Raw genomic sequence first — 72,089 nt, 5'->3', positions numbered from 1 at the left:
TTAGCGACAAAAGCTACATATCGACTTTTTCAGGAATCAGAGAATCACTTGAACATGATGAATCTAAGGTCTTTTAACTCTTTGTCGTTACCCGGATTATGGTGAAATAAAAATTTTATAGCCAGCTAGGTCTATAAACTTTGTTGAGGAATACTTGCAAATATCTGCTCTCCAGTTTCACAGCACATACTGGGGTTGTTTAGCTAGCGGTTTACTCTCCATAACACTAATACTAAATATAACATCCGATTTCGTAGTGGCTGTGATATCGACTTTTTCCGTGTGGTCTGTCTGTGAAATGGCCGTCCCTTTAAAGGAAAAGAGATGGAGCTCTGCAGCCGCGACCTCAGGAAGACGTTTCGCGTCAGACGACAGTATGAAATGTCGTCGGTGTGTGAAGGATAATCTGAGCAACTACTGTAAGGATTTTGATATTGCTTTTACAAGCTGATGGACTGATTCACGAGGAAGGTATGTGTATATAAATTATTACTGCTATGTCTGGCCGTTGATACTTAGTGATAAGCGTTCGAAGCGGTTCGCTAGTTATTATCGAATGAGCGACAAGCCCCGACTTCAGGTGAGACTAAGTATTTACGACTGGAAAACTTGTCAAATGGGTGCACGAACCACATAAACATTCCTCGTGAATCAGTCCAACAATTAGTGAAAGCTGTATCAAAACCCTTACATTAGTTCTTGAGATTGGTCCTTCAGACACAGACAGAAAAACCTGGTGATCTTTAATACATCATAGTTAAGTTAGTTTGTACGAAATATTTATAAATTATAGACACAAACCCTCCTCGTGAATCAGTTAGTCTACTAGTGAAAACAGACTCAAGGTAAGCACCGAGATTATCGTTCACAAAGGACAGAAGTGCGTTGCGGGGAACTTAATCTATAATAAGTAGTGACAATCCATAGTAAAATAAATATTGTATTCACTTCGATCCCACAACATCTATCTATACATTATCATCGATTTCAGCCTCTTGGTGTTTTTGATGGCAAGGGAGACTGCAGTATCTTTGAACACTTTTCATGCTTTCGCCTCTAGCACCTGTAACAGAAGTTTAAAATATTTTATTATTCTATTTTTAAATGATGTCATCCACTTATCATAAGCTGCAGTCGTTCTCTGAAATTACAAAATAATTCTTCCGAAAATTAAGGTTTTTCCCAAATGTGAAAACAAGTTGCAAGGTACAAAATGGTCATCTACCTAGTGACAAATATCTTACTGCAATTTAAAACAGTTGGAATAGAGAGAATGATGTCTATGACGTATTTAGTTATGTATTTGTTACATTATTGCTCGACTACACACCGATTATCAGTAACTGAAATCAAATTAAGCAGAGGTATTATCAACAATAAGTTACAAACTAAATAAATTATGAAAGTGAATCTCTTGAATGCCAACACAAATTACCATCTCCATGACAGGAAAAGCTGTTAAGACATTAACGAAATTCAATTAATTTGCAGGCATTACATGTTCCACGGTAAAAGTCCGTCTTCTGTTTCGAGGTACAAGATGGTGCAGGAGCCACGAAGTATAGCTTCACTGTTCACACGTTATATAACTGGTTTAAAAAATATATAGAATTCTGTTTGCCACAAGAGGCTGTAACTGTAGAAGTAACAAAGTATTCCAAATAACTGTAATATATTATACGGCACTAAAATACGTAGACTTCGAAACATTTACTAATGTCGCACAAAACACAATCTCATGTCTAACAAGAACAAAAACAGTAGAAAATGGCGATAACTGATTATGGCGATCCTTACGGAAAATACTTCCACGTGATTGGAAAACCAGTAACTACATTCTAGTACCGACCAAAAGACATCACCTGTTACTAGGTTCATTATCCTCCAGGTTCAATACTCTCCCCAGCAGGCAGGCTTCTGTGTTCTCGCACTAATTCGATGAGCTGTGATTGACCTATATAGATATGGCAAAGTACCAGAAAGAAATTGAACTGCATTGACAATGCTACCGGTTACGCCACTGCTGCAACTGGGCTGCTAGGCAGAGCAGTACCAGGTGTAGATTTTTTTTTTTTTTCATCAGTCTACTGACTGGTTTGATGCGGCCCGCCACGAATTCCTTTCCTGTGCTCACCTCTTCATCTCAGAGTAGCACTTGCAACCCACGTCTTCAATTATTTGCTTGACGTATTCCAATCTCTGTCTTCCTCTACAGTTTTTGCCCTCTACAGCTCCCTCTAGTACCATGGAAGTCATTCCCTCATGTCTTAGCATATGTCCTATCATCCTGTCCCTTCTCCTTATCAGTGTTTTCCACATATTCCTTTCCTATCCGATTCTGCGTAGAACCTCCTTATTCCTTACCTTATCAGTCCACCTAATTTTCAACATTCGTCTATAGCACCACATCTCAAATGCTTCGATTCCCTTCTGTTCCGGTTTTCTCACAGTCCATGTTTCACTACCATACAATGCTGTACTCCAGACGTACATCTTCAGAAATTTCTTCCTCAAATTAAGGCCGGTATTTGATATTAGTAGACTTCTCTTGGCCAGAAATGCCTTTTTTGCCATAGCGAGTCTGCTTTTGATGTCCTCCTTGCTCCGTCCGTCATTGGTTATTTTACTGCCTAGGTAGCAGAATTTCTTAACTTCATTGGCTTCGTGACCATCAATCCTGATGTTAAGTTTCTCGCTGTTCTCATTTCTACTACTTCTCATTACCTTCGTCTTTCTCCGATTTACTCTCAAACCATACTGTGTACTCATTAGACTGTTCATTCCGTTCAGCAGATCATTTAATTCTTCTTCACTTTCACTCAGGATAGCAATGTCATCAGCGAATCGTATCATTGATATCCTTTCACCTTGTATTTTAATTCCACACCTGGACCTTTCTTTTATTTCCATCATTGCTTCCTCGATGTACAGATTGAAGAGTAGGGGCGAAAGGCTACAGCCTTGTCTTACTCCCTTCTTAATACGAGCACTTCATTCTTGATCGTCCACTCTTATTATTCCCCCTTGGTTGTTGTACATATTGTATATGACCCGTCTCTCCCTATAGCTTATCCCAACTTTTTTCAGAATCTTGAACAGCTTGCACCATTTTATATTGTCGAACGCTTTTTCCAGGTCGACAAATCCTATGAACGTGTCTTGATTTTTCTTTAGCCTTGCTTCCATTATTAGCCGTAACGTCAGAATTGCCTCTCTCTTGCCTTTACTTTTTCTAAAGCCAAACTGATCGTCACCTAGCGCATTCTCAATTTTTTTTCCATTCTTCTGTATATTATTCTTGTAAGCAGCTTCGATGCATGAGCTGTTAAGTAGATTGTGCGATAATTCTCGCACTTGTCAGCTCTTGCCGTCTTCGGAATTGTGTAGTACTAATATTTTAATTATCCCCTAAAAAATCTCAGGCTGCGAGTACGAAACGAACTTTGTGTTAGTACGTTTCTTGGCACTCACACATCGATGCGACACATTTTTCCCAACGATAACTGTCTTTGTGCAGTCGTTGACTGTAGAGGTCTCAATTTCAGTGTTATGAAATGTTCCATCTTGAAAGTCGCCTCGTCGGAAGAGGCAGTGATGTCTATCACGCAATGATGTTTTCAGCCGAGGGGAGAGTCGCTGGGTGTCATGGCCGGAGAAGAACAGACAATGCAGGCAAAATTTCATATCCCAAAGAATCAGCATGTGTAGCTGTGCACTGTGAAACTGTGTCGTGTGCGAAAGCACCCTTTAGGACCACTTCTTACAATGCTTCGTAGTCACACGTGAGAAAAGTGAACACCTAAACCTCTGATCAATGTTATTTTATTACGATATGTAGGTGGGACATTCAAAATATTTTCATGCTCAGGAAGAAAGTTGGTGACTGAAATTTCGTGAAAGACGTCCCAGCAACAAAAATCGCCTCTGTTTTAATGAATGCCACCCCATGAATGCCCACCATGATATCAGTGACACTCCGTCCCGTTTATCGCGGTAATACAAATCGAGTTGTCCCTGTTTGAACTTTTTCGATGTTTCCCTTCAGTTCTACATGTTAACGATCTCTTTCCGTGAAGCAGCACTCCAGAAGGGGACAGAGGCAGTTGATTTAGTACTGTTCTAAGTGTCCTGCCTTCTCCATAACAATTTCTGTTTAATGGTTCGGTTGTAAGATGTTCAAAATTGTAACCCGCAACGTGGGCGTCCGCAGAAATTTGTAAGGGGGTAGGGGGACAAAATTCTAAAATTGTCAGTTTCGAGACGTGTCATGCCACAAGAACTAAATTTTAGTCTTTCAGATGGCACAAAAAACATCGTATCCCCGGGAATTGATGATTATGTGCTCCATATTTATTATACGTAAACTAATTCGATACGTAAAAGGTAAATGTGGTTGTGACAACTAATCGTAAGTTATACAGCAATTGCTGAAGCCGTAGTATTGGTTTACAGTGATCAGTTTCGTAATGCTAAAATTGGCTTAACGATTGAGTTAGTTGGATCATGGGAAATTATGAAGCTGTTCACATATTTAGTGCAATTTTTTTTTCTTGTATTCATTCTGACAATCATGAGAGCTTTACAGTCACTAACGTATGTGTGGTGTCTGTTCTTTGGGACATTTCCGAAAGAACGGACACCACACCTATATATGTGTCTTGACAGCGAATAATGATGCCGATGCACAGTAATTCTGAACGGTTGTGGGAATCGGGTGAAGCTGCGAAAATGAGGATGTGGATAATGGATGCTATATGCGAAGTGAGCGACAAGTTGAGAATCTAGGCAGGACGAAAAGCATTCTCGGATAGTCGATGCGGTTAAGACGACCGTTTACGTAAAGCGGGAAATCCGGGTTCGTGTCCCGGACCGGCACAAATTTTTACTTATCACCACTGGATTTATTTCAGTTCCTGACTGTGGCTGAGGTCCGATTTTCTCTTTCATCCGTATACTCGCTTTGGACCCGCCAGTGGGTCCCATGACGTCAGTTCCGAACTCGCATGTCTCCGTATGCTCGAAGATTCGAAACGTGAGTCCCTGCCATTGCCTGTTTGTAGCAGCAAACTCGTCGGTTGAGTCTTGTTACGTACAAATGAGCTCTACCAGCATAGAAACGAGAGCGAGAACACAAGTTCGCGAGTGTTAACGAAGCCACATGGCACTGCCAAGTTAACAAGCTTTGGCCATGAACATTGTTAAATGCCATTAAATGGGGGGTTAGCAGCAGATATTGATCAGCATATATATAGGGTGATTTTTTCCACCATGTACAAACTCTAGGGATTGATCGACGATACGTTTATTATTATTATATAGAGTCGTGCCAAGTGGCAGGTCTGTGTCTTCGCACAGAGAATTTCTGATGTCAATGTTCCCTTTCTTTAGCTTTTTCCTTCAGTCTGCTGTATCTCTTTCCATCTTTCATGTCATGCAAAAGTTGAATTCCTCATCTTCCTCGTCCTACCGTTCCTTTAATCTTCCCTTCAACGATTTCGTGTATGAGCCCTCCGTGTATCCTTTCCAGTTGGCCTTCCTCTGAAGAACTGTATTCAGAATGTCTCTCTTTTCTCTTGCTCTTCTCAGTACATCGTTACTCGTCACCCCATCGGTATCGGTCCACTTGATCTTCATTCTCCTCCAGCAACACATTTCAAAGCCTTCAAAGTATTTTTTCCCTTTTGTCTCATGGGCCACGTCTCTCCTCCATACAGTGCAATGCTCCAGATGTAGCACTTCACCAGTTTCTTCCTTAATTCCGAGCTTAACTTGCTGGCTAGCAGATTCCTTTTTTTATTGAATGCATTTTTGGCCATAGCGATTCTTGCTCGGATTTCGCTGGTGCATTGGACATCCTTTGTCACCAAATTTCCCAAGTACTTGAACTGTTTCACATCCTCCTGTTCTCGATCATCGACGATTATCCTGAAAGGTTTCTCCCTTTTCTGATATCCACATCACTTTTGATTTTTCGATGTTGATTTGCATGCCGTATTTCCTTCCAGTTTCCACCAACTGGTTCATCGTGTGTAACAGTTCTCTTCTATTTTCAGCAAGCAGTACCAGGTCATCTGACCCGGCCGATGTGGCCGAGCGGTTCTAGGCGCTTCAGTCTGGAACCGCGCGACCACTACGGTCGCAGGTTCCAATCCTGCCTCAGGCATGGATGTGTCTGATGTCCTTAGGTTAGTTAGGTTTAAGTAGTTCTAGGTTCTTGGAGTCTGATGACCTCAGACGTTAAGTCCCACAGTGCTCAGAGCCAATTGAGCGAACCAGGTCATCTGCAGCCTTGATGGTATTGATGAGGAGTCCTCTATGCTTTCAAAGCTTCTCTCGCCAGCCATTCCCGATAAAGGTTGAAAAGATTCGGCGACAGCCAACACCCTTGTCTGACGCCTCCCCATATTTCCACGCTGCTTGTTTCTCCACAGTTCAGTCGCATCTTTACTCTTTGTGCCAGGTACACATTGAGAATTAGTCTCCGGTCTCTCCAGTTCATTCCTGTCTCCTTAAGAATGTTCATCAATTTTATCGAGTTGGCTCTATCAAAGGCCTTCTGGCACTCTATAAAACAAATACAAACTTCTTCGTTAACAGCCAAAACTGTCTCCGATATCATCATACTCACCATAGCGATGGCGTCTCTGGTTCATTTTCCCTTCCTAAATCCAAAGTGGTCCTCTCCTTTTACTTCTTCACTTTGTGTTGTAGTCGTCTGTTGAGTATAAGAGGTTACGGAACAAAAAAAGGTCTAATGAATTTATGAAATTATGAGCGGAAATGCATGGTTTCCATTCTAGAGACAATTTATTCAATCATACTTTGGCCGCGCGGGATTAGCCCAGCGGTCAGGGGCGCTGCAGTCATGGATGTCCGGTTGGTCCCTGCGAAGGCTCGAGTCCTCCCTTGGGCATGGGTGTGTGTGTTTGTCCTTAGGATAATTTAGGTTAAGTAGTGTGTAAGCTTCGAGGCTGATGACCTTAACACTTAAGTCCCATAACATTTCACACACACACTACCAAACTTTGTTACAGAGACTGCGGTCTAATACGCAGTGTACCATGCAACCACAGTTACAGAATGAATGGTTTCCTCCTACATAGTGGTACTGTTCCTCATACGTCATACCCTAGCACCCTCTCCTGCCATAGTAATTTGTAATGTTGTGTCCGATCACTTCTCTTGCTGAATCACCTTGTAGTGGATATGATACAGTATTGTACACAATGTTTCCGTGCGCGAATCGACAGCTTGCAGACATGGTGTTTACGTACGGAAATTCAAATGACAACGGGCTGCGGACAGCAACCGTGTATCGGAAGACCTACCCCCGCCGACAACAACCACAGACTTCAATGTTTGCAACAGCGTTTCGCCGTTTGTCTCAGAGAGTGTCGTTACGGAAAGCAGGAAAGTATGAAGGACATAACCGAAATGTTTGGACACCAGACTTGGAGGAATGTGTGATTAACACTGTGGAAGGCGTCCGCCGGGTCAGTAGCAGGTTCAAATGGCTCTGAGCACTATGGGACCTAACAGCTGAGGTCATCAGTCCCCTAGAACTTAGAACTAATTAAACCTAACTAACCTAAGGACATCACACACATCCATGTCCGAGGCAGGATTCGAACCTGCGACCGTAGTCAGTACCAGGCAGTTAGGGTGAGCCAGTACAGCGTAAGCCAGATGACCTTGCGGAAGAATCTCCTTGATAATTGTTACTACCCTTATCATTTACAGTGTCTGCAGGGCTTACTAGCGACAGACTCTCCACATCGGGAGGAGTTTTGTTACTTGTTTCGTCGTCAGGCAACAAAGATTTTGGGATTCGTATCATCCATCCTGTACACAGACGAGGCCACCTTTACGCGGAGTAGTATTGTTGTGGTTGGCAGGAGAGACAACCGTGTTTTTCTAAAGGAGGCCGAAATGCACGCGTCTCAGCTCACGCAGGCTGGCGTGAGGACTAGAACATGTCAAGGGAATTAGAATTGAGAAAAACGGACGTAGCTGGTGGAATACTTAACTTAACGTCGCTCTTTATGGTACATGATTCACAATATCAATAGTACGGATACTGGCGCCTTGGTAGGTCGTAGCAAATAACGTAGCTGAAGGCTACGCTAACTACCGTCTCGGCAAATGAGAGCGTAGAAGTCAGTGAACCATCGCTAGCATAGTCGGCAGTACAAATGGGCGAGTGATAGGAAGTCTCTCTAGACCTGCCGTGTGGCGGCGCTCGGTCTGCAATCACTGATAGTGGCGACACGCGGGTCCGACGTATACTACCGGTCCGCGGCCGATTTAAAGGCTACCACCTAGCAAGTGTGGTGTGTGGTGGTGACACCACAAGTATCTTCAACTTTCGTAACAGTCATCTGTGGGATAGTTTTCAGAACCCCATGATATGGTGCAAGCCAATCTTCAGCGTCGGTGTAGCACGGGATAATTGGCGACCGTATTTTGGGAGCAGTCTTCCTTTCACGTCGCCAAACAGGCCGGAACTATCTGCGTTTCTTGGTGGTAACTTTGCCTCCCCTGCTGGAAGAAGTGCTACTAATGATTCGAAGGGTTATGGTCCTGTCATATGATGGGGCTCCAGCCAACTTGGCCGTTAACGTCCGGACGCATCTCGATCGTGTCTTCCCTGGTCGTTGGATCGGACGAGGGGTTCCAGTTGCATGGCCTGCTCCTTCACCCTTTCTCAAACCGTGCGATTTCTGGTTATGGGGATATCTCAAAACAATCATGTATGCAGAGCCCATTCCATTCCAGATGTGGAGACACTGCAGCAGTGACGTTCATTCTGCCTTTGACACTGTTCGCATACAGCCTCGCCGATGTGTACGTGTGGGACGGAACATGCCGCGGCGTGTACACGCATGTGTTGACATATATGGAAACCATTTTGAACACATATATGCGTATTAGACCGCAGCCTCTGTAACAATGTATGACTGAATAAATGGTCTCAAGCATGAAAACCATGCATTTCCGTACATGTGTTCATTAGACCCCTAGAGATTGTACACAGTGGAAAAAAATCACTTCATATATGTGATCGAAGGTATCCGGACACCCTCAAAAACAAGCGTTTTTCATATTCTGTGCATTGTGCTGCCACCTACTGCCAGGTACTCCATATCGGTGACCTCAGTAGTCATTGGACATCGTGAGAGAGCAGAATGGGGCGCTCCACGGAACTCACGGACTTCGAACTTGGTCAGGTGACTGGGTATCACTTGTGTCATGCGTCTGTACGCGAGATTTCCACACTCCTAAATACCCCTAAGTCCAATGGTTCCGATGTGATAGTGAAGTGGAAACATGAAGGGACACCTACAGCACAAAAGCGTACAGGCTGAACTTGTGTTTTGACTGGCAGCGTCTGCCGATAGTTGAAGAGGGCCATAATTTGTATCGGCAGACAGCTATCAAGACCATCACAAAGGAATTCCACACTGCATCAGGTTCCACTGCAAGTACTATGGAAGTTAGATGGGAGGTGAGAAAACTTGGATTTCATGGTCAAGCGACTGTTCAAATGGTTCAAATAGCTCTGAGCACTATGGGACTTAACATCTGTGGTCATCAGTCCCCTAGAACTTAGAACTACTTAAACCTAACTAACCTAAGGACATCACACACATCCATGCCCGAGGCAGAATTCGAACCTGCTACCGTAGCGGTCACGCGGTTCCAGACTGAAGCGCCTTGAACCGCACTGCCACAACGGTCGGCCAAGCGGCTTTTCATAAGCCACACATCACGCCGGTAAATGCCAAACGACCCCTCGCTTGGTGTAAGGAGCGTAAACATTGGACGACTGAACAGTGGAAAAACGTTGTGTGGAGTGACGAATCACGGTACACAATGTGACGATCCGATGGCAGGGTGTGGATATGGCGAATGCCCGGTGGACGTCATCTGCCAGCGTGTGTAGTGCCAACAGTAAAATTCGCAGGCGGTGGTGTTATGGTGTGGTCATGTTTTTCATGGAGTGGGCTTACACCCCTTATTTTCGTGGCACTATCACAGCGCATGCCTACATTGATGGTTTAAGCACCTTCTTGCTTCCCACTTCTGAAGAGAAATTCGGGGATGGAGTTTGCATCTTTCAACACGATCTAACACCTGTTCATAATGCACGGCCTGTAGTGGAGTGGTTACACGACAATAACATCCCTGTAATGGAATGCCCTAGACAGAGTCCTGACCTGAATCCTATATAACACCTTTGGGATGTTTTGGATCGCCTACTTCGTGCCAGGCCTCACCGACTGACATCGATACCTCTCCTTAATGCAACACTCCGTGAAGAATGGGATGCCATTCCCCAAGAAACCTTCCAACACCTGATCGAACGTATGCCTGCGAGAGTGGAAGCTGTCATCAAGGCCAAGAGTCGGCCAACGCCATACTCAATTCGAGCATTACCATCATTTTAATCCAGGTGTCCGGATACTTTTAATAACATAGTGTATAACGTGTGTGGAGAGTGTGTATGCATGTATATGTAAGTATGTATGTATTCATATTTTTACAGCTGATACTTTGTATATACAGGACATGTACATATGTATGTATTTGAATGTATAAAGCATTTTTGAAAAATTGTAAATTTATTTTAATATTTAATCGCTACTGACAGAACAATTATACTGACAGACTTTCAATACGGTACTACGTCAGCGACTGTAGAACCAGAAACAGCACATGAGGATGAAGTGTCTTCTCTAAATTCTGATTAATTATTATACTAAATTGACAGCAGTCTTCGAAAAAGTTACAGAAATGAATGAAAAGATGCACAACTCGCTATTAGTCCAAAAATGCAAGCTGACAAATCTAAAAGAATACACAAATGCTTTTTTTGCCATACGGGCGTAACAACGACGCTACTTTGAACCCTTTCTTGGTTTGGTATAGAGCGCATATGTTTCCTGGTATTAGAGGAGGAATGAACAAGAATACAACCATACTGTTTGTGTTACGCGAACTTTGTACGTTTTTCGTCTGAAGAGTATTGTTGTGTACATAGTTCCGCGTAGTCAGCGGGTACACAACTTTCCCACTAGAGCGCGCCCCACAAAGCACAGCAGCACAGGCGCAGCGCTCGTCCGTCTCCGCACTACGAGATTGCTCTGCCTTAGAGACGGACCAAATTCTGCTTCCGCTGATCCGCGTATTAATATGTAACGCAGCCAATGAGATTGCTGCTAATGTAGAACCTTTTCTCCTCGCGGATCACACTCGCTCATTGATACCTGAATGCGCGAGGTATTATAACGAGTGTACAGACCTCCGATTAGTCAGTCTGCATTTGTCTGCACCAGTCTGTACCAGTATGCATTAGTCTGTACCAGTCTATAGTCAATTTCCAGTCTGCACCTAATAAGATTATCGTATTCCTGTACATACCCGTGAAGAGAAATGTACAGACACTTTTGTCAAGTATCAGAGATATGTGAGAATAAGATTAACGTACCAAGACCAAAGGAACTATAGATTGTCAATTGTAAACAGCATCCAGAATCAAGTTACGTAATATCTATGATTTTTATTATTTTAATAAATGTGTGTGAAAATTGATCAAGTTCTGTTTAAAGTTGGTCACCGTCAAACTGCTACTCTAAGCGTGCAAATGACATTTATATCGTCTGACCTAACGGCAGAAGATAAACACGCCACAATAAGACCACGAAACGTATTGCTGACACTCGCCTACTTCGTTAGAGCGACAAGTCAAATAATCTGGTGGTGTATGTACCGAAAGTCTTACAGTACGCACACCACAGGTGTACCACAGCATCGATCTCTTTCCGCACATCACTCTTCCTGTAATAGAGCACATTTGCGATTGAATACGCTACAGCACTTAATTTTCGTCTTGTACTCCCCAAAGGTTGATAAAACGTAGGTTCATCAGAGGTCGTCCGATCCCGAACAAACGGTCATTTCGCCCTCTCAGCGCTACATTACTGCATCAAGAACGTGAACTCATCTTCCGCACCAAGTCACGATTTGCCTTACTCCGCTGCACGTTTCAATAAGATGGGGCAGTCGAAGAGTAAGAAGCAATAGGAGCGCCGCCGCCCCATGTGCTCTGAATAATAATAAAACCTCTCTCTTTTCATCATCTTTCAGACACAATGTCACTGTTTCTACCACATAAAACAGTATCAGAAATTAGAAACTTACATGTTACATATTCATAACTGAAAAATTGAGAAGCACTTCATCCGGAATACGTTATACCAACGTACTTATCATTCTCCGTTAAAGTGCAACTGGAAAAATTCAGTTTTTCTCCTAATTTTGTACCTATTCCAATGAAGCGAACTACAGCTGGAGTCGACATAAAGCTCCTACAGAACATCACACGTGTGTGTGACGGTTTGGGGTTCCTCAAAGCTTTTTTTTTTTTGCAGGAAACACCAAATGAGTCTCAGTTCGTTTGCACCACATTCGCACAATTCTATATCTACGTCTAAATTCACACTCTTCACACCATTGTGGAGAGGATGACGGAGGGTACTTAAAATCGTACTAGTCATTGGGACTTCTTCCCATTCCATTCAGGTATGGAGCGCGGGACGAGTCACTGTTTAAACGCCTCTGTACGCGCTGTAATTAATCTAAACTTCTTCTCGTGATCCCTAGGGAGCTGTAGTGTATTTTCAGAGTCATCATTTAAAGCTGGTTCTTGAAACTTTGTAAGTAGATTCTCTCGGAATAGTTTGCCTCTGTCTTCAGGTTTCTGTCAAAAAACTGGTTCAAATGGCTCTGAGAACTATGGAACTTAACGTCTGAGGTCATCAGTCCCCTAGAACTTAGGACTACTTAAACCTAACTAACCTAAGGTCATCACACACAACTATGCCCGAGGCAGGATTCGAACTTGCGACCGTAGCGGTTGCGCGGTTCCAGACTGTAGCGCCTAGAACCGCTCAGCCAGGTTTCTGTCAGTACAGGTTCTTGAGTATCGCTGTCACACTCTCGCACGAGTCAAACTAACCTGTGATTATGCGTGCTGCCCTTCTCTGTATACGTTCAGTATGCCCTCAATATCCCCTATAAGTTCTATTTATTACGGGCTCCACACGCTTAAGCAATATTCTACGAGTTGTAGCAAGAGTAATTGATAAGCTACCTCCTTTGCAGACTGATTGCATTTCTCCATTATTCAATCAGTCAACGGATGTGTGCCACCTCGTTTACCAACAACTAAGACTATATGTATGCTCACGTCAAACCTGTTGTTTGATTTATAACGCAAACGACACTTCAGTACTGCATAAACCTCTTGATTTAGTAGCAAAGCTATCCTACGCTTACCGAATGGGGTTTGGGCTCTTAAAGAATGCTGAACGTGCAGGGGAGCTTCGGTTATTCACCGTCAGTTATATAATATTGTACAGCTGGGGCGGAGTAATGGTGTTCATTTTAAGTAAACTAATGAGAGGCGACTTGATAATTGCAGCATCAAAGACTGAAAGATCAAATATTTTACGCGTGTAGAAGCCACCCACGTGAGACGACAGTTTATTTTTGTGCGTTGCCCAGAGTCTTCTTTCAGACAGCACTATAATTTCGGGCACTCAAAGCACCACGAAACTCAGGAAAAAGTGTATTTCTATTTCAGAGCGTAATTAGAATATTTAATCCTGAGTGATGGTTGTTGGGGGTCGAAGTTTCGAGAGCAGGCGAAAGTTTTTTCATTAGGCCCCTGCGCTCTGTCAAGGAGCGCCTTTGGCTTACTGAGCCTTCCTTTCTGCAATTCTGCTGGCTTAGACGGTCGTGTGGAAACCACGAATCCTGCGAAGCGAAGCTCTCATTTCCACTGCCTACTCCTGGCGACATTTATCAGTTTGTGCGCTTCTGTCACTCGGAAGTCATTCCTGAACTCCAGTTTACTGCAGTAGTGCCTCAAACTGATCACGTACCACCTTCGTTTCCAACGACGCCTTGAAAAATACCTATATCATGTACGTGCTATGTTGTGATGAGGTGAAACTGTTTTCATCTGTCGCCGGCCGAGGTGGCCGAGCGGTTCTAGGCGCTACAGTCTGGAACCGCGCGACCGCTACGGTCGCAGGTTCGAATCCTGCCTCGGGCATGTATGTTTGTGATGTCCTTAGGCTAGTTAGGTTTAAGTAGTTCTAAGTTCTAGAGAACTGATGACCTCAAATGTTAAGTCCTATAGCTCAGAGCCATTTGAACCATTTTTCCTGTCCGCCAACTTCGAACAGGTAGCGATAAATCTTCTGATACCTCTTTTTTTTCTCGGTCTGCTGTTTCCAATCTGGTAGCTTAACTACTGTGAATCACCCCTGTCCACGCCTCTCTCTTTCCTGATGTAATCCATGACAACACTTGGACTTTGCACGCTACCATTCTTGGAATTCACTGATTGAAATCTATCTTAATGGGAAGTGCCGGCCATCACGACATCTCTCTATTTCATCATCTGCTTTTTTTCAGTACGCCATAACGTATTCGCCCTTCTTCAATTTGTCATTTTTCATCCAGTCAGTATCGTGTCGAGAACATCGGTGTTCTCACTCTTCAGTCATCCGAATCTGTACTAGTGAACCAGTGTCGAGACAAATTGTAAGCTACGTGCAAAAAAATTCGAAGAGCTATTTTTGCTCTGGTTCGTGAGTGCAGTAATTCGTGTCCTTCCTAGTATAAAGAATGAAAAATGCTATAGTTGGCCGAGAATACAGTTAATTTTGACTAACGAGGGGCCCCACCTAGTGGAGGAAGCGTTCACTAATAGCACTATAACAACTTCCAACCTTAAACTTCTCTTTCAAGCTGCAGAATTCTGAGAACGTGCGGATAATTTGACGGAGTTGTCAAAGTATTTCTTTGTTTATTCCACGACCTTTTGGGATGCAGGTAGATGACACTGTCTCCTTGCCACCATATTTCGGCTAACAACTATTCAGCCATCTTTATTTGAGTTTACAATGGAGATGGCAGGTGCACGTCGCTGACTTCAGACGAAACTTGTGGTGACATATTCATATATGTTTTCATTGCGTAAAACGCCCACTGTCGAGTTTTGCTGGCAGTGTACAGTATTGCTCTCGTACAAGGTGACGCAAGGGTTCGCGTACATGACATCCATTCAGAACAACGCACAGTGGACCAACTCGCATCAAATCCCGTCCTTTTTAGATTGTTTGAGTCACTGTTTAGGTGTCCGATGTCGGAATGACACCATTCAAAATGGCGGATCCATTTGGCAAATGAAAAACATCAACATCTACTTGATTACACTGCTAGTCACAATAACGTGCCTGGCAGAGGCTTCAATGAAACACCTTCAAGCTGTCTCTCTACCGTTCCACTCTCGAACGGCGCGCGGGAAAAGTGAGCACTTAAATTTTTCTGTGCGAACCCAGAGTTCTCTTATTTTATCGTGATGATCATTTCTCCCTATATAGATAGGTGCCAACAAAATCCTTTTGCAATCGGAGCTAGCTCTTTATTCGCACGAAGTAATGGCCGCTATCGACAGGGGATCTCAAGTTGATTCCGTATTTCTAGATTTCCGGAAAGCTTTTGACACCGTTCCTCACAAGCGACTTCTAATCAAGCTGCGGAGCTATGGGGTATCGTCTCAGTTGTGCGACTGGATTCGTGATTTCCTGTCAGGAAGGTCGCAGTTCGTAGTAATAGACGGCAAATCATCGAGTAAAACTGAAGTGATATGAGGTGTTCCCCAGGGAAGCGTCCTGGGACCTCTACTGTTCCTGATCTATATGAATGACCTGGGTGACAATCTGAGCAGTTCTCTTAGACTGTTCGCAGATGATGCTGTAATTTACCGTCTAGTAAGGTCATCCGAAGACCAGTATCAGCTGCAAAGCGATTTAGAAAAGATTGCTGTATGGTGTGTCAGGTGGCAGTTGACGCTAAATAACGAAAAGTGTGAGATGATCCACATGAGTTCCAAAAGAAATCCGTTGGAATTCGATTACTCGATAAATAGTACAATTCTCAAGGCTGTCAATTCAACTAAGTACCTGGGTGTTAAAATTACGAACAACTTCAGTTGGAAGGACCACATAGATAATATTGTCGGGAAGGCGAGCCAAAGGTTGCGTTTCATTGGCAGGACACTTAGAAGATGCAACAAGTCCACTAAAGAGTCAGCTTACACTACACTCGTTCGTCCTCTGTTAGAATATTGCTGCGCGGTGTGGGATCCTTACCAGGTGGGATTGACGGAGGACATCGAAAGGGTGCAAAAAAGAGCAGCTCGTTTTGTATTATCGCGTTATAGGGGAGAGAGTGTGGCAGATATGATACACGAGTTGGGATGGAAGTCATTACAGCATAGACGTTTTTCGTCGCGGCGAGACCTTTTTACGAAATTTCAGTCACCAACTTTCTCTTCCGAATGCGAAAATATTTTGTTGAGCCCAACCTACATAGGTAGGAATGATCATCAAAATAAAATAAGAGAGCTCGAACAGAAAGGTTTAGGTGTTCGTTTTTCCCGCTCGCTGTTCGGGAGTGGAATAGTAGAGAGATAGTATGATTGTGGTTCGATGAACCCTCTGCCAAGCACTTAAATGTGAATTGCAGAGTAGTTATGTAGATGTAGATGTAGCAGAAAACTGGTGATTGAAATTTCATGAGAAGATCCCAACGCAACGAAAAACGCCTTTGTTTTAATGATTGCCACTCTAATTCACGTATTATGTCTGTGGCACTATCTCCCCTACTTAACGATAATACAGAACGAGCCGACCTTCTTTGAACTTTTCCGATGTCATCCGTCAGTCCTACCTGATGGGGATCCCACACCGCACAGCGTTACTCCAGAATAGGGCGGACAAGGGTGGTGTAAGCAGTCTCTTTAGTAGACCTGTCGTACCTTCTAAGTGTTCTGCCAATGAATCGCAGTCTTTGGTTTGCTCTACCCACAACGTTATCTATATGATCATTCCAATTTAGGTTATTTGTAATTGTAATCCCTTAATATTTAGTTGAATTTACAGCCTTCAGTTTTGTGTAACTTATGGCGTAATCGAAATTTAGTGGATTTGTTTTTGTACTCATGAGAATAACTTCACACTTTTCTTTATTCAGGGTCAATTAACCCCACAAAATTTCGCACCACACAGATATCTTATCTAAATCATTTTGCAATTCGTTTTGCTCATCTGATGACTTTGCAAGACGATAAATGACAGCCTCATCTGCACACAATCTAAGACGGTTACTCAGATGGTCTCCTATGTCGTTAATATAGATCAGGACAATAGAGTGCCTATAACACTTCCTCGGGGGACGCCAGATATTACTTCTGTTTTATTCGATGCGGATTCGAGTAAAACTTGGTGTATAAAGTATTGTGAAGCCTTCGATAACGAATTAGAAGTCGACATTACCGTATTGAAATTTTTTATTCGATATTTTAAATTATTAAATCGAAATCATTGTCCCGTTCGTCGCATGTGTGATTATTGCTTTCAGAACGGTCGCTGTCGAATCGTCCACTGGAAGGTGATTCGAAAAGCAGACCTTTCAAATCATGTGGCATCTGATTATCTTCAACAATTGCCATTTTCTGGACTGTGTAGATGAATGGATTCGAAGATGCCAGATGCGCGGCGAAATACAACGTGCATCGCTTGCTCACGGGAATGTTTGCGTGTAAAATCTTCGTACTAACGCCAGGTATCCATATTGCGCATCTTCAGCCAGCCAACCAATCGGCAGCGGACCATCTTAGATATGCCATATCCGTCCGTTCATCAAAAGTATGTGGACTGATGGCATCATCGAGCAATATTGCAGAATATTATGAGTCCGATAAAGTCAGCAGCCGACTTAACAAAAATTTACATTTTTTCCACAGTTTTGTTATAGTTCTAGAGTTATCGGTACAAAATGTCAATAGTTCTGCAGCATTTCGTGAAGAAACAATATTACTCGAGGGAATTTTAATCTTGTAAAAAAGTTGTTTGCCAGTTTACGCAAAAAAATGTTCACAATTCCGAATAGCTCTCCAAGAATTCTACAGAAAATTGTAAAGAGATTTTTTGTGCGGGATAGTAGGTTATGAAATAATTGCAATAATGAGATACCAATTTTTACCGAGTGGGTCAGCCGCACAATAGAAAAAAATCACCGTCCACTAAAACGTGCAAGTATGTCCAGGCAAATACATTTGAACTCGTTATCTATACCATTAATGTAGTAGGAGAGCCATTTGCAAAAGTGAGGCCACGCAGAGGAAATTTTGTAGCCAAGCCTATATACGCCGTTACATCTATTAAAAATACTCTCTGGCGAGCTACCCATCTTATTTTATCCTCACATATGGGCAGGATCGCTGTTAAATATTAAACAGACCACAAAAACATCATTTGAAAAAAATGTGTCATTGTCCGATTCACTGTTTGCCGTCAACTGTTACGGAGCCAGTATGCACCAGTGTGATCTACACAAGGTTTCGCGGTGCTAAAGTAGAAAGGCTCACCTTTTACTTGTTCTTATTCTGTCCAGGGTTTGAAATGAATTGGCCCACTGTGCGACAGTTCAAATCCCCGTCCAGCCATCCAGATTTACATTTTCCCTGATTTCCCTAAATCGCTCTAGGCAAATGCCGGGATGGTTCCTTTGATAAGGGCGCGGCCGACGTCCTTCGCCGTCGTTTCGTAACCCGAGCTTGTGCTCCGTCTCTAATGACCGTACTGTCGACGGGAAGTTAAGCTCTGCACCTCCTTCTTCCTTCGAATATTGCTCCATCTACTCGTCTGCCATGCAGGCGCATGCCCACTAGTTAACATGTACGCCCTCTGTCGACGTGCGGACCTGCAGTGTCCTTCTGCTGACTTGGAGAGGGACTCCTGTTTTCCTAGAAACAAGTACTCTTACAACGTCTCACGAGGTCGAAAAGTTTCGACTCGGGCTAGCCAGTAGGAACGCTAGGCGGCAGCATTCGTTTGTGTTCCAGTGTGATTCAAAGCAGAAGGCACTCTTGTCTTGTCCTCTGTCAGACGCAGCACCCGGTACCAGGCAGTGTTTCAGATTTTTTGGACCAGCATGCTTCGGTCTAATGGTGAGACAGAAGAAAGACACGGGCGTTGCGATAGTTTTCATGTCATTGGGAACTATAATAAAACCAAATTTAGGTAAAGTTGTGTTTCTTTCATATTATCTTTCACACCTGGATTTCGAGTGCAGGATACTTCTTATCTGTTCGCATTTTCAATTGATTCAGAACACGTGGTGATGTGAATACATCTCTGCGCTTGGCATCTGTAAATTCACGTTTTTCTCACTCATGCCTAATGTTATTTCTTTTGTGATTCTGATATATCGTTCAGAAGGAACGCTAGATATTCCCGACTCGATGTTTATTCATTGCCACCATGACGGAATTACATGCGTAATGTACTTGTGAGTCATAGTGAGCCGGCTGCTGTGGTCGAGCGGTTCTAGGCGCTTCATTCCGGAAACACGCGGCAGCTACGGTCGCAGGCTCAATTCTGCCTCGGGCATGGATGTGTGTGATGTCCTTAGGTTAGGTAGGTTAAAGTAGTTCTAAGTTCTAGGGGACTGATGACCTCAGATGTTAAGTCCCGTAGTGCTTAGAGCCATTTGAACCAATCATAGTGAACTTCAGGTATATTTAGATTTTGTGAATACATTAACGAGCAGATTTTCCCGGAATTTCCAGTTCCGCCCCTTGTATTTACCTCTATCTTGGAATTCTTACGTATTTTCGTTGGGTAGGAGGTCTGCTATACTTGTTTTCTGCATCTGGTTAAGGGGTACGTGGCCCTTGAGCTCCCTTCTAATATTTCTATTATTCCTTCTTTTGTAAAAGATTTTCAGGAGACCAGGCAATCTGGCGCTGATGCAGTTTCTCAGAGATTTCTTCCGACTGTGACTATACAGTAGTGAATCATTCTATTCATCGTAGGGGCTGAATTTTTAGGTCATTAGACTACGTGGATAACAGAGGACAAAAACATTTGTCCTTGTGCAAATCTGAAGTCGCCAATAAAGTACGATCTGACACACCTTGAAGATGTATAGCATGTGGTTAGCAGTTCACGTACATGTTTAGTAGCAAATTGTGGTATTTCCAAGTAACTTTCCCCCCTCTTTCGTTGCGCTCTGGGAGAGCTTGCTGTCTCCTATTATTACGGAAGAGTCAGATCGTTGTATGACTGTTCACAATGTGTGTGTAACCTTATGGGACTTAACTGCTAAGGTCATCAGTCCCTAAGCTTACACACTACTTAACCTAAATTATCCTAAGGACAAACACACACCCATTCTCGAGGGGGACTCGAACCTCCGCCGGGATCAGCCGCACAGTCCACGACTGCAGCGCCCTAGACCGCTCGGCTAATCCCTCGCGACGTTGTGTCACTGGATAACATTTACTGTCTGGTGGTGTATCTTAGGGCACAAAGGATGCTCATAACTTTGCATGAAGACTCGTGTATAGTTTTGAATGGAGTGGTGACCTACAGACTTAACGCCGATTTTGGTATGTACACAATACGTACTTCGCTGCAGTGATATGCTTAGTTTGTGCCGCACAGTAAAAAATTTGTATTCGTAATAGTCAACGCAGTCGTTTTTGGAGCAAGGTTCCTTTTCTGAAATTAGTACATTTATCGTATTAAAAAATCCCTGACAGATGATACTAAACTCAAGAGAAAAATTTGTATAAACGCCGCTACACATTGTGTTCTAGCTCTGTTAGGACCGCGGTTGTGAAAAACAAAAGTCGTGGATTATGTTCACAGAATCAAAGTATTTATTCAAAACACTCTTGCCCTGAATCAAAACATGGCTTCAATAATGTTAAAAGTGTTTTGAAACTGTCGCTGTAGCTGAGCTGCATTTAGTACTGACGTACAATTTTCTTGGATGTCTGAATTGTGTCACAAGGGCGTCCTTTCATTGCCAATTTCAATATGGGGAACCATCAGAAGTCGGCTGGGGCCAAATCCGTCGAATACGGTGGGTGATACATGACTCTGATCTGTTTGCCCGCCAAAAACTCGTGAGTTGCTACACAGCTGTTTTTGAAACTTCAAGGATCGTAATACCGCAACTTTCCACGCAATAGCATTGCGATTTGGAATTCCACACAAGCAGTCCTAACGGAACTGAGACACACTGGGTATACGTGCTCAAGTTTGGTTGGTTTAAAAGAGGGGCCAAGGGACCAAACTACGAGATCATCGGTCCCTTGTTCCTAGTAAAACAATGCCACAAATGTGAGAAAAAAACACGAAACGGAAAGAAAGGAAAAACCACAAGAACGAAGGAAAGGTAACGAAGTCTAAAAGGAACAAAAGAGGTCAAGAAAACAACAGAGACGCTAGAAACAGAAGAGAGTAAAACAGAAAGCAGATTACAGTGGCTGGACGACCACGAGAATAAAAAGGAGGAGCCAGCCACTATGCAACACATTAAAACTTCCACCCTACAAGCACTAGGGTGGAGGACACAGAGGGACAAAGGACATGCGCTAAAACCTACATAGAAATATAAAACCCACTCTCACGGATAAAACTTAAAACTAAAGCTGCTGATGAGGCATCGTCACCCAACACCGAATGTACGGATATGGGAAAGTTAAAAGTTCGTCACAGAGAGGCTAAAAGCGGGCAGTCCAGCAAGAGGTGGACGACTGTCATTTGGGAGCCACAGCGACACAGAGATGGATCATCGCCGCGGAGTAGGTGACCATGCGTTAGCCAATGCGGAGCCGGCAGAGGACAACTGATTCCCTGCGAGAGGACCGCATGGAAGACTTCCACACATTCGACGTCTCCTTAATGATACGCAGCTTGTTGTGGGTGCTGTTATGCCATTCCGTCTCCCAAAGCCTGAAAACCCTGCGGCGTAAGACAGAACGCAGGACAGCTTCGGAGATGCCTATCTCCAGAAGTGGTTTCGGAGTCGCCTGTTTGGCCAGCCTGTTTGCAAGTTCGTTACCTGGGATTCCGACGTGTCCAGGGCTCCACACAAACACCACTCAACGACGGGACTGTTTCAGGGCATAGATGGACTCCTGGACGGACGCTACCAGAGGATGGCGAGGGTACCACTGGTCGATAGCTTGTAGGCTCCTCAATGAGTCGGTACACAGCAGAAATCTGGCAGCTAACTCGGAATATAGATAAATATAAATTAATGCAGATGAATAGGAAAAAGAATCTTGTTATGTTTGAATACTCCATTAGTAGTGTAGCGCTTGACACAGTCACGCCGATTAAGTATTTGGGCATAACATTGCAGAGCGATATGAAGTGGGACAAGCATGTAATGGCAGTTGTGGGGAAGGCGGATAGTCGTCTTCGGTTCATTGGCAGAATTTTGGGAAGATGTGGTTCATCTGTAAAGGAGACCGCTTATAAAACACTAATACGACCTATTCTTGAATATTGCTCGAGCGTTTGGGATCCCTATCAGGTCGGTTTAAGGGAGGACATACAAGCAATTCAGAGGCGGGTTCCTAGATTTGTTACTGGTAGGTTTGATCATCACGCTAGTGTTACGGATATGCTTCAGGAACTCGGGTGGAAGTCTATAGAGAAAAGGAGGCTTTTTTTTCGTGAATCGCCACTGAGGAAATTTAGAGAACCAGCATTTGAGGCTGACTGCAGTACAATTTTATTGCCGCCAACTTACATTTCGCGGAAAGACCACAAAGATAAGATAAGAGAGAGTAGGGCTTGTACAGAGGCATATAGGCCTGTTTGGGAGTGGAACAGGGAGAGAAGATGCTAGTTGTGGTACGAGGTACCCTCCACCACGCACTGTATGGTGGATAACGGAGTATGTATGTAGACGTAGATGCAGATGTAGATGAAATGACGCGCGGGCATGAGCGGATGTGCTCAAGAGCACGAGATATGGCCGCCAGCTCTGCAGCCGTCTGGCAAGGAATGCTGTTCAGTATGTCCTCCATAAACATACGCAAAGCCTACGTCACCATCAGCCATTGAGCCATCGGCGTAAACCACTTAAGAGCCACGGAACCGGTCAAGAATTGAGAGGAAGTGACAGCGGAGAGCCGCAGAGTTAACGAAGTCCTTAGGGCCATGCGAAAGGTCCAGACGGTACGTGCTGATTTTTAAAAAAAATATTGTTGCAGTATAGTATATACTGACAACGGTAAGTATGGAAAAACAGTTGTAGAAGGACTCACGTCGTGTGTTGTTACCCAGAAGTGACTCTATGTAATGGTAAGACAATGTAATTTGTGTGAAAATTAGGTTTTGGTCACCATCGTCCATGTTTTTCTCACATCCCTTCACGATGAGGTGCTTGAATTTTTGATGAACGGTTATTTTTGTATTTGTTAGTTCTTGCATAGAAGTATTCTGCTGCAGTCAGATTCAGAGAACGGATATCTCGTGCAGAATAATAAAAACGAAAATATGTCAGGGATTGGACGTATGGCCATTTCTCTGTGTGCTTAAATACTGCGTATGTGAAAAGGAAGCTGTAAGCAGCTTTTTATGATCTTCAATGGCGAGAACGCATCTGGAGCCCTGCAAAGGAACCGTACGGCCACAGTCACCGCTGGTGTTCAGCTGCCGCCGCTCTGCAACACTCTGCGCCGAGGGGAAGATTAAAGCTTTGCCGCTTTGTATCTGTCGCCACGCTAACTCGCTCGCTCTCTAGTAAGCGCGCGCGCGCATACACACACACACACACACACACACACACACACACACACACACACACACACACAGTAAAAGAAGAGCGCATTAAAAGGAGTTACACTGCGGCCACACACAAAGGCGCGCACTGCTTCAACCGCAGTCAGTAATTATCGGTCTTATCATCCTATGTCGTATACTCTCGCAATTATAACGTCAAAATATGCAGTCATCGCTCAGCACTAGAAGATTGTAATTTTTCCTCCTATCTATGTAATTATGTAGTTCTCAATTCGTTCGAGCAATCAATCATTCATAATAGGAAACACACTCATAACTCAGTCACTCAAAATGATTCAGAAATTTTACTTGTTAGAATGAAATCAGGCGATGATTCTTCTTCTCTGCAGGCTCGTGTTTTGCGGCAGTCTGCTAGTCTGTACAAGTAAAATGCCTCGTATTTTTGGGAACGTTGTATAATCAGTCGGGAAACCTCAGATCAAGCGGATATTTGGCTTTGATGAAGTTTAACCTTCCGAAGAAGTAATGGAGCTCTTGGATTATTAAATGCAGGTTCGTATCCAGTCTTTCGGAAGTCAAATAATGTAAATTGTTACACATCTTTTGTATGAAAGAGCAATACTTTTAATCGTACAATTTCGTATCAGTTATCTTTTGTCATAAATCTCAATATTCAGATTACAATTCTTCAAACAATGCTCAAGCTAATCGGCACGAAGACAATCCCGGAAGCTTTTTTTTCTAACCACCACCAGAGAGAGTACTACGAAGAATACTTATGCGCTCATGGCATAGCTATTGTATGAAACTACTTTGCGCATAGCTTCTGAGAGTATGAACATAGAAAATTAGTAAACTTCATTCAAAGGTAGAATTGTATCAGAATAATTCATCGAATATAAAGAGACATTACAAGATTAATACTCTGATCTTCAGATACGTCTTTCCTTTATCAACAACTTTATTATTTACCTGAGGGGCGTTAGTGTGATTTTGGTAAGGTTGCTTTAAAATTACTTATCTACGCCAATGGACTTTTTAACATTACGGTTGACGTGTATTATAAATATCTACTACTGCACTTGTTACATTTATGAAGGTAGACACACAATGATATCGATACAGATGTTTACTGTCATTACTGATAACTATTGGCTACAGCATCAAACTACTGAAGTGGTTATCCAGTCCTAGTTGCGGGTAGACTATGTAACTACTAATAAGGGCAAAAAAATTGATTTACACTATTTGATCTAATTATTGATCGGACATAAAAACTAAAAATGCCGTTATAATCTGTTCATTAAGAGGTATACATTGAGGTGACTTAAGTCATGGGATACGTCCTAATATCGAGTCGAAACTCCTTTAGCCCGACGTAGTCGGCGTGGTATGAACTGAACATGTCGTTGGAAGTATCCTGCAGAAATATTCAGCCATGCTGCCTCTATAGCCGTTCATAACTGCGAAAGTGCTGACCGTACAGGATTTTGTGCACGAACTGACCTCTCGGTCGTGTCCCATCCAAATGATTCGCTCGAATTGTCCATAATGTTCTTCAAACGAGTCGCGAGTGGTCGTGATCAGGTGACATGGCGCATTCTTGTTTTGGAGCATGAAGTCCACGAATGTCTGAAAATTGTAGCCGAACATAACCATTTCCAGTCAATGATCAGTTCATTCCATGTAAACACATCCCACACCATAACTGAGCCAACACCAGTTTGCAATGTGCCCTGTTGACAACATGGGACCATGGCTTCGTGGCGTTTGCGACAAACTCGAACCCTACCAACAACTCTTAGCAAACGAAATCTGGACTCATCCGACCACCCATAGTTTTCCAGTCGTCTTGCGTCCAATTGCTATGGCTACGAGCCCAGGAGAGGCGCTCCAGGCAATGTCGTGCTGTTATCAATGGTACCTGCGTAGGCCGTCTGTTGCCATACCCCATTAACATCAAATTTCGCCGCACTGTCTCACGGATAAGTTCGTCGTACGTCCCACATTTATTCCTGCGGCTATCTCTCGGGTCTCACAATACTACGCAAAGCCACTGCTTTCAGCGTTTAGTGAAGCCCGTCGGCCACTGTGTCGTTCGCTGCGAGAGGTAACGCCAGAAATTCGGTGTTCTCCACTCACTTTGACACTGTGAATCTCGTAAAATTGAATTCCCGTACGATTTACGAAATGAAATGTCCTATGCATCTAGCTCCAACTACCATTTCGGGTTCAAAGTCTGTTAAGTCCCGCTTTGCGGCCATAATCACGTCGGAAACATTTAATCTTTTCACATGAAACACCTCAGTGCAAATGACAGCTCCGCGAATGCACTGCCCTTTTATTCCTTGTTTACCCGACGCTTAAGCCATCTGTGTATGTACATATCTCCATTCCTCGACTTTTGTCACTTCGTTGTAGTCCTATGTTGAATGTTGAACGCAATAAGTCGAACACTGAAGTTGTTTTATACGCTAGAGTTCGATTCCTTAAAGAATAGGTGTTGGAAGGCAGGGGGTGTTTGAGCGGAGGTGGTGACTGACTAAATTGAAACTGAGACTGTGTGTGTTGTGGGTATAGAACAGTAGTAAAAGCAAAAAATAAATATTAGCTTTCCTACGCACGGAGCGATACACGTTAACAGTTTCTATGCTCTGGAAATCCGGCTGCCCAAAAGCATATCGGTGGTCACCAATGAAAATCTCGTAACTTCTTCTGTCTGTGGAATCCTCGAAATTTCATTATCAGAAAGAGATTTGACACTTCGGAAACTTCTCTAATATGTTAATAACTAGGCTCCTATTATAGACATGTAGCAACTTTATATGCATCGCTTTATATTATTTTTTTAAGAAACCGACGTTTGCTTCTCGTGTAAAATATTGGACTTACGAGGTTTTCATTGCCTACCATCGACATTTGACACGAACGCGATTTTAAATACTGTACCAAACAGATATCGGTCGTAATGGAGTCTCAGAGTATGATCCAAGATACATATTTCTTTTATTTGTTGATCATTATCACCTGTTACGCAACAGTAATCCATAGCTTTACAGTTTATTCAACATGAGAAACAGCATGAAATGAAAAATACGGGCATAAGTACAACGGAAACGAACTCTGTCATCCAGACATACTTGCTGCGCTAAAGAGGACATCTCCCAGGAACGCTGTCGAAAAAAATTGTAACGAACAGATTTCGAGCGTAATGAAATTTGAGTGTTATGGTCCACTGAAAGTGGTGTACTTGTTTTGTAGTTATTCTCATCGGTTACTTTCAGTGTAGCAAGATGGCATACTTGTTTCCAACTGCATTTTTTGTTTAATTCTACTTGAAATTTCTGCACACCGAGTGACTTGTTTCAGGAAAACCTTCTACACAATTTCTTATTGTCACTCATTGAACAAAATGCAATGTTAAGGAATGTCGGACGACTTTTGTAACCGTATTAACGGGTTGTTAGCACATAGAACTCAACAGGTCATTCTTAACGGAGACTAATCGCCAAAGGAGACAGTACTTCCTTCTGTTACCTGAACGGAATGATGCGGAGCCGTTAGTGTTAACGATACACGATGGCTGAAACGATCGTATTCTACATTTGAAAGATATGCCTATTCAAAGTTAGCAGCAGTCGCATAACAGCGGCGCTAGCAGCGCCACAATGAGGATGCAGATCAGGTTACTTTCAGTATACGCTGTAACGGTCATGAGCTTTAGTTATCTTTGGGGTTGGACGTAGTGTGTTGATGTTAGTTAACAGTGCCATTAAGGCGACAAAGACGCCACTGTCAACACCCCTCTGAGTTTGAACGACGTCGTGTAATAGGGCTACGAGAAGCTGGATGTTCCTTTTGAGATACTTGTCGTGTCCTGTCATTGGTGGGAGACGGAAAAAGGGGTTGCTGGTCAGTATGCGATTCCGAGCGGTACAGAGCAGAAGGCAAAAAGGGCAATTCACAGTGAAGGCATTTGATTGTTTTCTTCTATCTGAGCCAACAGTGGTACATAAATTTACTAGAAATGCAGGTGGTGAGACTCGGTAGGGAACTCGTTGTGGAGACTCTTGGACAAACAGGGTTTTGAAATAGTTGTTTACTCCAGACAGGACTAAATAATACTCTGGAGGCTCATTCTAGGGTTAGCAAAATCATGAATAACGCTGTTACAACAGAAGCCAGTGCAGAAGTCCCAGGAGTGGGTGCTAATCACAGTAGCAAACACTAGCAGCATCTTAACTTAGTTGCAAAACAAAACATACTGAATGTGACCCTATTCACTGAAGAACTCCAACAGAGAAAACAGAGCAGACTTAAGCGGAGCCGGACCGAGGCTGGAGTCGACGGACGCGGATTCGGCGCTCAGATCGTCTGACAGAACTCTGCCAAAATGCGGAATCTAGGGGTTTTAAAGAGTCACTTGGGCGCACTGTTTTTCCCACATAAAGCCCCTCAGCCAATTCCGCAGGTCTCTTGCAGGTGCCTGCCAATCTCGGTTTAATTAGGTCCCCTCTGCTGCTCCTAAGGCGGAGATGTTAATGCAACTGCACTAACTAAGTCCGTATTTGGTATAAACATTCTTCAGCTGAAAGCTAAACGTACCTCCTCTGCCAAATAAGGCTTGCAACATCATTGTTATACGACATTTAGCCCCGCCCCTCGGGCTCCCCAGAGCAGGGACTGCTAGGTGTAGTGTGCGTACTGTAAGATGGTTCAAATGGCTCTGAGCACTATGGGACTCAACTGCTGTGGTCATTAGTCCCCTAGAACTTAGAACTACTTAAACCTAACTAACCTAAGGACATCACACACATCCATGCCCGAGGCAGGATTCGAACCTGCGACCATAGCAGTCGCACGGTTCCGGACTGCGCGCCTAGAACCGCGAGACCACCGCGGCCGGCGTACTGTAAGACCTTCGGCACACACACCATCAGATTATTTGACTTGTCGCTCTAACGAAGTAGGCGAATGTTAGCAATATGTCTCGTGGTCTTATCGTAGCTTGTTTATCTTCTGCCGTTAGGTCAGACGATAGAAATGCCACTTGCAGGCTTAGAGTGCAGATTGAGTGACCAACTTGATTAATTTTCAGACGCATTTATTAAAATAGTAACAAGCATAAACCTTACGTTACTTGATTCTGGATGCTATTTACAACTGACAATCTGAAGTTCCTTTGGTCCTGGTACGTTAATCTTATTCTCACATATCTCTGATAATTGACAAAAGTGTGTATTAATTTATCTTCATGGCTATGTACAGGAATATGATAATCTTATTAAGTGCAGACTTAAACTTGACTATATACTGGTACAGACTAATGCAGACTGGTACAGACTAATGCAGACTGACTAGTCGGAAGTCTGTACACTTGTTATAATACTTCAGGTGTAACTGTTCGAGTGTGATCCACGAGGAGAAAATGTTCTACATTAGCAGCAATCTCATTGGCTGTATTACATATTAATACACGGATCGGCGGAAGCAGAATTTGGTCCGTCTCTAAGGCAGCGCCATCTCGTAGTGCGGAGACGGACGAGCGCTACGCCTGCATTGTTGTAATTAGTGGGGCGCGCTCTAGTGGGAAAGTTGTGTACACGCTGACTATGCAGAACTATGAACACAACAACCAGCATTTCACATTTTCAATGGCTTATCTCGCAATGTGATTCATAAATTTCATTAGTCTATATTAATTATATTTTTGCGTTACGATTTTTTTCGTCAGTGTATTTAAATGATGTTCTGGACAACGCTTGATCTTCCATGAGGCTGTTCGCGGATGATGCTCTTGTTTAGGATTGATAAAAGTCCATAAAACAGAATGAAATGCGGAAAGACCCGGAAAACATCAACGCTTAGTAGAGTACTGACTCCCGACCCTAAATGAAATAAATGTAACTTATTGTGCGCAAATACCCGGGATTAGCCGCCACAGTTCGATTATACACCGTTGCCCAAAAGTATTGAGCACCCTAGAAATTTTGCATGTGTGCGATACACTCGTAAATAACAACAAATAAATCTTTTGGTTTAAGAAGTACTTTGTCAGGAACAAAAAAGATCAAAAACCATGGTGCATTTCAAAACCACCAATAAAACATATGGTACAATAAAATTTGTCATTTGAATGTTTTTCTGTGTTGTAGCAGTTTGCTACTTTCGCTCGCCGTGGACACATACCAATAATCTAGCGCTCTTTTCCTGTTTGAATCTGTGACATCCATGATAGTGCTATATTATGTCTAAAAGAAACGAACTTAGTTTGGAAAAATGAGCGCAGATAAAGCTTTTGCATGAGAAATCGAAATCGCATTCAAAAACTGTGAAATGTTCGCACCGATCTGTACAACATGCTATTGAGCGACTTGCCATAACGAGGTCAAATATTAATAGGTCCAGAACCGGTCCCAAGCGTATCACATCAGTCCGTGAGTTACCGAATGATAGTACGAGAGTCGTTAAAAATAGTAAGAAAATCTCTTTAGGCTTCGCTGCTGAGTTTTAACAAAACAATATCTGCTCGCTCCACTCGTAGACAACTTCAAGAAGCTGACTAGAAGGATGTAAATTCAGGAATTAGTCATCGGTCTTTGACAAAAATAGAAAGGCATGGTTGAGTGGGCTCTAGATCACCAAATGTTCACCGAATCAGGTTGGTCAAATATCGCGTGATTTGATGAAGCAAACATTCACGTAGGTTTGTCAACGTGATGCTCTAATAACACGTATCAATTTCAATAGAAACAGAATGTACTAATTTAAAAACTCATCATACAATTCGCTACAATATTATTCATATGTCAGATTTTTGGTGGACTGGGTGTGACCTACGTCCGCCGTCGGATGGCCGAGGAACATAACAGAGAGTGTGTGGTATCTACCGTAAAACACGGTGGAGAGAGCTTCGTGATCTGGGGCATCATGAGTGTTGCTGGAGTGGGAAAAATGGTCGTATGTGAAGGCCGTATGGATTACACTAAGTACGTAGACGTCCTAGATTTTGCTTTGCTGTCCTCTTTTACTAACATTTTTGGCGATACAAACATGGACGGTGCTAAATTCCAGCAGGATAACGCAACCAGCCATAAATCTATCCGCACAATGACTTGGCTTCGGGAAAACAGTGTCGAGCTTCTGGACTGGCCTGTCCAATCACCAGACCTGAACCTCATGGAGCATTTATAAGATTTATTGAGGTTAAAAGTCAAGCGAAGCTCATTTAAGTCAAAAGAAGAATTAAAAGACAACCAGCGCCTTGAGTGGAACACCGCAAGTGCTGAAGATTGTGAAGAGCTAGAGTGGTCCCAACCAAAAATAATTTCTAGTGTAATAAGGGCAAAACATGGGCCCACAAAATATTGATTTTGTGTTACTAATAAACACTATAACCTCGATTAAATTGTTCCTATTTATTTAATTTTCCTATTTTTTACATCATTCAAAGTTACCTAGACTGATCAATACTTCTGGCCATTGGTGTATTATCGCAAATAAATCGTTGGGAACACTGATAATAAAGAAGTGGCTTAGAGAACACGTGCGTCTGATTCCTGCGTAGTACTCGTCATCCTAGGATCATCACTGGGAGGGACTGGCAGAGCAGACAGAGAAGTTCCAAAAGAGATGGCCACATTTTGTCACGGCTTCACTTAGTTAAAGCAACAGAGACCCTCATCGAATTCCAGTGGCTGAATCTACTAAAGAGGCACAGTTAACGTATTATTTTCTCCGACGTACTTCTCGCGAAATGACCACGACGACAAATTAACACAATTTGGGGTTCATGTGAATGTTTAGCGACAGACGATCTAACCAGCAACATTTCACATTGGAACAAGAGTGTGTGGAAACGACATTCATATCGGAAGTACCCGTCACTGCACACTGGAGGGATCTGTAGCTAAAGGTTTGGGCTATCTTACGTTATTCTAGTCTGTGGAAGGAAACCGTTGCTTGTCAGAACTGTAGTATGGGGTGTTCAAAAAGTCTCTCCGCAGTGCCATATGATTATTAGCCGCGCGTGCCGTATGATTGTTCGCCTGCCTGGGTTACTTCCCTTCAGGTGGGCTCTCCAACATTCCATTGTTTCGTTTATCTCAGTAAAAATGAATATTCAATAAATTAATAACTTGTATTTCACTGAGTTTCATTTCGGTACATTCACTGCGGCATACGGCACGCGCGGATTACAATCATACGGCAACGCCGAGAGACTTTTTGAGCACCCCGTATAAAAGTCGAGTTGCATACAAAGATGTTAAGGACCATTCAGTGCATTGACTCCTGTGCTTTTAGCAGTAAAATTGTAACAATAAAATTATTGTCGGCACGTCACATTTGTTATCTGTTTTACTTTTTCTCTCTACTGTAAACGTTTCTTCCAAATAGTGTACCTGCAGTTTCCTTAGAAGATACCCTTTCACCACTATACCTATACGTCTCCCTTTGCATAGAAAATAGTAACTTGATTTTGCCGAACTGATGAGAAAGTTATGAATCACACCGCAAAACTATGAGGTATCAGGCTCGAAGCGGTGACCTTAATGTTATACATAATGAGTGCGGAATTTTGATGGTTTCCAACACTCGTTAGATTAATATTGAACTGGATACCGCTTTCAGAAGGTGTACACTACGTTGTCAGCAATAGAAGCAGAGGCACAAGAAAATGTTGTGTGGGGGTATCATACCATCTCTTTCATACACAATCTGTTCAAAAGCGTCCAGAGAACTATTAGCGGATGTTAATATGGGGTGTGTCCACACGTCGGCTTTATGACAACTTGAACTCTACTGGGCACACTCTCAGTGTGGTGTCTGTATGTCGTGGAGGACTGGCAGCCGTTCTTCCTCAGGGGCAGAACCCATAGAAGATAGTGATGTTGGACGATGAAGCGAAGTCAACAGTCCAACTCACTCCAAACGTGTTCCACTTTGTTCAGGTCGGGACTCTGAGAAGGCCAACCCATTTCAGGAATGTTACTGTCCACAAACCATTGCCTCACAGATGCTGTTTTATGAAAGGATTCATAATCATCCTGATATAAACAGTCACCGCCTCCGAGCTGTTCCTCTTCTCTATTCAGTACGCTGTGCTGTTAAATAAGTTTATATTATTCCGCGTTAGTGATTTATTAAGCGCAACAATGGGACAGAACCCTATCGATGAGAAACACCCGCATACCGTAAGACCAACCCCTCTGTATTTCGCTGTTGGCACTATACATGATGGCATTCGCCAAACCAAAAATCTTTCATCGGATTGTCACAGGCTAAACGTGATTCATCACCCCAAATCACTCGTTTACAGACATCCGCAATCAAGTGACGTGCCTCTGTAGACCGCATCAAATAACACTTAGCCCTGGCTACAGAAACGCGTGGCGTATGATGAGCTGCTCGACCATCGTACCACATTATTTTTAACTAAACATACACTACTTTTTGCCTTGTTTCACAAATTTTACTATGGTTACTGCAAAAACTAGATTTCAAGTACATTATTAATTTCAATGATAATGATGCAAAGATGATAAACATGACGATAAGGCAAAGATAATCATCTCAACTTCTTGATGTATCGATCCTAAGGTTAACGTAAAATTACTTCAGTGAACAGTTTTGACAAATTACATATAGAACAAACACAGTTTTCTGCCTTGTTTTACAAATTTTATCAAGGTTACTGCAAAACCTAGGTTTTGGGTCATAAGCGCATTTTCAAGTACATTACTAATGTCAAAGATAATGATGCAAGGAAGAGAAACATGACAAGGCAAAGATAGTCATCTCAACTTCTTGATGTATCGATCCTTGGGTTAACGTAAAATTACTTCAGTGACCATTTTTGACAAATTACATACGGAATAACACAATTCATCAATCACGCTAACATGACTTAATATACATAGGAAAAACTTATGCATCAGCAATCACACTAACATTACTGAACATACATAGGAATAAAGCTATGCATCAGTCCAGCATGTTTGGTCATGTTAGTGTAGTTGCTGAATTGTGTAATTCCATACGTAATTTGTCAAAAATGGCCACTGAAGTCATTTTACGTTAACCCAAGGATCGATACATCAAGAAGTTGAGCTGACTATCTTTGATTTCTCATCATGTTTATCTTTTCGTTATTATACTTGGAATCAGTAATGTACTTGAAACTGGTTAATAATCCGAAACCTAGGATATGCAGTAACCAGAATAAAATTTGTGAAACAAGGCAAAAAACAGTGTTTGTATAACTAATTTACAACGTTTTACCAAGAACCCACAGTTGTTTCAATTAAAATGACATTCCTTTTAACCTCGTCCGCCCAATCACTGTGCCAGTTAGACTGCTGGTAGCATTTTGGAAGTCACGAGGTTTTGCTTTTGGATTTTTCATGCCATTTTTTTACAATCACCGTCGGTAAGTGCATGAGGACTGCCTGATCTCGGTTTAACTGTGGTTGTTCGCGTTTCCACATCAAGAATCACATCACCAAGCCGAATTGGTCAGCTATAGATGGCTTGAAATGTCCCCTATCCATCTGCTGTCACTAGTCCACGTTCGAAGTAACTGTGCGGTGCTGACCGACATAATCTGCTGTTATGCTGTACTGATTTTCTGCTGACCACACGATACTCCTTGCCTCCTTTTATACTTGTCAGTCCGCCTTTCTTGACACTCTGTAGTCAATCGCACATGGTTTTGATCAGATAGTATAGGTATGTAATTTGGCACTAAGATAAAGTCGATTTGTTCAGAAATGGGCGCTTCTTCTCTTCCATTGACAAAATAGCCCTGCGTCCCTTTTCCTGCTCTCTGGTGATAGACCAATACTGCAATACATACCAGATGCAGGCATACTCAGCAGAGGGCAGGTAGGACTAGAGCATAATCACGTAGATTCCTCCTGTTTAATTTCCTCGAATCGTTGAGTTGTAGTTTTCAAAAGTCGAGTTACCCACGGTTCTCCCAATAAGGGGACTCGCAATCGTCCAGTACTACGTGATACATCGGAAAGAATTTTCTAACTGCAGCGGATCATACATTAATGTAAAGTTTCTCAATAGGTTAAAAATGTGAGAGACTGTGATGGGAAAATCCTCCCTGCATATAAAGGTTTGCGTTTGAGTCTCGGTCTAGCACACAGTTTTAATCTTCCACGAAGCTAGACAATAGCGTACATCTCGCCGCAGAGTAAATGGATGTTCTGGGAATAACGCCTATTCTGTGGCTAACGAGGAGAACGCAACAAGTGACACAATTCGATTTCCCAGAAACTTCAGCCAATAGAAGAGGAGTGAAAATAAGCGAATACTTGTTTCGTCGTAGTAGTAGATAGCGGACTGTTTCTGAGGAAATAACGCTCAAAGCGATGATGTAATTTAGTTGCACCCCGTGTTCAAATCTGATTATTGTCTTTATTTGTTTTACGCTTTTATCTAACAATGTCCGTAGTAAGTTACTAAACGAATCATAGGGGATAATTTTAATTTCAAAATTACACTACAATAATTTTCATACATTTATTATACATTATATGTTGTATTGTATTTTCAGGGCTTACAATCGTTTTAATGTGTGTATGGTATTTTCAGGGGTTACAACCTTTTTTAAATTCTCATATTCTTATGTTAATTGTTATATTTTATTCTTATACTTATTCTTCAGGAAGATTTAGTGCATTCCCTTGGATGGTATCTCTCGTTGAAACACTCGAATCGTAGAAATTACGAACACCAGGAGTGTCTTGGAAAGGCAGGTTTGCCACATTGATATTTCTTCGTATTAAATCCACGCGGGAAATTAACGTCGTTAACATTGCTAAAGATTTCAAGGCTTGGCATTAATTTCGCGGAAAGTCACCCATAATGGATTACTTAATCGAAAACTGGCTCTTTCAATTGATTATAATGCAAGATACACTGCAGGAATTTCACAGAAAACAATTTCAAATTATTTCCTCATGCACTTATTCTTTTTATTTTATTTTTTAATTCAATCACCAGAGATACAATTAGTAAACGAATGAGGACAACGTTCTTTCAGTATACGTGGGAAAAAATTCGAGTAGTAATCTCCTACAGACATGGGTAGGTAACTGAAAAAGAAAAATAGAAATTATAATTCGAAAACGAGGCGCAAAAGTGTTTAGGCCACGACGCTAGCCGATATGCTACCGCTTCAGATGAACTAGTTATTGTCTAAAAGAAACATAAAGTACATCGAAAAATTTGTCCGACGTTTTCTCAGAAATCGTCGACTATCTAGTGATAAGCCGAGACACGTGTTCACTTATTTTGACACCTCTTCCACTGAGCGAAGTATCTGGGAAATCGGGTTATGCCACTTGCCGTGTTCTCCACGTAATTCATTTCTTGACTGTTTTCTTTGCTAACCCACAAATGTGTGCAGATAGATTCCGTAAAATTCTAAAGTAAGATGGAAGTACTGACAAAATTGAAAAAATGGAGGATTAGTATCTAAAGTACCGTTGAATTCGAGGTCATTACAGTCGTAGTAAAAACTGGAACTGGGGAAGGATGAGGGGACAAATTGGCCGTATTTTTTTCAAAGGAACCATTATGGTATTTGCCTTAAGCGACTTGGATTACCTCGACTATGATTTCAACCGCATTCCTGCAGCATGTGAGTCTAGTAAGCTAACCACCGCGGAAGGAGAGAAATTGCTGTATAGCGCCGTCGGAAAAAGCGTTATCTGCAAATAGAAAGGATCCGAGTTCGGCTCCCAGAACAATTCAGTCTGCCAGATAATTTGTTAACTTACGAGTGATAGTTCAAAAATGGTTCAAATGGCTCTGAGCACTATGGGACTCAACATCTTTGGTCATCAGTCCCCTAGAACTAAAAACTACTTAAACCTAACTAACCTAAGGACATCACACAACACCAGTCATCACGTACGAGTGATAGTCATGACGTTGTAATCATCACCTCGAAGTAAATAAACTGACGTAATCAACCTTTTGCTTGTTTCCAAGTACATAACTTTAGATACTATGCAGTCGTTGGGTGCACCGAAATCCTCTCTTCACTTTCTCGTTAACACTCTGCTAGAGAAGCTAAAACAAAATGGCGGAGCCTATTCATAAAGTGGCATATCTTGTGGTTATTCGTGTTGTCCATTTCATGGGGTTCAAATGGCTCTGAGCTCTATGGGACTTAACTTCTGAGGCCATCAGTCCCCTAGAACTTAGTACTACTCAAACCTAACTAACCTAAGGACATCGCATATATCCATGCCTGAGAGAGGATTCGAACCTGCGACCGTAGAGGTCGCGCGGTTCCGGACTGTAGTGCCTAGAACCGCTCCGCCACCCCGGCCGGCATTTCATGGGGAACAACGCCCGTGTTCAATAGGTGGACGCAAATGGGAGCAATGCTCCAAAATTTCACGCATTAGTTACGCACAGCAGGCGCTTTCCTTGTGTCCAAGAAATTTTTAATTTACGAACAACGATGTGTTATAACATATTTCTGTGAAGAACTAGCAATCACAAGATAAGTGAGGGCGCTGTTGCTCGTATAACAATCGAGGTGATAGTAATCAAAACCAGAAACACTGATGGATGAGATTTCAACATCATGCACTACATTTTGATCACTACTACGCCCTCTTCCCTCCAGCACTTATACCCCCCTCACCCCCCCCCCCCTACCCGGCTGGGCTCTACAAATAGTCGTACCCATTAAAATAGCCGGCCGAACAGTGGCAGCAGCGAGAGTGTTGCAGCTGAGTCAGACATATCGAGATATCTTCTATAGACATATAGACAGATGACGTACATGAATAAGTGCTGGGCGTGTAACTATGGCCCAGAGAGAAAGAAGGAAAGCAAGTATCAGAAACAGTTTTTTGCGGGGGGGGGGGGGGGGGGGGAGGAAGCTGCCACGATGCGGGGCAAAACGACGCACTACTGCCATAACGCAACGAGATTTCTCAGAAGGATATCTAGACGGTACGTCACGAGAAACTGTCAAAGGAGATGTTTTTAATGTCGCAGGTAAAGCCCCAGTTCATTCTGCACATGACATTCACAAAAGCTGCCGCTGTGGTCTGTCAAATCTTGCAACATACTCTCTATTCTCCAAGCATGGCTCAAAGTGGCTCTTCTTTTTTCGGATAAAGAAATCATTGCGTGGCAGACATTTCCGGAATCAGGATTAGGTGATTCCTGAATAGCCAAAACGCAGACATACAAAACCGACATCTCCACCAGGTAATCCATCGTTGCCGGATGAGTAGCCGAGTGGTTCTAGGCGCTACAGTCTGGACCCGCGCGACCGCTACGGTCGCAGGTTCGAATCCTGCCTCGGGCATGAATCTGTGTGGTATCCTTAGGTTAGTTAGGTTTAAGTAGCTCTAAGTTCTAGGGGACTGATGACCTCAGAATTTAAGTCCCATAGTTTTCAGAGCCATTTGAACCAATAATCCATAGTTCGGAAAAATGAGTCGCACCAAAGAGTTAATATATGGGAAATATAATCAGCAAGATTGACGACACATCTTTATCTTTTCGATGTGACAACTGAATTTTTATTGCTGCCCCTCTTATGTTTCTGTTGAAGTAGTGAACAAGTATGCGGACAGAACTGGAGATGAAAAGCTTCCGGGTTTTCAGGCGGGTTGCAGCGTTAAAATACCAGGACGTTTCGAAGGGTGTCATAGACACAGTATAACAGTCTTCGAAACGTCCTGGTATTTTAACGCTGGAACCGGCCCGGAAACCCGGAAGCTTTTCATCAATAGGATATATTCACACAAAAGCTATTGGATATTTTAACCTACAGGTGCTATGAAATTTCTATGAAAATAATGTATTCTGGCAAGCAACGATGACTGAATGCTCCATTAAATTTCACGTGTGCAGCTTCAAAAATTTCGCTTCTTATTGTAACATTTCGGCTGTATGTCGTTCAGCCATGTTCACAGCGATCAGAAGTACTGACGCTCTGACGGCCGCGGTGGTCTCGCGGTTCTAGGCGCGCAGTCCGGAACCGTGCGACTGCTACGGTCGCAGGTTCGAATCCTGCCTCGGTCATGGATGTGTGTGATGTCCTTAGGTTAGTTAGGTTTAAGTAGTTCTAAGTTCCAGGGGACTAATGACCACAGCAGTTTAGTCCCATAGTGCTCAGAGCCATTTGAACCATTTTACTGACGCTCTCGGACTCGCTCCCTTTACTGAACTCGCGGACCGCTCCACTGAACATGTGGCCACAGACAGAAAGGCTCCAGGGATGTTGATCGGAGGCGCAAATGCTGGAGTGTCAATCTTTCTGTCCACTCTGAAGATAGCTAAACGACCTACACCCGGAATATTAGAAGGAGAGAAATTTATGAGGCTGCACACCTGAAATTTAACGGAGGAGTCATTGTGCAGCGAAATCATGAAGAAGCAACGATCACTGACTTTCGGCATCTCCGAGCACACAATCACGCGACTGCCAATTTCAAAAAATGCACTTCCGTAATCCGAGCAGAAAGGGAATAGATTGTGGGAGACCCCGAGAGGTAGTTCAGCTGTATAATTGTAGAGAGTTAATTATACCTTTCCAAACGGAGTATCAGGTATATCTGTTAAGTGTAGGTGAGTGGTATGGTGTGTGTGTGTGTGTGTGTGTGTGTGTGTGTGTGTGTGTGTGTGTGTGTGTGTGTGTGTAGTGTCTTTGTTCTATGAGGAGGAAAACAAAAGGGTGAAACCGGCTGCTCGTATTCAGCTCTCACCAAGGGCACCGAAGGGCTGGATGTCCTCATCCGCCAGGAAAATTGGCGCCAACAGTATCAGGCACCCTCACTCATTGAGATACTTGCAGAGAGGTATGGAATAAAAGGGGGCCATTGATGCAATGTCTAGTGATCACAAACCGCGCGTGACAGCCGTGAGGTCTAGGGCGTCTTGAACGGTTCGTGCGGCTCCCCCCATCAGAGATTCGAGTCCAGCCTCAGGCATGGGTGTGTGTGTTGTCCTTAGCGTAAGTTATTTTAAGTTAGATTAAGTAGTCTGTAAGTCTAGGGACCGATGACCTCAGCAGTTTTTCCGCAGCTCGTGGTCGTGCGGTAGCGTTCTCGCTTCCCGAGCCCGGGTTCCCGGGTTCGATTCCCGGCGGGTCAGGGATTTTCTCTGCCTCGTGATGACTGGGTGTTATGTAATGTCCTTAGGTTGGTTAGCTTTAAGTAGTTCTAAGTTCTAGGGGACTGATGACCAGAGATGTTAAGTCCCATAGTGCTCAGATCCATATGAACCATTTTTGGAACCTCAGCAGTTTGGTCCCATAGAACGTACCACAAATTTGCAAACTTCTAGTGATCAGAAACTTTGCAAGCACGTTGCTCCTCCAATTTCGGTCATACACTGGTGGTTCAAATTTATTCGAACGAGTCGTGTCAGAGGCTAGAGCCAGGCCACAAGCGTACGGTAGTGATGTCGACTGCTGAGTCTGTTTATAATTCAACTCTTTTCGGTTCTCAGCGAAATGAACGTCTTTGGCTATGATTTACAGCGACGTTAAACATCTTATTTTGCGACGTGTAACGTTTTGATTGTAATAACGTTACTGGATGCTAACATAGTGCCACGTGTGCGTCAAACGATCTGCAATAGGTGCTGTTTCTAGACGGAAGGTCTTAGAACTACTTAAACCTAACTAACCTAAGGACATCACACACATCCATGCCCAAGGCAGGATCGAACCTGCGACCGTAGCAGCAGCGCGGTTCCGGACTGAAGCGCCTAGAACCGTTCGCGCACAGCGGCCAGTTTAATAGCAACAAATAAAATAATAAATAAATCAAATGAGTTTATCACATACCAGAAGAATCATCGATTTTTATCTGTGAATGTTTCTGGTTTTTCCGATCGAGATGTGAGATTTATAGCTTCCATAGTGATTCCATTACAGCAATACAACTCTCAATGTGAGTCATAACATTTTTAGCTCGTCCCGAAATAATGTAGTTCGTGAAATAAGTTCGTGGCCCGTGGAAAATAATTTGATGCTAACTCACAGGAAGACTCAGTTTTTACAGTTTATAACTCACAACTCTGCCCCCATGAACCATGGACCTTGCCGTTGGTGGGGAGGCTTGCGTGCCTCAGCGATACAGATGGCCGTACCGTAGGTGCAACCACAACGGAGGGGTATCTGTTGAGAGGCCAGACAAACGTGTGGTTCCTGAAGAGGGGCAGCAGCCTTTTCAGTAGTTGCAGGGGCAACAGTCTGGATGATTGACTGATCTGGCCTTGCAACGTTAACCAAAACGGCCTTGCTGTGCTGGTACTGCGAACGGCTGAAAGCAAGGGGAAACTACAGCCGTAATTTTTCCCGAGGACATGCAGCTTTACTGTATGATTAAATGATGATGGCATCCTCTTGGGTAAAATATTCCGGAGGTAAAATAGTCCCCCATTCGGATCTCCGGGCGGGGACTACTCAGGAGAATGTCGTTATCAGGAGAAAGAAAACTGGCGTTCTACGGATCGGAGCGTGGAATGTCAGATCCCTTAATCTGGCAGGTAGGTTAGAAAATTTAAAAAGGGAAATGGATAGGTTAAAGTTAGATATAGTGGGAATTAGTGAAGTTCGGTGGCAGGAGGAACAAGACTTCTGATCAGGTGACTACAGGGTTATAAACACAAAATCAAGTAGGGGTAATGCAGGAGTAGGTTTAATAATGAATAGGAAAATAGGAATGCGGGTAAGCTACTACAAACAGCATAGTGAACGCATTATTGTGGCCAAGATAGATACGAAGCCCACACCTACTACAGTAGTACAAGTTTATATGCCAACTAGCTCTGCAGATGATGAAGAAATTGAAGAAATGTACGATGAAATAAAAGAAATTATTCAGATAGTGAAGGGAGACGAAAATTTAATAGTAATGGGTGACTGGAATTCGAGTGTAGGAAAAGGGAGAGAAGGAAACATAGTAGGTGAATATGGATTGGGGCTAAGAAATGAAAGAGGAAGCCGCCTAGTAGAATTTTGCACAGAGCACAACTTAATCATAGCTAACACTTGGTTTAAGAATCATGAAAGAAGGTTGTATACGTGGAAGAACCCTGGAGATACTAAAAGGTATCGGATAGATTATATAATGGTAAGACAGAGATTTAGGAACCAGGTTTTAAGTTGTAAGACATTTCCAGGGGCAGATGTGGACTCTGACCACAATCTATTGGTTATGACCTGTAGATTAAAACTGAAGAAACTGCAAAAATGTGGGAAATTAAGGAGATGGGACCTGGATAAACTGAAAGAACCAGAGATTGTACAGAGTTTCAGAGAGAGCATAAGGGAACAATTGACAGGAATAGGGGAAAGAAATACAGTAGAAGAAGAATGGGTAGCTCTGAGGGATGTAGTAGTGAAGGCAGCAGAGGATAAAGTAGGTACAAAGACGAGGGCTGCTAGAAATCCTTGGGTAACAGAAGAAATATTGAATTTAATTGATGAAAGGAGAAAATATAAAAATGCAGTAAATGAAGCAGGCAAAAAGGAATACAAACGTCTCAAAAATGAGATCGACAGGAAGTGCAAAATGGCTAAACAGGGATGGCTAGAGGACAAATGTAAGGATGTAGAAGCTTATCTCACTAGGGGTAAGATAGATACAGCCTACAGGAAAATTAAAGAGACCTTTGGAGAGAAGAGAACCACGTATATGAATATCAAGAGCTCAGATGGCAGCCCAGTTCTAAGCAAAGAAGGGAAGGCAGAAAGGTGGAAGGAGTATATAGAAGGTTTATACAAGGGCGATGTACTTGAGGACAATATTATGGAAAGAGAAGAGGATGTAGATGAAGACGAAATGGGAGATACGATACTGTGTGAAGAGTTTGACAGAGCACTGAAAGACCTGAGTCGAAACAAGGCCCCCGGAGTAGACAACATTCCATTAGAACTACTGACGGCCTTGGGAGAGCCAGTCATGACAAAACTCTACCAGCTGGTGAGCAAGATGTATGAGACAGGCGAAATACCCTCAGACTTCAAGAAGAATATAATAATTCCAATCCCAAAGAAAGCAGGTGCTGACAGATGTAAAAATTACCGAACTATCAGTTTAATAAGCCACGGCTGCAAAATACTAACGCGAATTCTTTACAGACGAATGGAAAAACTGGTAGATGCAGACCTCGGGGAGGATCAGTTTGGATTCCGTCGAAATGTTGGAACACGTGAGGCAATACTGACCTTACGACTTATCTTAGAAGAAAGATTAAGAAACGGCAAACCTACGTTTCTAACATTTGTAGACTTAGAGAAAGCTTTTGACAATGTTGACTGGAATACTCTTTTTCAAATTCTAAAGGTGGCAGGGGTAAAATACAGGGAGCGAAAGGCTATTTATAATTTGTACAGAAACCAGATGGCAGTAATAAGAGTCGAGGGGCATGAAAGGGAAGCAGTGGTTGGGAAAGGAGTGAGACAGGGTTGTAGCCTCTCCCCGATGTTATTCAATCTGTATATTGAGCAAGCAGTAAAGGAAACAAAAGAAAAATTTGGAGTAGGTATTAAAATTCATGGAGACGAAGTAAAAACTTTGAGGTTCGCCGATGACATTGTAATTCTGTCAGAGACGGCAAAGGACTTGGAAGAGCAGTTGAACGGAATGGACAGTGTCTTGAAAGGAGGATATAAGATGAACATTAACAAAAGCAAAACGAGGATAATGGAATGTAGTCAAATTAAATCGGGTGATGCTGAGGGAATTAGATTAGGAAATGAGACACTTAAAGTAGTAAAGGAGTTTTGCTACTTAGGAAGTAAAATAACTGATGATGGTCGAAGTAGAGAGGATATAAAATGTAGACTGGCAATGGCAAGGAAAGCGTTTCTGAAGAAGAGAAATTTGTTAACATCGAATATAGATTTATGTATTAGGAAGTCGTTTCTGAAAGTATTTGTTTGGAGTGTAGCCATGTATGGAAGTGAAACATGGACGATAACTAGTTTGGACAAGAAGAGAATAGAAGCTTTCGAAATGTGGTGCTACAGAAGAATACTGAAGATAAGGTGGATAGATCACGTAACTAATGAGGAGGTATTGAATAGAATTGGGGAGAAGAGAAGTTTGTGGCACAACTTGACTAGAAGAAGGGATCGGTTGGTAGGACATGTTTTGAGGCATCAAGGGATCACAAATTTAGCATTGGAGGGCAGCGTGGAGGGTAAAAATCGTAGAGGGAGACCGAGAGATGAGTACACTAAGCAGATTCAGAAGGATGTAGGTTGCAGTAGGTACTGGGAGATGAAGCAGCTTGCACAGGATAGAGTAGCATGGAGAGCTGCATCAATCCAGTCTCAGGACTGAAGACAACAACAACAACATCTCACAATTCAACAAGAACCGATATTTTGATCAGACAGAATGGGCATATTATAAGCGAGGCGGTACAGTTCAAGTTCCTAGACGTTCAGATAGATAGTAAACTGTTGTGGAAAGCCCATGTTCAGGATCTTGTTCAGAAAGTAAATGCTGCTTTATTTACCATTAGAACAGTATCTGAAATAAGTGACAGTTCAACACGAAAAGTAGTCTACTTCGAATATTTTCATGCGCTTATGTCATATGGTATTATTTTTTGGAGTAATTCTTCTGATTCAAAAAGGGCATTTTTGGCTCAAAAACGGGCTGTTCGAGCTGTGTGTGGTGTAAGTTCGAGAACCTCTTGTCGACCCCTATTCAATAGTCTGAGAATTCTGACATTGCCCTCACAGTATATATTTTCTTTAATGTCGTTTGTTGTTAGCAATATTAGCTTATTCCCAAGAGTTAGCAGCTTTCACTCAGTTAATACCAGGCAGAAATCAAATCTACATGTGGAATTCACTTCCTTGACCCTTGTGCAGAAAGGAGTGCACCATTCTGCTGCATCCATTTTCAATAAGCTACCACAAGAACTTAAAAATCTTAGCAGTAGCCCAAACACTTAAGTGTACACTGAAGAGTTTCCTCATGGCTCACTCCTATTTTGTGGAGAAGCTCTTGGAAGAGCTGAAAAATTAAGAAAATTCCAGTGTTACATTCTTGATTTTTTTAATTTAAACTTACGACTTGTCGCCTGAATACGTTTCTTATATTTCATTTTATCTGTTTCTACAATCGTGTTATAATTTCATGTATTGACTCGTTCCATGACCATGGAGAGTTCTCCTTAATTTGGTCGCATGGAACAATAAATAAATAAATAAATAAATAAATAAAATCTCTGGGGATCGAACTGTTACCAACGGGAAGCACTCATGTGCCGATGTACATCCGTTTGGATTTATGCAGATAATACACATTCCCACTGCTCATAAACAAGCTTATACAGAACGTCCGATGAGAAAATATGAATATCCACTCATGTAACAGGACAGTTATTCGAAATGAAAAAGCTCACATGTGAATGCTCTGGACGTTTTCCGAGACCGATCACCTTTTCTGCATATTCAAGAGACAGTAGTGCCGGGTTACTATCTTGCTCATCTGTCCTCTTTGTTGCGAATATTTATGCACCGAACAACACAGCTAACGTTAAACTGCGCCGTTTAAATGCAGATGACTCTCAATTTTTGCGACTGTATGAGTGCCATCGCCAGCCAGTGTAGCTGGGTGAAAGCGTCAGGTGACTGTTACACTGCGCAAGTGGTCGCTAAAAAAGTAACACACGTTTTCACTAATGCAGACTACGCAGGTATGGTGTATGATTACAGTTACTGCGGTGCTGGTGCTTCAAACCCCTGCTACTGTTCGAATACGTTTCGGCACTTTCCGACGACTATAATTTTCGTCCATCGAGTACTTTGTACCGTCGTTTTTAACACACTGTTTTATAGTGCTATGGTCTCAACTACGATGTCAACTAAATATGCTGAAAAAAAAATTAACGCCGTTCTGTGTATCTCTGTAGTTAGCACACGACGGCATTTTGCTTGTCACGATGTTTACGGTGAACATTAGGTGGAGAAAACTAGTAGCCATGTCACCTATAGCGTGTGTGAAATTTTCATGTTTTAGAAAGTGGTGCTCAATTTGAATTTACTAATATTAATTCTGTGTGCTTGTGATACGTTACATTAGGCGCATTCCACAGATCCGGCGCAGACAAGTATATGCATTTAATTTAATTTCAGTTTAATCCTAGTAACTGAACATTACGGAAGATAATTATACACTGCTTCACAGTTGCAAAGGGACATTGTCCGACAAGTATAATCGCAGACAGTGATGGACGAAAGTGAAACACAGAAACATACGTAACAGAGGTGGAGCTGCTTATTTATAACGAAAAACTAAACAGATTTCACCTCATGGGAAATCAGGATAGCAGACATAAGTAACCGTAGTGTTTGATACAGGTCAGACTCCCAACATAAAGGTCGAAAGCGGACGCTAAGTAAGGAATATGCGCTCCCCGGGCAATAATACATATTTTGTAGACTACATATAATTCATGCTGTCCATCAAACTGTTAAGGCACCCATAAGGATGCCATTCCCCTCTCTCAAGATGGTTTTCAGTTTCTGGGCGGTTCAGGGATGGGGTGTTCGTTGAGAAACACGCCTAAGCACAACATTTAGACTATGCTCTATGCATCCGGAGCGTAAGCAGACCATTCCATACGTCCAATATCTTCATTTTCGAGTGTGTCCGATAGCTCGGGGGTCCTGTGTGGGTGGTATTGTCGTTCGAAAATAGAAAATCAGAACCGACCGCTCGCTTCAACAGACGGTTATGATCCAGAATAAGTTTCCTGCAATACCGCTGTGGCCGGCCGGTGTGGCCGAGCGTTTCTAGGCACTTCAGTCTGGAGCCGCGTGACCGCTACGGTCGCAGGTTAGAAACCTGCCTCGGGCATAGATGTGTGCGATGTCCTTAGGTTAGTTAGGTTTAAGTAGTTCTAAGTTCTAGGGAACTGATGACCTCACATGTTAAGTCCCATAGTGCTCAGAGCCATTTGAACCAATACCGCTGTGCTGTAACGCTACTTCGGGCAAAGATACTCACGGTGTTGGGGCACTGCGCATAATAACTGCTCACACCATAACGCCTAGGCCATACCGATGACTTTCATTAAGATTTGTGGTGTGTAACGTTTTCCCCTCTCTCTCTACACAAACTGGTGACAATGACGTTGTTGAAGTGGGTTGCATAATTCGAAGCATACAAACCAGCCTGATTTAATCGCCGTAAAATGGTTCTGGCAGAAACACGTGTACCTGGAACGGTTGCAACTTCTGCAGCGATCTACCAAGGAGTGAGATGTCTGTTCCTTTCGCCATTAGTGTGCGTGTGGTGGTCGGCACGCTTTTCCATTGGTTTCTCACCTTCAGCGGCTTTTTCTAATTGCCGGATGACACTCTGGGACACATCCATTACTGTGGCCACAGTAGCGCCCCTCCGGCGGGCTTTGAGCATTCCAACTGCTCGTTCATGATCGTAAGCACACGTTGCCGCACCATACAGAATGCCGCACTAGTGTGTTCCACGAAAACCTTCCCAGAACCGCGTATTGCAAGAATTGTTGAATGCATACAGAGGCTTGGCTGCAGTTATCGTGGCCTGCGCTCTCCATTTCCGTTTATGATCACTCATCGGGCATTCCACAGCAATTGCCAGTTTCTCCATAACAAGTGACAACTGTTCCTTAGCATTTGTCAAGCAAGGTATAAGCGGCGATTAACAAATTTCCGTTGGAAGGACACAAGTCCAGAACCTGAATGCCAATCGCGGAAAATTCGCCCTGAGGATTGAGGCAATTATCCCACCGACTCACCAGATTGAAGGTACTAGTTTGGTGAAATACTGTGTTCTGCTGCACGAAATAGTTCTTAACTGCTTGCTGCATGTCCAACAGGAACCATATGCCCTTTAAGGCACTTTTTAAGGGATCGAGTGCGTGATGACCGCATGGCGTGAGACACGACCATAGGGCGAGTGGTCGAGTGTCTCCCACTTCAGTAGGCGTAACGTCTGTATTATGGCATTTGCGATACGGGGAATCCGTTATCATGAAGAAACAGCACTCCTTGTTGCACGGAACTTGACACACCACTCCATAATAGTGATTTTCGACAGATATGCTGCACCATAAACATTCTTCAATATCCAGTGCATGTCTACCGTTGTTTGTACTTAGACAGCCAAGAAAAGAATAACAGCAAGTTAGTTCTGTTTCATCTACATCTACATGGATACTCTACAAATCACATTTAAGTGCCTGGCAGAGGGTACATCGAACCACCTTCACAATTCTCTATTTTTCCAACCTCGTATTGCTCGCGAAAAAAAACGAACGCCTATATGTTTCCGTTCGAGCTCTAATTTCCTTTATTTTATCGTGCTGTTCGTTTCTCACTATGTAGGTCGGTGTCAACAAAATAGTTTTGCATACGGAGGAGAAAGTTGGTGATTGGAATTTCGTGAGAAGATTCCGTCGCAACGAAAACCGCGTTTCTTTTAATGATGTCCAGCCCAAATCCTGTATCATTTCAGTGACACTCTCTCCCATATTTCGCGATAATACATAACGTGCCTTTGTCAATGTATTCCGTCAGTCCTATCTGCTAAGGATCCCACAAAAAGCAGCAGTATTCTAAAAGAACGTAGTGTAGGCAGTCTCCGTAGTAGACCTGTTACATTTTCTAAGTATCCTGCCAATAAAACGTAGTCTTTGTTAGCCTTCCCGACAACATTTTCTATGTGTTCCTTCCAATTTAAGTTGTTCGTAATAGTAATTCATATGCTTTTAGTTGATTTTACGGCCTTTAGATTTGACTGATTTATCGTGTATCCGAACTTCAACGAATTCCTTTTAGCACTCATCAGGATGACCTCACACTTTTCGGTATTTTGGGTCAACTGGTACTTTTCGCACCATTCCGATGTCTTCCCTAAATCGTTTTGAATTTGTTTTGATTTCCCGATGATTTTATTAGTCTATAAATGACAACGTCATCTGCAAACATCCTTAGATTGTCTCCTATATCGTTTATATAGGTAACGAACACCAAAGGGCCTATAACACAACCTTGGGGAACGCCAGAAATCACTTTTGTTTTACTCGATGACTTTCCGCCAGTTACTACGAACTGTGACCTCTCTGACAGGAAATCAGAGATCCCGCCACATAACTCAGACGATGTTCCTTAAGCACGCAATTTCACCACGAGCCGCTTGTGTGGTACAGTGTCAAAAGCGGTGCGGAAATCCGTAAATACGGAATCGATCTGAAATCCCTTGTCAACAGCACTAAGAACTAAATGCGAATAAAGAGCTAGTTGTGTTTCACAAGAAAGATGTTTTCTAGGCCTATGCTGACTGTGTCTCAATAGACCCTTTTCTCCGAGGTAATTCAGAATGTTCGAACACAATATATGTTCCAGAATCGTGCTGCATATCGACGTTAATGATATGAGCCTGTAATTTAGTGGATTACTCCTACTACCTTTCTTGAATATTGGTGTGACATGTGCAACTTCCCAGTCTGTAGGTACGGATCTTTCGTCGAGCGAACGGTTGTATATGATTGTTAAGTATGGAGCTAATGCAGCAGCATACTCTGAAAGGAACCTAACTGGTATACAGCCTGGGCCAGAAGACTTGCTTTTATTAAGTGATTTAGGTTGCTTCACTACTGCGAGGATATTTACTTATACGTTACCCATCTTGGCAGCTGTTCTTGATTCGAATTCGGGAATATTTACTTCGTCTTCTTTTGTGAAGGCATCTCGGAAGGCTGCGTTTAGTAACTATGCTTTGGCAGCACTGTCTTCCATAGTATCTCTATTGCTAGCGGGCAGAAAAGGCATTGATTGTTTCTTGCCGCTAACATACTTCACATATGACCAGGATCTCTGGATTTTCTACCAGGTTTCGAGGCAAAGTTTCGTTGTTTAAACTATTACAAGCATCTCACATTGAAGTCCACGCTAAATTTCGAGCTTCTGTAAAAGATCGTTAATCTTGGGGTTTTGCCTCTGTTTAAATTTTAAATGTTCGCTTCGTTGTTTCTGCAACAGTGTTCTGACCCGCCTTGTGTACCAAAGAGATTCAGTTCCGTCGTTTGTTACTTTATTTGGTATAAATCTCTCAATTGCTGCCGATACTATTTCTTTGAATTCAAGCCACATCTGGTCTACACTTATTTTATTAATTTGGAAGGAATGGATATTGTCTCTCAGGAAGGCGTCAAGAGAATTTTTATCTGCTTTTTTGAACAGGTATATTTTTCGTTTATTTTTGGAGGATTTGGGGGTTACAATATTCACTCAAGCAACGACAACCCTGAGTTCAGTAATCGCTGTACCCGTTTTGATGTTCGTTATTAACTCAGGATTGTTTGTTGCTAAGAGGTCAAGTGTGCTTTCGCCACCGTTTACTATTCGCGTGGGCTCGTTAACTAACTGCTCGAAATAATTTTGAGAGAATGCATTTAACACGTTACTACCCCGTTGGTAATAACCTCGCCATAGCTCACATTAGTGCGTCGGAAAGCCGTGAATGCCACAGTAATCACTTGCCTGCATGTCGGTACATATATACTCGAATCGGAGTCACGCTACGTTCTACGTTGCAGATACGCTGTAACAACGCCTTCAGACGGAAACTTTTTAACGCCCTTCACATTGCAAAGATAACTATCCAGAATCGATCTTTCATTCTGCAGTGGGTGCGAGCGGTTTTGAAACATTCTGGTAAATTAAAACAAAGAAGTGATCGAGCGTTTGGGATGCCCACCAGGACGGAGTAAAGGATAACATCGAAGCACAACAGGGGTGTGCTGCTAGATACCGGTAGGTTCTGTCAACACGCGAGTATTACGAACATTCTCCGTGAACACAAATAGGGACACCTGGTGTGAAGAAGGCTTTTTTTGCGAAACACTACTGAGAAAAAAACAGAGAACCGGTATTTGCGACAGACTGCAAAACAATTCTATTGCCACTTATGCGCAACTCGCGGAAGAACCGCGAAGACGAGATACGACAAATCAGCATTCATTTGGAGGGATACACACAATCATTTTCCCCTGTCCCAATATTTCCGAGAGGCTGTTAATAAGTAATGCGAAACTTTTTTCTCGATAAATTGAGGAATTTGTTGTGGAAAACTGTGAAGAATTCTCGCTTCAGCCTCTATAGTTTCATGGAGCTCAGAAAGGTGGTGACACTGTACTTAGCCTTCAAAACGGCGTCCGTAAGGCAGGTGCAGGAGGAGTATCCCTAGCAAAGAGCTGTCATTTAGTTTCTTTTGGCGACAAACCAGATTGCAGATATTCATAGGCACTTGGAGAATATCTGCGGAGACCTGGCAGTCAACGAAAGAACGGTGAGTCTTTGGGCGAGGCGTGTGTCATCATCGCAACGAGGTCTTACAAATCTACGCTACTGGCCATTAAAATTGCTACACCAAGAAGAAATGCAGATGATAAACAGGTATTCATTATTGGACAAGTATATTATGCTAGAACTGATATGTGATTATATTTTCAAGCAATTTGAGTGCATAGATCCTGAGCAATCAGTACCTAGAACTACCACCTCTGGCCGTAATAACGGCCTCTATACGCCTGGGCATTGAGTCAAACAGCTTGGATGGCGTGTACAGGTACAACTGCCGATGCAGCTTCTACACGATACCACAGTTCATCAAAGAGTAATGACGAGCGTATTGTGACGAGCCACTTGCTCGGCCACCATTGACCAGACGTTTTCAATTGGTGCGAGATCTGGAGAATGTGCTGGCCAGGGCAGCAGTCGAACATTTTCTGTATCTAGAAAGGCCCGTACAGGACCTGCAACATGCGGTCGTGCATTATCCTGCTGAAACATAGGGTTTCGCAGGGATCGAGTGAAGCGTAGAGCCACGGGTCGTAACACATCTGAAATGTAACGTCCACTGTTCAAATTGCCGTCAACGCGCACAAGAGGTGACCCAGACGTGCAAACAATGGCACCCCAAACCATCACGCCGGGTGATACGCCAATATGGCGATGAGGAATACACTTTTCCAACGTGCGTTCACCGCGATGTCGCAAACACGGATGCGACCACCATGAACCAGGATTCATCCGAAAAAATAACGTTTTGCCATTCGTGCATCCAGGTTCGCCGTTGAGTACACCATCGCAGGTGCTGCTGTCTGTGATGCAGCGTCAAGGGTAGCCGCAGCCATGGTCTCCCAGCTGATAGTCCATGCCGCCGGCAACGTCGTCGAACTGTTCGTTCAGATGGTCGTTGTCTTGCAAACGTCCCCATCTGTTGACTCAGGGATCGAGACGAGGCTGCACGATCCGTTACAGCCATGCGGATAAGATGCCTGTCATCTCGACTGCTAGTGATACGAGGCCGTTAGGATCCAGCACGGCGTTCCGTATTACCCTCCCGAACCCATCGATTCCATATTCTGCTAACAGGCATTGGATCTCGACTAACGGGAGAATCAATGTCGCGATACGATAAACAGCAATCGCGATAGGCTACAATCCGACCTTTATAAAAGTCGGAAACGTGATGGTACGCATTTCTCCTCCTTACACGAGACATCACTACAACGTTTCACCAGGCAACGCCGGTCAACTGCTGTTTGTGTATGAGAAATCGGTTGGAAACTTTCCTCATGTCAGCAAGTTGTAGGTGTCGCCACCGGCGCCAATCTTGTGTGAATGCTGTGAGATGCTAATCATTTGCATATCACAGCATCTTCTACCTGTCGGTTAAATTTCGCGTCTGTAGCACTTCATCTTCGTCGTGTAGCAATTTTAAAGGCCAGTAGTGTATCTCCTGCGAGCCCGGCCTGGTGACACACATCTGTGACAATGTTGGAACTTGAGGACACTCTCATTCGATGTGATAGACGGATCACACTCAAACACCTCGTTTCAAAACTGGATATGACACACTCGTCCACTGGTTGGTATAGTCAAATGTGAGCGCCCGGTGGGTTGCTCACCGTCTACGCATCTTCCGATATCCATCTATTTGGCCAAATGAAAGATGCACTCTGTGGGAGGCAGTATGTGGAGGATGACTCCGACGCCGGCCAGTAGAGTGATAACATGCGGACAGGCTGACCCTCTCAAGAAGGTGGAGTTTATTTATTTATTTATTTATTTAATCGTATGGCTAGGGCCCCCCTTCGGGCACACCTTTCGTCGAGTGCCGGTCTTTCAACTTCACGCCGCTTCGGCGACCTGCAGTCGATGAGGACGATAGGGTGATGATGAGGACAGCACAACGCCCCGTCCCTGGGCGGAGAAAATTCCTCGACACAGCCAAGAATCGAACCCGGGCCAAGAGGATTGTCAACCAGTCACGCTGACCATTCAGCTGCCGGGGGCGGACAAGTAAGGTGGAGTAAGGCAGTCGCATTATACGGAGATGATGATGAAAAATGGGGTTTTGTAGCCAAAAGAGTGGTGAATAATATGGCGTATTTGAATCCTGAATAAAACCAACGTACTTCCAGGAAACAAGTGTCGCATTACTTATGGAACACCCCTTGTATTTGCAACAGGAATAGCACGTACAGGAACAGCACGACTTGCAGGGTTATTAGGTATCCTCCTCCAGGCTCCGTACGATGACTTGTGGAGTATGTAAGTATATAGATGTACATGCTCGATGTCAGTAAGCCTTTTATCTACAGCGTTGTTCTTCCAGGAGTGAGGGTCCGGCTAGTTATGCGGGAGAACATTAGTGATATTCGGAAGTTAGGAGATGAAGGTACTGGCAGAAGCGTACCTGCGAGGGCAGTCATGAGTCGTGCTTGGCTGGTTCAGCAGATGTGAACTTTGCCAGCGGAAATTTGATTTCGGATTCGGCGGGTCTTGAGGTGCACTTGGATGGCTCAGTCGGTTTCAGGTTCGAGACCCGGCCCGCCACAGGGTTCTAATCTGCCAGAAATTTTCGCTGCTCATTCTGATAATTATAAAATAACCAAAAATATTACATGTAAGAGTTTTTGTGAAGACACTCGTAAATGAAGTAAAAGAAGTTGCACAACAGAAATTTCTTTCACTCAGTTTAAAGCCTTTACAGTGCTTTTTATGTGCTCTGACAAGTTACTGAGTACTCGTGTACCCTGTACTCAACATCTTTCTGTACTAATGTTAATCTCTTGAAGTCTTTGGAGCGGCTCGCCTTAGTCCTAGTGTGTCATCGGTAACATCATAGGACATTAAAGAGCACACGTATTGTGAATTAATTCTCAAAAATATTTAGTTTTTGAAGAGGTCTCCGCAGGGTGTTGTTGATACAAGGCGTATTACTTATAACATCCACCTCCGTGGCCACGTGGTCAGAGTAGAATGGCTGACATGTGGAATACCCAGGTTCGTTTCCCGGTACAGCCAAGGATTTTTCCTTGCTGACGGGAGGAGTGGCCGAGCGGTTCTAGGTGCTACAGACTGGAACCGCGCGACTGCTACGGTCGCAGGTTCGAATCCTGTCTCGGGCATGAATGTGTGTGATGTCCTTAGGTTATTTAGGTTTAAGTAGTTCTAAGTTCTAGGGGACTGATGACCACAGATGTTAAGTCCCGTAGTGCTCAGAGCCATTTGAACCATTTTGAACTAACAAGTATATGTTGTTGTTGTTGTTGTTGTCTTCAGTCCTGAGACTGGTTTGATGCAGCTCTCCATGCTACTCTATCCTGTGCAAGCTGCTTCATCTCCCAGTACCTACTGCAACCTACATCCTTCTGAATCTGCTTAGTGTACTCATCTCTCGGTCTCCCTCTACGATTTTTACCCTCCACGCTGCCCTCCAATGATCCCTTGATGCCTCAAAACATGTCCTACCAACCGATCCCTTCTTCTAGTCAAGTTGTGCCACAAACTTCTCTTCTCCCCAATTCTATTCAATACCTCCTCATTAGTTACGTGATCTATCCACCTTATCTTCAGTATTCTTCTGTAGCACCACATTTCGAAAGCTTCTATTCTCTTCTCGTCCAAACTAGTTATCGTCCATCTTTCACTTCCATACATGGCTACACTCCAAACAAATACTTTCAGAAACGACTTCCTGATACATAAATCTATATTCGATGTTAACAAATTTCTCTTCTTCAGAAACGCTTTCCTTGCCATTGCCAGTCTACATTTTATATCCTCTCTACTTCGACCATCATCAGTTATTTTACTTCCTAAGTAGCAAAACTCCTTTACTACTTTAAGTGTCTCATTTCCTAATCTAATTCCCTCAGCATCACCCGATTTAATTTGACTACATTCCATTATCCTCGTTTTGCTTTTGTTGATGTTCATCTTATATCCTCCTTTCAAGACACTGTCCATTCCGTTCAACTGCTCTTCCAAGTCCTTTGCGTCTCTGACAGAATTACAATGTCATCGGCGAACCTCAAAGTTTTTACTTCGTCTCCATGAATTTTAATACCTACTCCAAATTTTTCTTTTGTTTCCTTTACTCCTTGCTCAATATACAGATTGAATAACATCGGGGAGAGGCTACAACCCTGTCTCACTCCTTTCCCAACCACTGCTTCCCTTTCATGCCCCTCGACTCTTATTACTGCCATCTGGTTTCTGTACAAATTATAAATAGCCTTTCGCTCCCTGTATTTTACCCCTGCCACCTTTAGAATTTGAAAAAGAGTATTACAGTCAACACTGTCAAAAGCTTTCTCTAACTCTACAAATGCTAGAAACGTAGGTTTGCCTTTTCTTAATCTTTCTTCTAAGATAAGTCGTAAGGTCAGTATTGCCTCACGTGTTCCAACATTTCGACGGAATCCATTCACATCTGTTAGCACCTGCTTTCTTTGGGATTGGAATTATTATATTCTTCTTGAAGTCTGAAGGTATTTCGCATGTCTCATACATCTTGCTCACCAGCTGGTAGAGTTTTGTCATGACTGGCTCTTCCAAGGCCGTCAGTAGTTCTTATGGAATGTTGTCTACTCCGGGGGCCTTGTTTCGACTCAGGTCTTTCAGTGCTCTGTCAAACTCTTCACGCAGTATCGTATCTCCCATTTCGTCTTCATCTACATCCTCTTCTATTTCCATAATATTGTCCTCAAGTACATCGCCCTTGTATAAACCTTCTATATACTCCTTCCACCTTTCTCCCTTCCCTTCTTTGTTTAGAACTGGGCTGCCATCTGAGCTCTTGATATTCATACACGTGGTTCTCTTCTCTCCAAAGGTCTCTTTAATTTTCCTGTAGGCAGTATCTATCTTACCCCTAGTGAGATAAGCTTCTACATCCTTACATTTCTCCTCTAGCCATCCCTGTTTATATACAGAGCCAAATCAGCTCTTTACTGGGCGTGTAACTGCTGTATGCGATACGTTCCTGCTTCCCACCGATCACTCAATTTTCTTGTCCAGTTATTTATAAGCAATCATGGAATATTGGTACCGACTTTTTGAAAACACAGTGTTTTCTTTATCTTTTTACTCAGACATGTTTCAGCACCTCTGTGCCATCATCAGTGGGTTTTTGTTTACTGAAAACTGCAAAAAATTAACATATTTTAAGTTGTACCCGATCTAACAAAGTGAGGCCTAACGAATATTTTTGTTGGTTTTGCTTCTTACCGTGATTTAACATTATATGGTTGTGCAGAAATGTTTTGCCAAGCCAAAACCACGTTTTTTTAAAAGTCAACGCCGATGTAATTCACTTTTATTTCATTTGGTTTGAATATCACAAGCTCTATTGCAGGACATCATACAGTTGATCCTGCAAAACTGGTTAGTATAAAATCACAGTAAGAAGGAAAACGAACACAAACTTTCTTTAGGCCTCAGTGTGATAGATTAGTTATAATCTAAAGTATGTTCAGTTTTTACAGTTTTCAATTAAGAAAAACCCACTGATGATGGCTCAGAAATGCTGAAAAATGTTTGGGTGAAAATAGAAAACCAGTGTCTTTCCAGAAACGCGGAACTCCTATCCCATAACTAAACTGCAAACGCAAAAAGGAAGGATAAGAGCTGGAGATCCAAGAGATGAATAGTTATCAGCAGCTCTAACGTGGACTCCCGACTAAGATGCAACTTGGATTTTGTCACATACACAGATCATTTCAGAAAAATGAAAGAGGTGACTCGTGACAGAAAAACCCGTCCTAGTAGCGAGTAATAATTTGACCCTGAACCTTTGGTTTATGCAATACGACGCTAACCAACTAAGTCACCTTCATGTAAGAAGTAAAAGTATATCTTTGTGTGCTTTTATTCCCTTTCAACTACTCAAAATTACAACTGTGGTACACCATCTGATCAGAAGTATCGAGACACTTACACTTTGTGATCAAAAGTATACGGACACTCCCAAAAACATACATTTTTCATATTAGGTGCATTGTGCTACCATCTAGTGTCAGGTACTCCATATTAGCGACCTCAGTAATCATTAGACATCGTGAGGGAGCAGAATGGGGCGCACCGAGAAACTCACGGACTTCGAACGTGATCAGGTGAATGGGCGTCACTTGTGTCCTACGCCTGTATGCGAGATTTTCACACTCCTAAACATCCATAGGTCCACTGTTTCCGATGTGACATTGAAGTGAACACATGAAGGGACACGTACAGCACAGAACGGTGCAGGCCTACCTCACCTTTTGACTGACAGAGACCGCCGACAGTTGAAGAGGGTCGTAATGTGTAATACGCAGACATCTATCCAGACCATCACTAGCAATTCCAAATTGCATCAGTATCCACTGCAAGTACTACGACAGTTAGGTGGGACACGAGAAAACTTGAATTACATAGTCAAGCGATTGCTCGTAAGTCACACATCACGCCGGTAAATGCCAAACGACGCCTCGCTTGGTGTAAAGAGCGCAAACAATGGACGATTAAACAGTGGAAAAATGTTGTGTGGAGTGACGAATCCCTGTACACAATGTGGCGATTCGATAGCAGGGTGTGGGTATGGCGAGTGCCCGGTGAACGTCATCTGCCAGCGTGTGTAGTGTCAACAGTAAAATTCGGAACCATTAGTGTTATTCATGTAGGAGACTTGCAGTCTTTGTTGTTTTGCGTGCCACTATCACAGTACAATCCTACATTGATGTTTTAAAAATCTTTTTGCTTCCCACTGCTGAAGAGCAATTCGTGGATTGTGACTGCATCTTTCAACATGACCTATCACCTGTTCACAGTGCACGGCCTGTGGCGGAGTGGTTACACGAGAATAACATCCCTGTTATGGACTGGCCCTCACAGAGTCCTGGCCTGAATCCTATACAACACCTTTGGGATGTTTTGGAACGCCGACTTCGTGTCGGACCTCACCGACCGACATCGATACCTCTCCTGAGTGGAGCACTCCGTGAAGAATGGGCTGCCACTCCCAAAGAAACCTTCCATCACCTGACTGAACGTGTGCCTGCGAGAGTGGAAGCTGTCACCAAGGCTAAAGGTAGGCCAACACCATGTTGAATCCCAGCATTACCGGTGGAGGGCGCTATGAATTTGTAAGCCATTTTCAGCCAGGTGTCCGAATATTTTTGATCACATAGTGTATATGATGAGTGGAACTGACCACTAGAAGCCACAAGTGGCGGACCTGAAGGTATAGTCGTTTGGAGTATTGTGTCATAAGCAGAGAAATAATGACAGTAGAATGGGCCGGTCAAAGGAACTCAGCGACTTCAAACGTGGAATAGACAATGAAAGTCAGCTGGGTAGTATTTCAATACTTCTAAAGCTGCTCAAGTAGAGTTTTGGTGATGCGATTGGGAAGTGGAAACGCGAAAGAAGACCACAGCTAAACCTTATACTGACGAGCAGGGACTATGGAGCATACCGGTGGTTGGTTAAAAAAAAAAACTGCTTTGCAATGAGCGGAATAAATAACTTTTGAGCTCCAAAGTGATACCATCAGCCTCACTACCACATCGGCCGTGTGCTGGGGGTTAAAAAGAACGGTACAAAATAGTCGAACAGCTCCTTATAACCGACACATTTCTGTGATTAGTGGTAAGCGATGCTTGAGGTACTGTAAAGAGCTAGGCCACTGGAGAGTGGAGGGCTAGAAACCAGTGATCTGGAGTGATGAACTACGCTATATCCAGCAGAAACCGGATTGTTTTGTTTACCTACCATCACGTGTAGTTCCAACAGCGAAGTCTGGTGAGGTGATGTTACGGAATGGGTGTGTTTTTTGGGCTTGAGTTACGATCCTCTTACCACACTCAAGACGGCGGTAAATGCGGAAAGATACGAACACACTTTAAAGCATTGCATTCTGCGTACATTGGAAGGGTGGTTCATGGATGACGGCTGTTTGTGTCAGCGTGACAATAACTTTAACTTTATCTTCTGCCTTACGGCAGGTCTTGTCATGGAGGAAGCCTCGTCAGAGAGGTCCACCGTATCATCGTCTAGGGAAGAGATTCCAGTGGTGGTTTCCCGTTGCCTTCCACTGACGATGATGAAATGATAATGAGGACAACACAACACCCAGTCCCTGAGCGGAGAAAATCTCCGACCCAACCGGGAATCGAACCCGGGCCCCTTTGCATGACAGAGGGCCGCACTGACAACTCAGCTATCGGGGCGGACAGCGGGATAATAGACCCTATCATAAAGCAGCATCTGTGAGAACTTGACTGAGGAATGCCGGTCGGTGTGGCCGTGCGGTTCTAGGCGCTTCAGTTTGAAACCGCGTGACCGCTACGGTCGCAGGTTCGAATCCTGCCTCGGGCATGGATGTGTGTGATGTCTTTAGGTTAGTTAGGTTTAAGTAGTTCTAAGTTCTAGGGGACTGATGACCTCTGAAGTTAAGTCCCATAGTGCTCAGAGACATTTGAACCATTTGACTGAGGAATACACACATGCCACTTGAATCTGGTATAAAAATAAACTTAATTCTAACGTCGTGGTTTGCAGTTGTTACGTATATCAGGATTGTATCTTGTTTTAAAAGTGCAACGAACCTCGCAATGTTCATTTGTGACAAGATTGCCCTTGCAATTTATTTTTTTCTGTGTACTTTAGAAATATCAGGAAGAAAAACAAAACGATACTCGCAACCATAATGTTTTGTGATTACGTCCGAAAGCCAAAGAGAACTTTTGCCTTTGTGAACAATTAATCAGCTTGCATTACCCAGTTCTTTCAATTGGCGCTTAAAATAAATAGTTGTAACAACAATAATAATAATAATAACAAATAACGTATTTTTTTAAAAAAATTTCCATTTTCTCGAATAATTTTTAGTGTATCTATCATGTTCATTAACTTAGAATGTGTTCACTGACATCACATTTCCGAGTGTAGTAATAATATGCGTCTTTTTACTGTTGGGCGCTGTATCCGTCTGACGTTTACCTGGACCAATCAGGCATGAGGTAGCCCTGTGATTATTTTCTGCTTTCGCTAGTTCTTTGCTGCCACTTGAAGTACCCTGTTTATCGATAAATATTTCATCCCTCTGCAGCTCTTTACATTTTCTTCTTTTTCTCAATTACGAAGAATCTTGTGTCCACTCTAAAGGGCGAGCCGTAGAGGACAGAGGGTTCCGTTTGTCGAGCAGTTCCGCTTGAATACACTTCTTCCTGCAGTAATGGAATGGAAACAGGTCAAAATGTTTCATTGATCAACAGCGCAAAAAGTGATATGCAGCAGAGCGTGATGTTTACGCTCGTTTGGACAGTTGCGTATAATGATAAGAGTTTATGGGAAACGTATGCAGTATGTGGATAAATTCGCAGGACCAAAGCTTTCAATCATTACTGTATGCGGGTTCATTTATTAGCATTATTAAAAGCGAATCTGATTCCTGCGAATATTTGTTGGAAATATCTTACGAGAATTTCTTTAAAAAATCGTGTTTGACAAACATTGCGCTTCTGTTCGTTAACTACCTGTACGAAATGCTGAAAATTTCTTTTTTCAAAAAAATAGCATTATGGAGGTATTTTTTTAATACAATCTGTTGTCGAATAATGTAATCAACGACACAGAGATTGTGGTAGTAGATATGGTGGTGCCGGAGATGAGTGATCAATTCTCCATCAGTTTCATTTAAAGGGACGAAGATGTGTGAGGTAATATGTCGCCCGAAAGAGAAGCTCAGCCCGTTGCAAGATACGTAAGGACTTGAGGAAGTAAGTTATGCACGTCCTCCCGTGCTAAGACTGTGGTGTAACAAGAGAGGCACCGTGTCAGAAGGGAGTTGTGTTCCGGCTTTCCTACAGACGGTTCTGCTGAGGTACGGGTAACAGGAGCGTCACAGCGTGGGTGTGAAAGGGCGAAGCAACTGTAGCCGCACTCCAAAGTTGAAGTACTTGGGACAGTACGATTCTTGAGGGCAAAAACGTCTAAACTGCACATAGACTGATCGAAACGTGCTGGCGGTGTATGGACCAAATGTAATGTCGCATCCAGGCATAGTTAAATACACCCGACCAAGACCGCACAAACGTGGGAAGTGCCGATCGAAAAGTTCCTGATCTTGCAACATAGGGTTTCCATCTTTTTGACAATGCGGAAGAATTTCTTGCGCGAAACGGGATCTTCCAACGATGAGGAAGTTCACACAGCAGTTTTCGAATGGCTTCGTGATCATCGTCGAGGTACTGAATGGTTGTTAGAACGTTCCGACCGCAGTTTACAAAGACTTGGTGACTACATTGAAAAACGGGACCATTTACCTATGCCTCTTTGAATTGTAGTCGAACATTCAATGGAAGTTACTTGAACAGCTATAATAATTTGTAATTTCCTTTTCGAAGCCTCCTTGTTCAGCAGCCACCTGACATCGGGACCAGCAAATAACCCTTCAGTTCGGAGTAGCACGCCGCGAAACCAGGGATGGAAAAAACCGGTAAAGCCAGTTCCGGTATTTCAGTACTGAATAACCGGGACTTTTCAGTGTTTGATTGATCTTGCTTATAACACTTTCTTTCAATTTTTTACTAGCAACTGGATAAAAAAATCAGCATATCATTTTTCCTTTGCACCAGAGCTAAAAGTTTTGGTTTTTAAACAAATTATTTTTTCCACCGTTTTGAAATAGCTGGTTACTGTAGGAATAGGGGGAAATGATCAGCACCATTTTAATAATAACGCCTGCAGATAGAAACTGGCAACGGAGACATGATATAAAAATCGGTGTAACAACGCAGAGACGATAGCGTCTCTCTTTCCATGTGGCGTGGGCTATTAGACGGTACATGTGCAAGTTTTGTACACTGCACGGTACATGTGTACGAGCAATGTGCAAAACTTGCTCTCACCTGAGCTATACCGTAGTTTCTCGCTGTCGTCCTCGGACGTCAGCTGTATTTCAGAGTTTGGAAGTGGTTTACGAACTGCGGCAGCAATGAAATATAATGCTCCACTGATTTAAGGGAATAGAAGCTGGAGGGATCAGAAGAAGCCTGCGACATCATGTAAGGAAAAAACAGTCATAATATTCCTTGGGAGAGAAGGTAAACTTGATTCTCGTATCTATGACTTTATTGATGTGCTGTAAGCTTGAGACAATAACTGAGCCCTTAATTTTGTGGTTGCTTCATGGTGACAAATTGATACCATTCACATGTGACGTTCCAAGGAAGTCATCAACATGTGACCTTCCACTCTTGCTGTCACCAGCCTGCTTCACTTTCGAAATCTTTGCTGGACACCCTTCTTCTTCACATTCACTAAAATTTTTCAGTATTTATTTTAGGTCTACGTTTGTTACTGGAAGTAATAGCTATGTTGTTGTTGTTGTTGTGGTCTTCAGTCCTGAGACTAGTTTCATGCAGCTCTCAGTAAGAGCAATAAAAAACTAAAAATCAGTTATTTCAGAAACCGGTTATTTTGAGCGGGTTTAACGATAAGTATAAATTTGTGACGCAAAGAACCGTTGCAACCGAAAACCGGTTGCTACAGTGATAATTACGTGAAACTCCACAGGGTCATCACCCAGGCTTCATTTTGTATCCGAACAGGCACTGGACCGGTCATTGTCTCAAATACATTTTGCCAGGCTAGAATAAGCATGTGTTTGGATATGTAAAGCCAGAGACGGCAAATGGGCACGTCCGCAGGACATGAAATGTCAGTACTTTGTGGGCGACAAATAATTCGACGAGCGAAGGAATAGCTTCCAGGAATAAGTTTCGTGGCAGTTCTTTGATGCCTTCGTGCTGTGAGAACTGGGGGCCGTACGCAAAAGTTAGGAAAATGTTGCAAAATAACTTGATTCATCTCAGAATGAACAGGAACTTGCCAATTGGATGCTCGGTCACGCCAAGGGAGAGAGTGCTTTCCCAAACGGTGCGAGAAAGGTCACTCTGTTGTGCGTAAGTGAACTGTAAGACAGCAAACTAGACACTTCCCGAAGAGAGTCCACAGTGGAGACCTCAATAGGAGACATCAGAGTCTTGATGTCACTTGTCTTCTGACCACCTCTTCCGCTAACGCCGGACATCCGTCTCTGGCATTAGACACGCACTCCCCCCAGCATGCACACCGCTAGGGGGAGATACTACCAGCATCTTTAGTAAACATTCAGCCTCGCCTCCATCAGCAGCACACTGGCGTCCAAGTCCGCTGACGTTTGTCTCTTAGCAAACACGCCGAAATATTGAGCTCGTTGGGCACTATGAACCGGGAGGGCACCTGTGGATCAACAAATATGCCGGGAGAAACTGAAAAAGTCACACGATCAAAACCCTTTTAACGACCACGAGAGCTTTGTTTATTAATAGTTAGCATACTATTATTTTATTTTATAAATGACAGTACTTTGTAAAGCATTTTATGGTCTTGGTCCGTAACACTTTTGTTTGTCAAAATAACAACTAAACTTTGTCTCGAAATCTGACAGAAAAACCGAAGAGATTCTGGTCATATGTACAGTACACCAGCGGCAAGACACTTCAATACCTTCAGTGCGCGATGCCAATGGCAATATCACCGATGACAGCGTCACTAAATCGGAATTATTATATTTAGTTTTCCGAAATTCCTTCATCACAGAAGACGAAGTAAATATTCCCCAATTTGAATGAAGAACAGGTGGTAACAATAGTAACTCGTTGTAATGGAACAGCTTAAGTCTTCCGGTCCAGAAAGAGTACCAGTTAGGTTCCTTTCAGAGTACACTGATATACTAGCCCCATATTTAGCAAATATATTCAACCGCTGACTCGACGAAACTTCAGTACGAAAAGACTGCGATGTTCCAAAGGCGACACCGATAGTCAAGAAATTAATTAAGACTAATCCGATAATCTCGCCCCATGAACCGTGGACCTTGCCGTTGGTGGGGAGGCTTGCGTGCCTCAGCAATACAGATGGCCGTACCGTAGGTGCAACCACAACGGAGGGGTATCTGTTGAGAGGCCAGACAAACGTGTGGCTCCTGAAGAGGGGCAGCAGCCTTTTCAGTAGTTGCAGGGGCAACAATCTGGATGATTAATTGATCTGGCCTTGTAACACTAACCAAAACGACCTTGCTGTACTGGTACTGCGAACGGCTGAAAGCAAGGGGAAACTACAGCCGTAATTTTTCCCGAAAACATGCAGCTTTACTGTATGCATGGAGAACTGCATCAAACCAGTCTCAGTACTGAAGACCACAACAACAACAACATAATCCGATAAATTATAGATACATACCACTGACGTAGATTTTTTTGTGGGACTATGAAACATTTATTATGTTCGAAGATTATGGATTACCTTGAACAAAACGGTTTATCGACACACTGTCAACACGGATCCCGAAAATATCGTTATTGTGAAACATAGCTAGCTTATTATTCCCACCAAATAATGAGTGCTATCGACAGGGAGTCTCAAACTGTTTCCAAATTTTTAGATTTTAACAAGGCTTTTGATACCGTTCTTCACAAGACACATCTCATCAAATTAAGAGCGTCTGAAGTATCGCTGTAGTTGTGCGACTGGATTCGTGATTCCCTGTCAGAAAGGTAACAGTACACAGTAATCGACGGAAAATCATTGACTAAAACTTGGATATTTGGCGTTCCGCAGGCTAGTCTTATAGGCCCTCTGCTATTCCTAATCTACATTCAGGTTCGTACATTGGATATTTACAGAATGTGGTGCCACACAACGTGGCACTACACATGAAACGTCCCCTTAGAAGAATTTATACACGACTGTGCTTAAACTGACACACAATAGTTTTTAGCGCAACGCAATCTGACTTTCAAAAATCCCTACAAAAGAATGGCCCTGACTAACATTAACCTATACATTCGAAAAATCACTTACCTCACAAAAATCTTCGTTACTCAAGCTACTGCAATACAGCGAGCGCCACTACTGCCAGCTAAATAAAAGATTCAAACTACGGAAGGCACTAACTACTGATAGGCACAGTTAGCAAATGAAAGATTTTAATAGAGAACAAACAATGTATTTACCTTTATAGTCATAATATATATATCAGTTCATGACATCCAGTCTTACAAATTACAAAACTCCGCCATCTCTCTCCCCACGTCCACCACTGCTGGCGGCTCACCTCCAACTGCGCAACGCTACGCGCTGTTAGCATCCAGCTGCCGCTGCTCAACACTACAATGGCAGACAACAATGCAAACTAAACACAGACTGCGCACGGCACAGCCAGTGATTTTTATACAGAGAGCTACGTGGCGGCGGCGTTACCAATAAAAAAACCTAAACAGCTTACTTACATAGCCCCCATGCTCCCCACAAAAAAATTTACAAATTGTTTTGGGCAGTGGCCAATACAGATTTGAAAAATGTTTTCATAATTACAATGACAAAGAAATGAAATGCACACACTTATCGATACAATGTCGGTCAAAAGCTAAAATTTTCTCACAGTCCATAAAGACAGTCCTGATCATTCATCAAAGTAAAATTGCAGTGTTTTTCTCAAAGTCTGAGTAGTAAAAGAAAATGCACACGGAAGTAGAGGATTTCCATGCAGTCTTGAAGAAGTAGTGTTGTCCTTCCAACAGAAAGACAGTGCTGACTCTTGACATGCTGACAGGTAATGGGCCACAACAGAGCAAACCCACAGCAGAGTCAGTCCAAGTTTTGAAGAATAGTCTTATAGCCCCTCTGCTATTCCTAATCTACATTCAGGCTCGTAAATTGGATAATTGCAGAATGTGGTGCCACACAACGTGGCACTACACAAAACAGGCGATAGTAGCATAGGCACATCGGGAACACACAGAACACATATCTGTAAGTCCACTGTTTTGGTGATAAGTTGAGGAAACTGTCCCGAAACACACGTGCTACAAAACGCCACTGTTTCCTGCGGATGTACCCCGACATCAATATGGGATATATCACCATGCCGCACAACGGGTTGGCATACTTTGGATCAGGTGGTCGAGCAGCTGCTGGGGTATAGCCCCCCATTCTTGCACCAGTGTCTGTCCGAGCTCCTGAAATGTTGTAGAGGTTTGAAGAGGTGCAGCGATACGTCGGCCGAGAGCGTCACAGACGAGCTCGATGGGTTTCGGTCTGGAGAACAGGCAGGCCACTCCATTCGCCTGATATCGTCTGTTTCAAGGTACTCCTCCACGATGGCAGCTCGGTGGGGCCGTGCGTTATCATCCATCAGGATGAGAGTGGGACCCACAACACCCCTGAAAAGGCGGACATACTGGTCATTTTGCAATGACGCCCCGATACACCTGACCTGTTACAGTTCCTCTGTCAAAGACATGCAGGTGTGTACATGCACCAATCACAATCCCACCCAACACCATCAAACCACGGCATCCATACAGGTCCCTTTCAAGCACATTTGGGAGTTGGTATCTGGTTCTCGGTTTACGGCATATGAAAACCCGTTGAGAATCACTGTTCAGACTGTACCTGGACTCGTCCATGAACATAACCTGGGACCACTGTTCCAATGTCCATGTACCTTGTTCTTGACACCAGGCGCTTTACGAGCTCTCCTGTGACCAGGGGTCAGTGGAATGCACACTGCATGTCTCCGGGCGAATAAACCATGTCGGTTCAGTCGTCTGTAGACTGTGTGTCTGGAGACAACTGTTCCAGTGGCTGCATAAGGTCTTGAGCTACCTGCAGTACTCTGTGGCCGTCTGCGGGCACTGATGGTGGGATATGGGTCTTCTTGTGGTGTTGTACACTGTGGACGTCCCGTACTGTAGCGCCTGGACACGTTTCCTATCTGCTGGTATCGTTGCCTTAATCTGGAGATCACACTTTGTGGCACACGGAGGGCCCGTGCTACGATCCGCTGTGTTTGACCTGCCTCCAGTCGCCCTAGTGTTCTACCCCTCATGACGTCATCAATATGTGTTATTTGAGCCATTATCAACGCACAGTCACCATTAGCACGTCTGAAAACGTCTGCACACTTATTCGCTGCACCGTACTCTGACACGAACCAACACACCTTTGCGTATGTGGACTGTTGCCAGCGCCACCGTGCGACGACCGCAGGTCAAATCCACCGCACTGTCATAGCCCGAGGTGATTTAAATCCGCAAACCGCCCACCAGAGCGTTGTTTAACCACGTATCAACATTATCCTCAATTTATGAGCATGAGTGTATATAAACCATTTAGGAGTCAATTTGAGCAGCGCTCTTAGATTGTTTGCAGATGATGCTATCGTTTACCGTATAGTGAAGTGCTCAGATGATCAAAACCAATTGTAAAATTATTTAGACAATATATCCGTATAGTGCGAAAAGTGGCAGTTGTCCCTAAAAAAAGTAAAAGTCTGAAGTCTTCCAGGTGAGTACGAAAAGAAATCCTTTAAACTTCGGTTACATGATAAATCTTACAAATTTAAAGGATGTCAGTTGAGCTAAATACCTAAGAAATAAAATTACCGGCAATTTAAACTGGAACAATCACATATGTAATGTTATGGGGAATTCAAATCGAGACTGCGTTTTATTGGCAAAACACAAACTTAGAGGGTGCAGCTGGTCTGCCAAAGGGACTTCCTACACCACCACTTGTCAGTCCTCTGCTAGAATATTTATGTGCGGTATGCAATCCTTACCAGATAGGACTGACAGAAGACATCGAAAGCAGTTCGTTTTGTGTTATCGCAAAATAGGCGAGACAGTGCCACGGATATGAGAGCCATTCGGAAGTGTCAGTCATTAAAACAAAGACGTTTTCGGGTGCGTCGAGAACTTTTCACGAAATTTCAGTCACCATCTTTCTGCTCTGAATGTGCAAATATTTTATTGTTGTCAATATACAATGGAAGGGTCATCGTAATCAAATAAGAGACTTGAGAGCTCGTACAGAAAGATTCATTTGTTTGTTTTTCTCACCCGCTGTTAGAGAGTGGAACAATAGACAAATTGTCTGGAGGTGGTTCGAAGAACTTCCTACCACGCACCTAAGAGTGAATTGCACAATAATCAAGTAGCTGTAGATGTAGATGTTTTTACAGTCCAATTACATTCCTACAACTGTCGCTTGTAATCTCTTTACTTGGTATGTAAATTGCCACACTCAAGTGCAAATAACATTACCGAGTTGCGATACAGTTGGAGTGAGGTTCTCCAGCGAGTTAGAAATTATTTATTTTGATTTATTATAGATCCAGTCACGATCCACAAATGTTTTTCTATCTGGTTATTAATTTCCGTCAACGATAACGACCTTCAGAGCTGAGCAAATGCAGTATACTACACAATTCGTGTACTTGCGTATTTTGATTAGTCATACAAGCTTCGCCACAAAATCAAGAATTTTGAGTACCATGGGCGCCATACATGTTGACGCTTCCCGGAAACGAAGCATACAATGGCGTTTAGTGTCACGCCAATCCCATCAGCGTCGTGAGTGCTATTGCCACAGTAATTAAATAATTAATGTTTCCGTCTGTCCGCTTAATTGTTTTTGCATTAGCGGTAATTGGTAAGGCAGATAAATTGCTGACGTTCGCTCCACCCTTTCGCCCAATACGTCGTTCAGAGCAGTTTAAAAACGAAAAAAGCATGTGATATGCACTGACGGAAGAAAAATCCCAAAACATTGAAGGAATTGTGCGAGATAAACGAAAGCTGTTAGGAGTGTTTCTACATCTGGAAGAAGACTAAAACCTAGTCAAGGGAAGGCAGGATTCGTTTACTATTGTGGACGGAGCCCTCATCAGTTACTATTGGTTATCTTTTAAAGTTACACATGTTTATTTTTAAAACAGTAATTCCAAACTCAACAGTATGTAAAAATACTACACGATATTAATGAAGGAATAAACAACTGTAAATAATAGTGTTTTCAGTGAATTACAATTTAGCAAATCACAATAAAATACAGATACAGACAATGTTCAAAAAACAGGCCACTGTGACCACGGCTGAAGGCACAAGAATGGCAATAAATTAAGAATGTTTAAGAACTCGCTGCAATTACAACTTACAGATATTGAAATATTAAACGTAAGTGGCCACAAACACAACAGAAGGTATCAGAAGGCAGGAATGGCAGTAAATAAGGTTTTTAAGGCTTACTGCCAAAATACAAATATCGAATTACTTTTTTCTAAGCAAATGACCACAATCACGGCTGAAGGCCTTCCCCACCAGGAACGGCAATTATATAAGAAAATTTAGAAACCTCCTGTAAAACAGCAAACACAAGCAAAGGTTAATTAAAAGAAACAAGCAACTGACCACCAGCCGGGTGAAGTAAGACGATGGTAACCTTGTAACACAATACTTACACTGTTAGATTTATTCCAGAAGGCGACCGGAACTGTTAACTTGACATTCATAACCTTTAATGTAGGTATTACAAGGTATGCTAACAAATAATACAATAATAAAACGCCAGGACCAGTCACAGACGGTGCTCCAGTGATCGACCTCTGAGAAGTTCCGGCAACAAACACTTTCGCCAGCGACGAGATAGGCAGCCAAGAGTTGCATTCACTTCACAAGATGGTAACTCAGACTAGTGGCAGTCTAACGAGTGACTAATAATAATCTTGCTGAAGCTACCTGACGTCCAATAAGCCAAATGTAAGAATGGAACAACACGCCGAAGTCGGAACCGGCGGTCTGCACGACGTTCCCTGAGTACTGTGTTTAGAGCGCCTGAAACGAGAACGGAACCACTACAAGATTTACGTCCGATTCCATGAACCCGAAAATCTGAACAAACAAGTCACAGTACAGAACACCAAACAAACTAACTAGTGACTAAAACACCACTCGATTTGCGTACGAGGCAATATCGAAATGTAACCAACCAGAATCAGCAACCACTCACCATTGCGGAAACAATAGCAAAGCGAGCCAAACCCAAGTACCAAATGAGTGACATCAAATTCGTTAGGCACACAAACGCATACTGAACTCACTGTGACAGCTCTGACGACGATTGGCAGAATGAAATAAATCTCTTCACTGCTTTATTAATTCGCAGCTGAGTAACCACACCGTCTAATCACTGAGCAAAGTGGTTTTTACACAGTAGTGTCTTCGAGTACAAAGCAGTACGCAGATCCACCAAACTGCACATGACGGTGCGATGATAATCTTTCACACCATCACATACGAACTACGAGGCCCACACGGGTGACTGACTCTGCTCTACTTGGACTGAAATGCACTCATCTTGAAGCTTGCTGGATGCGGTTTACGACGAGGTCGTGTACCCTCGTGACCACAGGCCTTCCATCCAGCAGTCCATATGTGCTGCCAGCGGCCCCGGCGTGTTCTCGCACTGCATGGACCTGGCTCCTTCTGAGTCCTCAACCGAACTGGCACATTCACACCATCCGGAAAAACAACGACGTCCCCCAAAAAATTACTCAACAGATACTAAATATCGATAACCGCCACTGCTGCCACTAGCGGACAGGCAACGATTGCGAAACCGAGTGGCGCCAGTCAACACGAGAAGAACACAAACAACCGCAACCATGCCAACTAAACGATACTGTCTGGCCTGCAACATAAGGCGGACACCTACAAACAGCACCAACGCGATACGCAGCACGGCTCAACGACATCTGTTCAAATCTGGCGCCAGTCGCAAAATGGTTCAAATGGCCCTGAGCACTATGGGACTCAACTGGTGTGGTCATCAGTCCCCTAGAACTTAGAATTACTTAAACCTAACTAACCTAAGGACGTCACACACATCCATGCCCGAGGCAGGATTCGAACCTGCGACGGTAGCAGTCCCACGGTTCCGGACTGCGCGCCTAGAACCGCGAGACCACCGCGGCCGGCGCGCCAGTCGCATAACAGTGGCGCTAGTAGCACTGTTACGATGATGCACACCAGCTTTGGTTCAAATACACTACGTAACGGTTACGAGCGATAGCTGCCTTAGAGACTGGACGTAATAAGTTGACCTTAATCAAGAATGCTTTTTAAGACTACAAAGACGCCATTATCAACAGCTCACAGAGTTTGAACGAGGTGTTGTAACAGAGCAACAAGAAGCCGGTTGTGAGTTCTGCGATGCTGCAGAAAGACTTGGCAGGAGTGTAGGCACTGTACATGATTTCTGGCAAGAGTTGTCACGAAAATGTACGGTCGTAGGAAGGTGGCCATGTGGCACTGCCGAGAGGGAAGAACATCGTGCTTTGTGTATGACTGACGCGTCGTACTACGTCTGCAACAGCAGTTTGAACATCAGGGGGCGTCACAGTGACGAAGTCTTAGGAAGCGGATACCTTAAGGACAACTCCGAGCCAGATGTCCTGTAGCGCGCATTCCACCGACCTCAAACCACCACTATTTGAGACTTCAGTGGTGTCAGGCGAGAGCTCAGGTTAGGAAGCCAGGGGAGCGTTTGCCGTAACCTACAGGGCAATACAAACTAAACGAGCAGCGATAGAAATAGACCGTTTGTTGCAATATGCTTGGGACAACAGTACATTTTCAGGCAGACAAACTTTCGAAATTACAGTAGTTACAATTGTCAACAACAGATGGCGCTGCGGTCTGGAAAACTCTATAGTACGATATTTTCCACATATCCACCATGCGTAGCAATAATATGGCTTAGTCTCTGAATGAAATTACCAGAAACCTTTGACAACGTGTCTGGCGGAATGGCTTCACATGCAGATGAGATGTACTGCTTCAGCTGTTCAATTGTTTCTGGATTCTGGCGGTACACCTGGTCTTTCAAGTGTCCCCACAGAAAGAAGTTAAAGGGGTTCATGTCTGGCGAATAGGGAGGCCAATCCACGCCGCCTCCTGTATGTTTCGGATAGCCCAAAGCAATCACACGATCATCGAAATATTCATTCAGGAAATTAAAGACGTCGGCCGTGCGATGTGGCCGGGCACCATCTTGCATAAACCACGAGGTGTTCGCAGTGTCGTCTAAGGCAGTTTGTACCGCCTCAAATTCACGAAGAATGTCCAGATAGAGTGATGCAGTAATCGTTTCGGATCTGAAAAATGGGCCAATGATTCCTT

Source organism: Schistocerca gregaria, chromosome 3 (genome assembly GCF_023897955.1).
Source record: "Schistocerca gregaria isolate iqSchGreg1 chromosome 3, iqSchGreg1.2, whole genome shotgun sequence".
Classification (NCBI taxonomy): domain Eukaryota; kingdom Metazoa; phylum Arthropoda; class Insecta; order Orthoptera; family Acrididae; genus Schistocerca; species Schistocerca gregaria.
The sequence above is the reverse complement of the archived record's forward strand: the minus strand, read 5'-3'. Positions refer to the sequence as shown.